This window comes from Antechinus flavipes, chromosome 4, assembly GCF_016432865.1.
Source record: "Antechinus flavipes isolate AdamAnt ecotype Samford, QLD, Australia chromosome 4, AdamAnt_v2, whole genome shotgun sequence".
In the NCBI taxonomy this organism is placed as follows: Eukaryota; Metazoa; Chordata; class Mammalia; order Dasyuromorphia; family Dasyuridae; genus Antechinus; species Antechinus flavipes.
Window position 1 is genome coordinate 382,229,648 of NC_067401.1, and position 72,089 is coordinate 382,301,736.

The 72,089-nt window shown below is 38.7% G+C and overlaps 1 protein-coding gene, 1 long non-coding RNA gene and 1 pseudogene across 3 annotated transcripts; 2 read left to right on the plus strand and 1 right to left on the minus strand.

The window, feature by feature from the left end:
* Nucleotides 1-7,225: 7,225 nt before the first annotated feature.
* LOC127562641 (uncharacterized) lies at nt 7,226-9,356 on the minus strand. 2 transcript variants are annotated; one of them, XR_007953740.1, is made up of 2 exons: nt 8,928-9,356; nt 7,226-7,842 (listed from the first exon to the last, which is right to left on the minus strand). It is a non-coding gene; the product is annotated as an uncharacterized LOC127562641 (long non-coding RNA). The 2 variants fall into 2 exon arrangements; XR_007953741.1 differs by having other exon boundaries at nt 8,923-9,356.
* A 156-nt stretch (nt 9,357-9,512) lies between these two features.
* On the plus strand, nt 9,513-50,541 carry SLC26A9 (solute carrier family 26 member 9). Its single transcript, XM_051998514.1, has 21 exons — nt 9,513-9,565; nt 21,166-21,310; nt 26,219-26,358; nt 26,812-26,922; nt 27,842-28,017; nt 29,453-29,617; nt 30,271-30,423; nt 31,246-31,328; nt 32,125-32,272; nt 34,183-34,296; nt 34,673-34,750; nt 35,726-35,821; nt 36,719-36,825; nt 37,918-37,987; nt 38,117-38,209; nt 38,332-38,445; nt 38,973-39,254; nt 41,016-41,070; nt 43,173-43,318; nt 46,467-46,538; nt 47,538-50,541. Exons 2-21 carry the CDS (start codon nt 21,186-21,188, stop codon nt 47,583-47,585), a joined length of 2,376 nt encoding a protein of 791 aa, XP_051854474.1. The 5' UTR covers nt 9,513-9,565; nt 21,166-21,185; the 3' UTR covers nt 47,586-50,541.
* A 5,906-nt stretch (nt 50,542-56,447) lies between these two features.
* On the plus strand, nt 56,448-56,794 carry LOC127559948 (60S ribosomal protein L30-like; annotated as a pseudogene).
* The last annotated feature ends 15,295 nt before the right edge of the window (nt 56,795-72,089 follow it).

A 72,089-nucleotide genomic window follows, 5' to 3' on the forward strand; every position in this document is an offset into this window, starting at 1 on the left:
TATGTTGCATTATCTCCCTTTGGGCAACTGTCTTTTCTAGTACCCCAACTGCATAGCATCACAGTACCAGGGTGTAGAAAGACAGGAAAAAAGTTGGAATCCTACCAGATTCCATCCTATGCCCCTTTGTAGGGCAGAGCTTCCTTGTTGTGCCATGAGGCACAGTGAAGGCTGAAGGAGCCAACTCTCACAGTTGGCACAGCCTTACAAGCACTCTGATCTTCCCCTGCCCAAAAGAGAGCAGAAAACCCACAGCTGGGGCCCTAAGAGACTGAATCTTATGGTTGATAGGGAGTTAGATACCTCGCTTGGCTGTCAACAGCAGGTCATTCAGCCAGACTCCTATGCCTTTCTGAAACCCACACCCCCAGGGCCAGTTTGTGTTCTGTTGCCACAAGGCAGAGTGGCAGAGGCCACAATGTCTTCAGCCCGAAGGTGTTTGCCCAAGTCACCAGGCTGCTTAACCTGAGACATGATATCTGCCCAGGCCCACACCCTTGGCATGGGCCCCAGACAAAGGCACATGCAGGAAGCAAACAGGTAATGGTCAAGCCAGAAGGCTGAAGGGGAGCTAGGTAAGTGGCAAGATTTTTTTAGCCATATGTCCCTTCATTTTCCCAGCTTTCTACTTTAATCTTCCCATCAGAAATGGGTCTTTGAGCAGAAATGTGTCATCAGGTTACCCAGAAATGACATGATTTCATTTCTGTGACCTACACAATCCCAAAACCCATTGTCAGGATAGTTTCAGGAGGAGTATTATAGATAGAAAGGGCTTTAGCAATCAACTAGGTAATTTTACATATAGAGAAACTGAGGCTCAGAGAAGGTATATAACCTATATAATTATACAAACCAATTAAAAGCAGGGCTGGGGTTCAAATCTCAGCCCTCTGACTCCAAATCCAGTCACCAGTTTTCTGTTATACCAAGCTGGCATTCAAATTATATTGAATTCCTAAGTCATTCTTTCTCCTCTCTGTATAGTGACTTTCAAATCTTTTGGTGGTTGTCATATTTTATGAAGATTTGTTTGGTGAAATGAAAAAAAAAAAAATACTGGCTTTGGAGCCAGAGGAATAGTGGTGAAATCCCAGCTCTGTGATTTACTTAAAATCTGTGTGATCTTAGACAAGTCTCTTGCTTCACCTCCCTGATTCAGTTTTCCTCATCTGTAAAAGGAAGAGTTTGGACTAAATGATCTTCAACATCCCTTCCAGCCTTCAATCTATGAACTTGTGCTCCTGTGACTTCAAAGGTCTTTTCAGACTCTATGGCCAATTCTGTTATTCCCCATCCTACCTTCTTTAAAGGTGCTGTGAGGAATTAGCTTTATATAATTTTCCAACATTTTGGCTCTGATAATCACTGTGATAAGCAGGGGCCGTCTCCTTTGTGGACAGCCACTTTGTGTTGTGTCCAAAAGGAACTCAGTTCAAATCCAAATCATAGCAAGTTAAACTCTTTGTTTGGGGGAGTGAAGCAGTGAGGCATGAGGAAAAGCTGGATTTGAGATCTGAAGACCCAATCTCTTGCCAGCTCTTTCATTTACTAACTTTGGGGGAAGTCAATTAATCTATGTTAATTCCTCCATCTATAAAATGAAAGCCTGGGATTAGATCAAAGGTGTCAAACTCTGGACCAGTAGACTGTGTAAGGCCCTCAACGTGAATATAATTGGGAAATATTTAACAAGATAAATAAAAAATACAATGAAATATAGATAATATTAATATGTGGTTTTCTAAATCAATGTACAGCCCACAGGGACCCTTATCTACGATAAAGTGGCCCCACCCCTTTGTATTTGAGTTTAAAGTAGTAGGACTAGATGTCACCTAGAGTTCATTCTACCTCTTAAATCTGTGATCTCATGGATCTCTGTGGAGAATCTGGAACCACTGTTTTTAAATAGTTGGGGAATGGCTAAATAAGTTGATATATGAATGTAATGGAATATTACTGTTCTATAAGAAATGATCAGCAGGATGATTTCAGAAACGCCTGGAAAGACTTACATGAACTGATGCTGAGTGAAATGAGCAGAATCAAAAGAATATTGTATATGGTAATAACAAGATTATGTAATGATCAGCTGTGATGGGCGTGGTTATTTTCAACAACGAAGTGATTCAAGCCAATCCAACAGACTTGGGATGGAGAGAGCCATCTACACCCAGAGAGAGGACTATGGGGACTGAGTGTGGATCATAACATAATATTTTCACCTTTTTTTTTTTTTGCTGTTTGCTTGCTTGCTTTTTTCTTTCTCATTCGTTTTCCTTTTGATCTGATTTTTCTTGTGCAGCTTGAAAAGTGTGGAAATATGTTCAGAATTGCACATGTTTAATCTATATTGGATTACTTGCTGTCTAGAGGGGAAGAGGGGGAGAAAGGAGAAAAATTTGGAACAAAGTTTTGCAAGGGTGAATGTTGAACACTTTTTGCAGGTATTTTGAAAAATAAAAAAGTTATTACTATAAAATAAAATCTATTTTTACCTAGCTGGAGGTCAGAGGACAGGTGTGTAGCTTACCTCCCTCCTCCCCTCCTCTCCAAGGGGTGTGGCTGGATAGGTGACAGAGGAAAGACAAGAAAAAATTCAGGATGTTAAAGGGAGAGAAAGAAAGCCTAGGAAGAGGTTAGACAGAGAAAAGCACCTGGAATAATTCTGAAGGGTTAAGTAGAAGTGTCTGGGATTTGTGAATCAGGGTTCCTTGGGGAACATAATAAGCACACCAGTAGTTTCCCATATGCTTTTCTGACCTTGGGGAAAAGGAGATTAATCAAATAAAGCTTTATTCCCTTCCTCATGAGGCAGGGAAAGAGAACTCACTCGCATTCATTCATTCACTCACTTTCTTTCTCTCTCTCTCTCTCTCTCTCTCTCTCTCTCTCTCTCTCTCTTTCACTCTCTCTTCTCCTCCTCACCCACTCCGTGTGCATGTGCGTGTGTGTATACCATTCTGTCCCTGGATAGATAATAAAGATGATGATGATAGCTGGCAATTAAATAACACTTTAATTTGAAAGGGATACAAAAAAAAAAATTAGAAAATCCTTACCCTCAAAAATGAGTAGCACAGTGAATAGAGCATTAGGCTTGAAGCAGGAAGATTCATCTTTCCAAGTTCAAATATGGCCTCAGACACTTACCAGCTTATGATTCTGGGCAGATCTCTCCACCAGGTTTGCCTCTGTTTTCTTATGTGGAAAAAGAGCAAAGAAGAAAATAGCAAACCACTCCAGGATCTTTGCCAAAAAATCATCAGCATTTTTCTGTTATTAACAAAACCCAGTAGCAAGTGCAAAGAGAAATTCCATTTTAAATAACTATAAATAATATAAAATATTTGGCAGTCTACCTGCCATGGCAAAGTCAGGCAATATATGAACACAATTACAAAACACTTTCCATACACATAAAGTCAGATCTAATCAAATGGAAAAATAGCAAGTGCTCTATGGTAGGCTGAGCTAATATAATAAGAATGACAATACTACCTAAATTAATCTACTTATTCAGTGCCATGCCAATCAAATTCTCAAATTATTTTACAGAGCTAGAAAAAAATAACATATCTCTGCCCAAAAAACCTCACATGGGATCACGAAGACTCAAATATGATTAAAATGAATGAATACCACCACTATCCTCAAAGTACTTATAGCTTAGTAAAGGGGATAAGATATAATCATAGAATAAAAAAGATTAATTAAAAGTTAAAGGATGACAAGTTATAAGAAAGATTCAAACATGTTTAACAACATTGGATTATTTGCTGTCTAAGGGAGGGAGTGGGATGGAGGGAAAATTTTTGGAAAAGAAGGTTTTGCAAGAGTGAATGTTGAAAACTATGCATATATTTTGAAAATAAAGAGCTACAAAAATAAAAATAATAATAATAAAAAAGAAAGGTGCAAAGTACTAGAAGTGAATGTAGTAGTTTGGAACCAGAGTACTGATGTGCATATCTCACCTCTGATGCTTACTGTCTGTACAACTTTGACCAGACAAATCAATTAACCTCCTTTTCATCTGCAAGACAAGGGAATTGGACTAGATGGTTCTGAGCTCCCTACCAGGTTCAAATCTATGACCCTTTGATCCTAATATGAGGTATGGAATTCATCATAAACAGGGAGCTTAACCCATGGTTTCTATAACATAGCTCTCTCCCCCCCCCTTTTTTTTCATTCTCTTCCTCCTATTCTAAATGTGAATTATCACTATCCCTGACCATCTTTTCTTTTCCTTCCAAAATCTGTCCCTTGATGACCTACTTCATGTCTCATGACTTCAAGTATCACCCCTATTCATTTGTTTCAGCCATGTCCAATTCTTTGAGAGTTCCTTTGTTTTTTTTTGTTTGTTTGTTTTGCCAGAGATACTGGAGTAGTTGGCCATTTCCTTCTCCAGCTCATTTTCCAGATGAGAAAACTGAAGCAAACCTGGTGAAGGGATCTTCCTAGAATCACATAGCTGGTAAGTGTCTGAGGTCAGATTTGACTTTGGAAAGATGAATCTTTCTGCTTTAAGTCTAATGCTCTATTCACTGTGCCACTCATTTTTGAGGATAAGGACTTTCTAACTTTTCTTTGTATCCCTTTCACATTAGCATGGTTCCTTAGGCATGGTGGGTTCCCAGCAGAGATAGGATGAAGGAATTGATTTGTCCTCCATTTTTCAATATTGATCCAGGAAACAAAACCCAGAAAGTTCTGAACTTGGACGTCTAAAGGGTCCAATCTTAATGCTGACATTGATTTCCTGGGTGACCATGAGTTGACTTAAGTCAACCTCAGTTTCATCATCTGTAAAGTGAAGATAATGACATCAGTGGTTCTGACCTTTACAGGTTTCTTGGGCAGATCAAATGAGATAATGTGTGTAAAGCTTTTGCAAACTTTAAAGTGAGAGGTAGCATCATGTAGTGGCTTAAGAAGTGACCTAGGAGTCAGATAGAAGTAGGATAATATTTGGTATTAAAAATATACTAACTGTGTGAACTTGGGTTGGTCATTTAAATTTTAAGGGCCCACATCCTACAAATGAATAGGGGTGATACTTGAAGTCATGAGACATGAAGTAGGTCATCAAGGGACAGATTTTGGAAGGAAAAGAAAAGATGGTCAGGGATAGTGATAATTCACATTTAGAGTAGAAAGAGGAAGAGAATGAAAAAAAGAAAAGGGGGAGAGAGCTATGTTATAGAAACCATGGGTTAGGCTCCCTGGTTATGATGAATTCCATACCTCATATTAGGATCAAAGGGTCATAGATTTGAACCTGGTAGGGAGCTCAGAACCATCTAGTCCAATTCCCTTGTCTTTCAGATAAAAAGGAAGTTAATTGATTTATCTGGTCAAAGTTGTACAGACAGTAAGCATCAGAGGTGAGATATGCACATCAGTCCTCTGATTCCAAACTACTACATTCACTTCTAGTATTTTGCACCTTTCTTTTTTATTATTATTATTTTTATTTTTGTAGCTCTTTATTTTCAAAATATATGCATAGTTTTCAATATTCACTCTTGCAAAACCTTCTTTTCCAAAAATTTTCCCTCCATCCCACTCCCTCCCTTAGACAGCAAATAATCCAATGTTGTTAAACATGTTTGAATCTTTCTTATAACTTGTCATCCTTTAACTTTTAATTAATCTTTTTTATTCTATGGTTATATCTTATCCCCTTTATTGAACTGTAAGTTCTTTGAGGATGGTGGTGGTATTCATTCATTTTAATCATATTTGAGTCTTCGTGATCCCATGTGAGGTTTTCTTGGCAGAGATATGTTATTTTTTTCTAGCTCTGTAAAATAATTTGAGAATTTGATTGGCATGGCACTGAATAAGTAGATTAATTTAGGTAGTATTGACATTCTTATTATATTAGCTCGGCCTACCATAGAGCACTTGCTATTTTTCCATTTGATTAGATCTGACTTTATGTGTATGGAAAGTGTTTTGTAATTGTGTTCATATATTGCCTGACTTTGCCATGGCAGGTAGACTGCCAAATATTTTATATTATTTATAGTTATTTAAAATGGAATTTCTCTTTGCACTCGCTACTGGGTTTTGTTAATAACAGAAAAATGCTGATGATTTTTTGGCAAAGATCCTGGAGTGGTTTGCTATTTTCTTCTTTGCTCTTTTTCCACATAAGAAAACAGAGGCAAACCTGGTGGAGAGATCTGCCCAGAATCATAAGCTGGTAAGTGTCTGAGGCCATATTTGAACTTGGAAAGATGAATCTTCCTGCTTCAAGCCTAATGCTCTATTCACTGTGCTATTCATTTTTGAGGGTAAGGACTTTCTAATTTTTCTTTGTATCCCTTTCAAATTAACATATTTCCTCATGCATGGTGGGTACTCAGTAGAGACAGGATGAAGGAATTGATTTATCCTCCATTTTTCAATATTAATTGAGAGAAAAAGCCCAGAAAGTCCTGATTCTGACATTTATTTGCTGGGTAACCATTAGTTGACTTAAGACTCAGTTTCATCACCTGTAAAATGGAAAGAATGATATCAGTAGTGATATCAGTTCTGACCTTTACAGGTTTGTTGGGCAGATCAAATGAGAGAATGTATGTAAAATTTTGCAAGCTTTAAAATGAGAGGTAGCATTGTATAGTGGCTTAAAAAGTGATCTAAGAGTCAGGGAGAAGTAGGATAATATTTGGTATTAAAAATATACTGACTGTGTGAACTTGAATTGATCATTTAAACTCTAGAGACCCACATAAACTTTAAGAGTATCGGTTACAGAACAGGCGCTACTCTGCATTAGAGGAGGAACTTCCCTCACTAGGTATTCTTTCCATCAATGGAATCACAGGTCTGGTCTAAAAAAAGCATTATTTAATTGCCAGCTATCATCATTGCCAACTATCATCATCTTCATCCTCACTACCACCACTTGCCCAAAATTACATAGCTAGTAAGTGTCTGAAACCAGTTTTGAACATAGGAAAATGAGTCTACCTGACTCCAGGCCTGGAGCTTTTTCCACTGTACCACCTAGTTGCCCCAGTGTCAAAGACACAACACTTAATGTATATTAAAACCATTAAATTGAATAGGACCAAGGACAGAGCCCTTCTCACACCAAGTACCTCTTTCCATATCCCTGCTTTTAAGGTTGTATCATTCAATCAATTTAATACCCATCTGATCTCCGTTTTATTTACAAAGATAGCATCAATCAACAAGCAAATTTTATCAAGCATTTAATATGGTTCAATAACTCAGCTTGTCTCTGAGAACAAAAATAACAAAGTGATTTACCCTTAGGGAGTTTATATTCTACTGGAAGGACACAACAGGCTCACAGATAAGTAAAAGACAGAGTGATTTTAGGGGACAAAGTACAAATAGCTGGAATATAAGATAAGAAAAATGGCACTTAAACTGGGTTTTGAAGATATTCTAAAAGGCAGAAGGAAGAAAAAGACGTCTTCTAGGCATGGGAGATAGTCTGTGCAAAGGAACTGAGTGGCTCATGAAAAATTATACACCAGAGGCAGCAAGGTGATCTATTTGGCTGGAAAGGAGAGTACAAAAAGGAAGTAATTTCCAGGAATGAACCTGGAAAAGGTAGGCTTTGAAGTGTTTTAAAGGCCAAATAAAAGATTTTGACTTGATCCTAGATGCACTGGAGTTTATTTAGCTGGTAGTGCCATGGTACCCATGCTTTAAGAATTTCACTTTGACAGATATGTGGAGGATGTGCTAGAGAATAAATAAGTTGGATCAGAGAATCTGTCAAATATCTTGCTGAAAACAGATATTCGACATCTTTTGGCATCTTCTTGATGGATCAGTCTTATATTCCTGTCAAGAAGAAAAAGATAATGCCAGGTTAAGCCTGAGGTATCTTTATTCCACATCTATTTCTAGTGAATTTTTTCTCCCTCTTTGGCTCTTCTCTTCTCCCACTCCCATTACCTGAATTTAGACTCCTACCATAGTTTTATCAGAAGCAAACTCTGTGCTGGAATCTGCCCAGTATCTGTTCTCTATCTACGTCTCTCTTCAAACTTCACCCTAGACCCCCTCGCTAGTAATCAGGCAGTGGGGTGAGGTTACTTTTTCCATCAATTGCAGTCTACTTGTAAGAACAAGGTGGAACAGAAGCAGTATTTCACCTGCTGACTAGGAACATTGCTTGGGTCTGAGTATCCAATTGTGCATCCTCCACCCTAGAAGCAGGGACAGTATCACCTATTCTCTCTCTTCCTCCCCTCACTGCCTTCCCCTAATCTTCTAAAGCCCCAGATTAAGAACTAATATTAATAAATGATAATTCACAGCTTGGGGTGTAATGGATAGAATGCTGAATGGAAAATCAGAAAGATCTGAATTCAAATCTTACCTTAATCTCTTACAAAATATGTCATTCTGAGCAACCAATTAATCTCTCTAAGACTCAGTTTTTGTATCTATAAAAGGAGGGATTGATCTAAAAAAAATCTGTAGTTCTTTATAGCATATTAAGGTTACACAAAGCTGTCCTCACAATTCTCTAAGGTAAGAAATAATAAGCAACTAACTCTAGCTATAGTAAGGAAAATATTTCAAGGGAAGAATACATTCCTCTAATATTGGGACTCAGAAGGGCATTAACGCCTAGTTCCCTTACAGGGACAGCAGAATCTGGAAGCATCAGGTTAGAAGATCAGCTTTTCTCAAGAATAATCATTTGTGTTTCTTTAAATCCTTACATCCCAATCCCAATTTTCTCACTATAATTTCATCTTTCATTTGAAATTTTCTAGGAAAATCAAGTACAAATATCCATTGTATCAAAGGAAAAATTAAGGACCAGATAGTTTAAGAGACTAGAGTTTAAAGTTAGAAACAAAATGGACCTGGAACCCACATCTTCACCCTTTTCCAGCCCAGCATTCTTACCTTACCTCCAAAGCCTCCCCAGGGCTCTCTTGGGGCCTCCTAGAGATTTTTCCCCTTTTCTTCTTGATACTGGGAAACCCAGAGCAAACTCTCTTCCTCTTGGCTCCCCCATCTTCAAAGCAGAGTAGCGGAGGGATCCCCTCCCTTACACACACGTACAGCCACGGGCCTCAATGGGCTCCATTGTCCAAGAGGCCCTTCTGGCCTGGTGACCCCGGCCCCAGGGCAGGAGGGGGGCTCTCCAAGAAACTTGCCTCAGTCACCCTCCCTCTCTTAGGCCTACCGCCTTGGGGGAGCCTCCGGGGCGGGCCCCCCAGTTGAATGTGACCTATTGTCTGGGGTGGATTTAGGAAGTGCCAGACTCCCATCAAACAGGCCTTCTCCCCAGGTGAAACAACAACAGGGTTGTTCACTTGGGACCTTCTCTGCTTATCTCATTTTCCTATCTCCTGGGGCTGAGCTGTGGTGTACTGTTCATAATCACTTCCCCTAAGAGCCAATCAGGTACTGAGGTTGGCCCTCCAGACCGGGGGCGAGGTTATTTATAAATCGCCTCTCTGGAATATTTGAGCAGAGCCCTTTCACACACCTCCTGGAACACCTCTCTGCTGCCTGGAGCCCTGCCCCATTCTGCTCTCTCCTGGTAAGCAGTCCCCATCCCAGCCCACCCCTCTTTAATGGAGGGGGGGAGAATCTCCAAGGGCCAGTACAAAGGGCACTGGGGACAGGAGGGGGACGGAATACACTGGGAGGGCAGGGGGACTGAGAAAGACTGGGCATGGACTGGCAAATGTGCCAACTTGAGCTCAGGTGGGAAGGATAGCAGTGGTTTGTAGTCATTGTCCCAGAGCCAGCTTCCCTCTCCCCTCCCGCCATTCTTGTTGGGAGGGGAGGGGGGAGCCGTGCCCTTCTCTGGCAGTGCTCTCCAGTATAATCAGCACTAGGGTCACTCAGCACAGGTCAGCAATCTCTTTCATTGCTGTGGGTTTCGGACCCTCTTTCTGCACCTCTGGCTGGTGTTATTTCTATTTATGCTGGATTATAGCTGTTTGGGTAAAGGGGATAGGAATGAACCTTCTATGAATGAAGATAGCGTCTGGTAGATAGTAGGTGGTTAATAAGTGCTTATTGATTACTGGATTGAGTGATAGAAAGGATAATGGAAAGAACATCTGAGGCGCAGCCAGGGTTTAGCTCTACCACCACTTACTTAGTGATATTGAACAAGGCATTTCCCTTCTGAAAGGAGAAGTTTCCTTTCCCAGTTTATTTCTCTGTAAAACCATAGGATTATCAATGTATAGAGAGCTGGAAAGGATTTTAGAGGTCATTCAGTCCAACTCTTCCATTTTTTCAGAAAAAGGAACTGAGGATCAGACAGAACAAGGTCACACAGATAGCGAAGGACAGAGCCAGGAAACAATCTCAGATCTTATGACTCTCCTGTTCAATGTTCCAAGTTCCAGTGATCTTTCCACCATACCATACTTCAGGAGAATAGACTATAGACTTCTATGATTTCTTTCCAGTCCTGATATGATATGAACCTGTGGTTCTGAGTGGGAAAGAAGATAATGCTTAGGGCACAAGTGTGTCAGGAACTTTATCCCATAAAGAGAAAGGAGAGCTACCTACTTACTTTCTAAAAGCTTCTTGGAGAGAAGGGAAAAGAAAGAGGGGAAAAACTATTGGGTAGATTTCTCAGAGATCTCGGCCTCTGTAGCCCAGACTCCATCTCTCCCTTTTTTCTTGGGAATATTAGACTAGGAATGAGAGAGATCCAAGTTCAAATCTAGCCACAGGTACTCACACACTACCTAAGTCACCTAAACTGTCTGCTTCAGTTTCCTCCTTTGTAAAATTGGAGTGATAACAGCAGCTAGCTCTCAGGGCTATTGTGAGGAATAAAATGAGGTATTTGCCATGTGATTTATTATAAATGTAGCTATTATTATTATTATGAACCTCTAACCAGACCAAATTATCCCAGCATTTTCCTCTCCAATCATTTCTCCATCCCTAAAACCTTTCTCACACAAGCAGATGGATTCTAATTTATGCAGATGATTTCTGAGAAGTTAGAACAGGCAAGGAAGCACAATTCTCCCATTAAAAAGAGAAACCCTTGCGGGGAGGGGCAAAATATCAATTTGTAGCCCACATAGTCAGGAGACGTCAAAGATTTTGAATTCCAATTGGGAGCCTCAGCAAGGCAGGATCTTCATAAAGGACAATGACTTGAGGCTTCCAAGGACCAGTAAAGATTGTGTAATAGAGAATAGATGGAGAAGAAAAAGGACAGAACTAAAAGACATGAAGAGACTTGGCTTCACATCCCAGTTCTTCAGACCAGCTACATAATATTGATCGAGTCATTTTCTATCTCCTGAATTTATTCATAAATTGCTAAATGAGGTAGCTGTACTGCAGATACTATTTCTTATAGATCTTTGAACAGAGAGTGGCAGAGTAACTATTGTTTCGGTTACTTTTGGCTGCCCTCAGTGATCCATTGATTAGAAGCTAGAGAGGTAAGACCTTTGAGGTCAGAGGTTAACAGCCCGAAGTTAGCTAGAGCCAAACCTTAGAAGAATGGCTTATCCAAATAAGTAAGGTTTCTTCCCTCCTTGGACACTTGCTTTGCTACAGCACGGGGCCCTGTTCGGCAAATCTATCCCCAAACTATACTAATACCCTAATGGGATGGCCAGGAGGATGGCCAAATCAGGACTACAATCCCCTCTTTTTGAGAGAAAGATCTCCAACATCATGTCCATAACCCAGGAAAAGTCCTTTGGCCCTCTGCTTTAGTTTTCTTGAACTGGAGACTAATTCTCAGGTTGTCCATATCCTTACTCCAGGTAGAGCACCTTTAAATCATCAAAGGCAGTTGATATCCTTGTTCACAAAATTCTTCAGGGAACAAGTTGCAGAAATATTTTTGGATGAGTTCAGTGAAGAAATGTGCTCTCCTTGACTATTGAAATTTATTGCAAGGGGTTTTTCAGTCTTTTCATTCCAGTGGGAAGGGGAATAGAAAGAAGAAAAAAATAGACGTCTGCTCATGGAAACAATTTTAATTTAATTTTAAGAGAAAGTCTTCTGGAAAAGAAAATTCTAACAGCATTTCCTTTAATCTCAGGTTGGAGAAGTTGGGATGGGGTAGGGATGAGAGAAAGATGGGAAAGAAATAATAACTCTTGGAATTCTATAGGTGTAAAGGAGCAATTTCTTAACATTCAAAAATGACAAAAGACAGAAAGCTGTGAGGAGTCAAAAGAAGCAGGAGAAATCATTAGTAAAATACCATGGATAACCAGTTATCTTCAACATCTCACTCTTCCTGAAAACTTTATCTCAAATCAACCTCTCTCCTTCCGTGTCCCCTGTTCCATTCTACCCCTGATTAACTGGATCTCCCAGATCCCTCAGACTATAGAGGAGTGCTCCAGTAGCCAGGACCAAGGTGAAACTTTTAAATGACTTTTACTCTTAGGATAGTGATTGTCAGAGGAAAGTACTAGTGATAAGAGTTAAAGACTGATAAAGAGAAATCCGCCTGACCAGATGATGGATGGGGAGGCCCAGATTCCATAGTCGTCTGAGACCTCTCCTCCATAACTAATTCTACACACTCCACTAGAGTGCCCCGCTCATCCCCCATTCTGCCTGATTGCTTTGTACCTATCTCCTCAGTAAATCACATTCTTTCTTCACTGTCCTGGAAAACTGGGGGAGAGACTTGGATAAAATAAAGGGAAGTGGACAGCCCTTTCCAAGTTACACTTAAGGTGGAAGGAGGGGAGGGGAGAGAGATTGGGTAGTTTATCCAAGGTCACACAACAAGTCAGAGACAGAGCCAGAAAGAGAACCTGGGAGTCCTATTGTCCCCCAGGGCAAACCAGACAAGCCCATGGCTGTCCAAAGCTTCTAATGAGATTTCACAGACCACTAAAATCTCCAAAGCATAAACAAAAAGTCAAGGCTTTCTTCTCCAATAAAAACAACTCTTTTTTTTTTTTAAGACCAGATGTGATTTATGAGTTTAAAGAATTTTTACTGTTAAATCTCTCCACTGATACGGATGAGCCACTTATCTATAATTTTAGAGAGTTGCCCATGATCCAACTATAGTCTTGCCTCATTTCTAGTCCCTTTCTCTTACTAAACTGTGCCTTATAGAGGTTAAATGACTTGATCATTGTCAAAAACTTATTAATGTCAGGCTTCTTGATTCTAAAATTGGCTTCCTATCAACGGTTACTTCTCCATAATGATTTTGGTTTCCCAATCTCCCTGGGTCTCAGTTTCCTTACCTGCAAAAATTGTTCTAAATTGATAGTTCTATGAATGCTCTAGTTTGATCATGAGGAAATCAGAAGTCCGAGTGAGAAATCTGGAACTTCAAAAAGATAGAGGATGGGGGATGGGTGGGAATGGAAGTGAGAAGAGGTGTTTCGTGAGAAGAGTAGATTCCACAGCCTCTCTTCATTCAATAATAGCCATTTTCCCATTTCCTTTTTGCTCTATACCAGTCCTCTATCTGGTATCATAAGGAATCTGGAATAACTTTGTCCCAATCCCAGGCCCCTTTTTTTTAACCAAGTTTTGCAACACCATTCTGATGTCCTCTTCTTATGAATGAAGGGGGTGAGAGCATGGGGGACTCCTGTCCCCAGAATCCCCTATTTCCCTAACCATTGCCACAAGTTCTTGAGTCCTTCCTCCCCCCCCCAGTTTCCCAGCTGAAATTCTCCCCCACCTTCTTTGTTCCGTAGCTCCCACAATCCTGGGGGAGACTTAGTTTCATTCTCTAGGCCACGGGTGGGTGAGGGGATCTCCCCTTTGTTCCTGGTGGTGTCACATGGCACCTGCTATTCATTCCTAGGTGCTGAGGGACCTCAAAGGGACCTGAGACTGTTTGATCTGAGGCAGGTCTCACTGATACACACCAATTGTAATAGAGCACTTGACTTTTTTTTTTCAGAGATCCTGACATCAGCCTTCCAGGCTGCATGTTTGTTTAACTAAGGATTGAGTCCTCACGTTCCCTACAGCTCTCTACCTCTCTACCTTTTCTCCCTCCCAAGATTCCCCACCCACAGCTTGACTTTTCAGGGACCCGAGGCCCACACAGCAACCCTGTACCCACCCCAAGAAGACCCTTTCTAAGATCCACATTCCCCAAGAGGCAATGCTTTCCTTCCTATCATGGTCTGAAATGGCCTTCCTTCCCAAGCTCCACCCCATTTCAAACACTACACTTGTAATTAGGAAGTATGACAGGCTCCTTCTCCACTCAATTCTTGGGGTAAGTCCCAGAGTTGGGAGTTTGGAACTTTTGTCAGTCATGAGTCCAAAGAGCCCCGATTGGAGAAATGAGGACAGAAAATATGCCCGAGCTCCCCCAGGACTCCCGGCCCCAGAAGCCAAATCCAGGAAGTCTAATTCTTACAAGGGATAAAAGTATCACATAGTTCCTATGAACCATAGAAATGCCTTCAGTCAATCAAAAACATTCATTAAGTGCCCACAATGTGCCTTCCTATGAAGGCAGTACTGAACCTCTATTTTGCCAACAGGCAGGATCATAGCATTATAGAGCTAAAGTGGGAAAGAACCTTATAAACTTCAGAATACAACCTCTTTACAAACAAGAAAGTGAAAGCCAAAGAGGGAGCGAGAAAGAAAGGAAGGAAATGAGTATCTTTTAAGCACCCCCTTGTACTAGGTACTGTGTTAAATGTTTTAGAATATTATCTCACTTGATCTTCACAACAGTTGAGAGAAAAGTGCTCGGTTTTACATTTGAGGAAACTGAGGCAGAAATTAAATGATTTATCCAGCGTCTAAGTTGAACTCAGGTCTTCTGATTCCAGGTCCAGTAATCTATACGCTATGTCACCAACTGCTGCTAGATATTAAATGTTTCACTCAGGTTCACATGGATTAGACCAAAGCTAAGATTCGAACCCAAATCTTGTGATTATACATCAAGCATGCTTTCCATTTTACCACACGATTTCTACATAATCTTCCTTCACTTCTACATCACTTCCTACATCATCTTTACTTATTGCAAATCGGATTGTGTAAAAAGGCAGAGATCCTTCCTCCCTATACCAACCTGAATCAAGGAGCAAAATTTGGGCATGTGGCAAAGGATGGAAGCACATTTTCCAGTCCCCACAAAGCTATAAAAATCTATTTGCTATTATTCTTTGGGCTTATTCTTTCCCTGTGTCATTCCATCTGTCCTCAAGGAGGCCCCACAGAAGGAGAATTCAATAATGAATCATTCTTTAAAAAAAAATAAACTTGTTTATTTTTAACATTTTTAAAAACTTGAATTCTTAATTCTCTCTCTTCCTCCTGCCCCACCCTCATCCATTGAGAAGGCAAGCAATATAATATCATTTATGCAAAACATTTCTATATTAGCCATGCTATCAAAAAAATGAAAAAAAATTATATTTTAATCTGTATTCAGAGTTCATCAGTTCACCTCTCTGGAGTAAATAACATTTTTCATCATGGATCCCTTGGAATTATCTTAGATTATTATATTGATCAGAGTAACTGTGATTCACATCACAGTGATCATATCGCTGTTGTCTACAATCTTCTCCTAGTTCTGCTCACTTCTCTTAGTGTATCAGTTTATATGTCTTCCCAGATTTTCTGAAATCATCCTGCTCATCATTTCTTTTAGCACAGTAGGATTCCATCAAAATCATACACCACAACTTGAGTGAGTCATTCTCTCATGAAGGTTTTTTCATTAAGACTCTCCCAGCCTTCACTATCCTTCTTTTCACATCCCTAAAACCTACCCAGGAGTCAGAGTGGTAATCAGAGAAGGCTAAAGCCAAAAAGCAGCAACAGCCAAGATTGGAATATGATGCTGAGAAGCCTAATGGCTAGGGAATGGAGCAAAGCTTCATCTGATTCAGTGAACTGAGCTAATAGCAACAATATGGATAGTTAAAATTTATCTGACAAGACAATTTCCTTCGGTCAACCCCAGTGAACTAAGAAATACAACTATCATTGTCCCCATTTTATAAGTGAAAAGGACTGAAGTCATAGACTTTGGGCCTGGAAGGAACTTTAGAGACCATCTAATCCAGCTCCACTATTTCACATGAGGAAACTGAGACCTAGAAGTGACTTTCTTAAGCACACACAAGTGGAAAGTCTAGTGCTCATTCCTCTATTACCATCTTGCCTCAGGACTGAAACTAAGCTGTTTACCTGTGGGGAAAATAGCCAAAAAAAACCCAACTAATTGCTCAATCAACAAGTACTTATTAAGCATCTTCTTAGGGAGGCAGAATGGTATTGGGGAAAGAGTCCTAGATTTAAAACCAGAAGACCTAAATTAGAATCCTAGCTCTGCTACTCTTTACCTTGTTTTCCACTTTGCCATACTATCTCCACATCATATTCCTTCACTTCCCATTGCAAATTAGATTGTGTAAAAAATGCCCTTCTCCTTATACCAACATGATTCAAGGAACAGAATTTACAGATGGAGAAACTGAGGTTCAGAGATGGCAAGAGACCATCCATCAGTAAAATGAAAGGTTTGGATATAGCTTTTAGATTTCATTTTGATATAAATCTTATGATTCTATGTGCAGGCAAGGTAAAAGCCACTGAGGAATCAAATGATAATGGTTTTAAAATTGGAAAGATCCACGAGGGTCATCTAGTCCCATCTCCTATTTTACAGATGAGAAAAATTACTCTCCCTGGATCACACATCAAATAAAAACTTAAACTCAGATCTTCGTGATAAAAAGTCTAGTACTTTATCTACTGTATCTTGCTCCCTCTCAAGATAAAATATAATATGACCTCTACTTTTAAGGAACTTAAAGTTTAGTTAGGGAGATGAGATACACACAGATAAAAAAATAACAATACAACATAACAGAAGGTAAGAACCAAGTGAATGATAACAGGCAGAAAGGACTCTATGTCATCCCAGAAGAAAGGAGATTACTATGGTCTGGGGAGGTCAGAAGACGGTTTAAAGAAGACAAATCTGAGTTGGATTTTGAAGGCAAGTTTTTGAAGGGCAAGTTCTAAAGAGGCAGAGAGGAAAAAGAAAATGACAACTCCATGAGTTCAGAAGAAGGAGTATGTTTATAAGCTATTTGGGGACAGAATTAAGTATAATTAGAATGAAAAGCTCCAGCTAGGGAACAAATAAGTTTGAGGAGGTAAATTGGGACTAGACGATGGAGGATTTTGCCAAATTAAAGAGTCCAGATTTGATCCTATAGGCAACAAGAAAGGTATGAAAATATTTCGAGGGGGTGAGTTATACGTACAAAGTGATATTTTATGATCGATCTGCCAACAATGAATTGAACCCAGAGAGACTGGAAGCAGAGAGGTCAGTTAGGAGATGATGACAGTAATCTAGGTGAGAGGTGACGAAGACCTGAAGGAAGGTGCTAGTAGGAATGGAAAGAAAGGGACAGATGCATGAAAGGTATTACAAAGGAATTATTGACAGATCTTGTTGACTGTTTGGATGTGGGGGTGAGGACAGGGTGGGGTCAATGATGACTCTGAGGTTTCGAGGCTGAGTGACAGAGAAGATGATGCTGTTGTCATTAAAATAAATAGGAAGTCTGGAGGAGGAGTCTGATTGGGGAAGAAGATGAGTTTAATTTTAACAATGACTAGAACATCTAGTTTTTAAATAAAAGCTAGTTTTTATTGCAAGCAAAAAAAAAAAAACAGTTAACAGTTTTCTTGTTTTTCAATAAAGACTAGGAAAGTTTCTCCCAAAACACTGCAACCTATTGCACGTCACTAAAGCAAGGTCACCTAGCTTAGCAGGTAACCCCAAACTCCTCTTAATGTTTATATAGCACTTTAAAGTTAGCAAAGATATCCTATCTTATATGAACTTCATAGCAGCCCTGGGAGATAGGGGCTTCAGGAACAACTGCCTCTGCCTCCATTTTACAGGAAACACACACAGCAAGGTCAAGGGATTTTTCCAATCACAAACCAGGCGTCAGAGTCAGAATTTAAGTCAAAGCCTTCCTGACTCCAAGTCCAATCCTTAATATTATTTCTCACAGTTAAGCCATTTTCAGTTCAATGTCAGTGAGCCCCTTTGGACCTATCACCTTGAGAGGAATTGGTTAGACTTTCCATAGAAATGAGTTTAAAGACCAGTTAGTTACTGTGGGTTCTCAGAGAAACCAGCCTTATTTCTTGTAAACCATACCATTACTCTGGGATCTTAAAAAAAAATCAGTACGTGCTAAGATCTGAGAGGGTAAAAAGAAGAAGCTGGGTGGGGAAACTACCCCCATGTTTTCTCAGGAGGATTTCAAACAACTCCTAATAGCTTGTCAAGTCACCACTATCCATCACTCAACCAGCCCTTGAAAGACTAAGCCTGTGAAGTCACCCAACCACTCCCCTCCTTTCTTTCAAGTGAATGGACACATATGACATATGTCCATTTCCATTTTCCCCCTCTCACTTTAATTTCCCCTTACCCTTACCTAGATGGAAGGCTGAAGCCAAGGAGAGTAGCCAGCTTTATGTGGCTATGGGCCAAAAAAAAGTCCCTTTTCTAAGCCTCAGTTTCCTCCTCCATAAAGAGGGGGAGTTGGACTATAATGCCCTCTGAGGTCTATGATCCTAAATCTATGATCCTGAGTGGTTTAGTGGACAGAGTATTAGACTTTGGGTCAGGAAAACACCTCAAATTCTTATTAACTGTTAGACCCTAGGCCAGTCACTTAAATTCTGCGAGCCTTGGTTTCGTCATCTGTAAAATGGGAATAATAACAGAGCCTATCTCCCAAGGGTTTTGTGAGGATAAAATGAAATATTTGTAATGCACCTTGCAAACCTTAAAGAGCTTTATGAAAATGTCATTGATGTTTCAATTATGTCCAAATCTTTTTAATCCTATTAAGGATTTTCTTGGCAAGTATACTAAAGTAGTTGGCCATTTCCTCTCCAATTTATTTTACAGATGAGGAAACTGAGGTAAACAGGGTTAAATGACTTGCCCAGGATCACACAGCACACGTGAGGATTCAAGTCATCATGACTTCAAGTCCAGTGCTCTATCCATTGTGCTACTCACTGCTTTCTATGAATGTGAACAGGGGACAACTAGATGGTACAATGGACAGAGCATTGATCCTAAAATCAGGAGAGCCTGAGTTCAAATGTGGCCTCAGACATTAGTAGCTGTGTGACTCTGACAAGTGACTTATCCCAATTCTTTCTCTTTCTCTCTCCCCTTCTCTCTGCCCCCTTCTCTCTCCCTCCCTCCATCCCTCTCCCCCTTCTCTTTTTCTCCCTCCCTCATGTCCTCCCCTCTTCCCCCCCTCTCTTGTGTATTTCTGTCTTTCTTTCTGTCTGTGTCTGTCTGTCTGTCTGTCTGTCTCTCTCTCTCTCTCTCTCTCTCTCTCTCTCTCTCTCTCTCTCTCTCATACACACACACACACACACATACAGCCTATGAAAGTTAGCTGTTATTAATGGTATGATCTGGGTTGTCATCCTCTTGCTTCTCCTTTCCCCCCAGAAACGTTGGTAGCAAATAACCACTTTGATTAGTTAGACTATGGTAGAAAATAAAATAAAACCTTTGAGTTTTACAATCCAAATTGTATCATGGCCTAATAAAATAATTAATTCTCCATCATCATCTGGTGCTTTCATCTTTTGAAGCTTTAATCAATCAAATTTTGTCAATTTGACAAAAAGAAGGGAGGCTGAGGCAAGAAGAGAGGGATGGGTTTACTTTCTCACCCCTCCTCCAAGTCTATGAGATATTTTAAAGTAGGGATGTTTGACAGTTAATAAATTTGAAGACTAGTTTAAAAAATATGACCTAGATCGGCAACTAGGAAACATTAATCTAATTCAACCCCTTTAGCATAAATACAAGGAAACTGAATCCCAGAAAAGTAAAATGTCCTGGCTGGAGTCATATTGTGAATTAGCAACCACAGCTAGAGCTAGAGCTCAGATTTTTGGACTTCCAGGCTTGTGCTAACCATGTGCCTTCAACTAACTTATTCAAATCTGACAACCATCACCACTGCCTATCTGAAAACTGGTCATGAATAACAACAACAACAAAAAAAAAAAAAAAAAAAAAAACAGGTAAAGCACCTGGCATTACTTCAATTTTCACCATGGGTAAATGGACAAGTGGCTCTTAGCCAAAGAAGGAGAGGCAACCCGCCTTCTAAGTAGCTCCTCAGTTTCAGACCCAAATCAAATGATTTTCCAAACTAGTCACACCTACTCCCAACCTCTTCACTCCCCCTCCCCAACACCCAACTTGTCCCCTCATGGTTTCCTCATAGCATTAACCCACACCTTGCCCTTCCCTTCCCCCATCTGTTCGAGTGTCAATCACCCCCACTACCACCCCCATAGCCATCTGGTCTCTCCCTAATCAGCCAAGAGAGGGGGAGCTCACTGCTCCCTATTCCCCCCCAAAAGGCACTTCGTCTAGCATGTAGCCACGGAGTGTCAAAAGGCCAAGGTGATAAAGAGATGGTATAGAAGGGAGGGGAAAGGGTTAGGCTCAGGAAACTGTAGGAGTGAGAACTGATGGCATGCCCCATCCAGATTTCCCCAAACAAGCTATTGTCCCAGGAAAACCTGTTAGTGGAGTCCTAGACGCCTAGATCTGACATCTCGCTCTGACACCTTAGGCTGGTAGGGTCCTCCTGAGGTCATGTTGGAAGCTATATTAGAAACTGCCTCCAGGTAGTTTATTTGCACAATTTCTTCTCCACTTATTGACTTCTCTCATAAACGAGAAGGGAAACAATATACTGAGAGGCAGTGACTTGGGAGTTAGTAAGGAGGGAAGGACAGCTGGAAATCAGAGATTGAGGGGGAACTTGAACTCAGCTCTGCCCTGGCTCCCACCCTTCTTCTCTGGTCCTTACTGAATGCTATGATTTCATAAGTGTGGGGTGCCAGCTATCTCCCAGGGCCCGTGTTTCCTTCATCAGTCACTGGGAGGGAAGGTCGAGCCAAAGAAGTGAGTCCTATGGAAGGACTTGAAAGAGAAGAGGGAGGCACCTTCCTGGATGGGAGGTAGTCCCAAGTTCAAGGGGTGGGGGAAAGCTAAGGAACAAATCTGCAGCTAAAAAGCAAGAGGCGGGAGAAGGCCTCAGCTGGCACTGAGGAGAGATGCCCGCTCACTGTCACCTCCTCTGTCTCCACCAGGACCCATAGAAGTCCCAGACATGAACCAGCCCAGACCTCGATACGTGATAGACCGAGCTGCATATTCCCTCACCCTTTTTGATGAGGAATTTGAGAAGAAGGACCGGACTTACCCAGTGGGCAAAAAGCTTCGTGATACTTTCAGGTAAGATGCCAAACTCTGGTCATGTGGAGGGTTGTCCCCTCACTAGTTATTGGGTGAAAATCTCAGAGAGCTGCCTAGAGGAAGAAGAGGAAGAATTCCAACATCTCCCAACTCTCCTTATGGGGTTCTCATTCCACCTTAGCTCTCTAAGCTCTTCTCTATTACTCCTTTGGGGGATGCTATCAGAAATACCTTGACTTGGGGTTTGCAGAAGCAATAAGGGGGGACCCCACCTCGATCCTACAACTTCCTCTAGTCCAGGGAAACCTTCACCCACTGAGCTCCCAAACGCATACTCCCCTCCTCTTACCTGTTAGGTAAGGAAGGTTGGGCAAATTGTGCAGAAGCAGGGATCTTACTGCTCCCCATCTGCTTTGTTCTCCTGGTTGCCCCAGCCCCATCCTTTCTTTCTCTAACTTGTGGCTGTCAATAAGCAAAAGAGATTCCTGGAGGCAACAAACTGGATGAAACAACCTCATATAAGCAGCCCCAGGAGTCTCACCTTGGAAGTATTCTAAGGACCCAAGTCCCTGTCCTCTCCTCACCCAGATTGTGGGCAGTCCTCAAAACCTGTCATGGGTTGGCTGGCTCTACTCTCCCCTCCCCCTAGAGCTACAGAACAGCTGATTCATTTTCTTGGATTGAGGTCACTGGCAATGACTGGGGCAGTGATGCAGGTGGAACTGGTTCAGGCTGGGAGGATCATCCACTTGAATCTCTGCCTGAAATCCCTGGCCCAACCCCGTGCTTCAAGGGAGGCTCAGCCACTGTGGTTCTAGGTTCTGATGCCAGCGCTGTGCGTGGCCCCTAGTTCAGAGTTTCTTTGACCTGATGAGCACCGCCAGCTAATGGATCCAAAGAAAATAGGAAATATATGCCCTATGCTGTTCTGGACTTGGGCAGAAGGGATAAAAAGAGGCTATTGTTCTGAAAGGTGGGAAAAAGTGTGGAGGATTAAAGTAAAGTGGGCTGATGAACTCAATTCCACTTCTCACAATTTTCCACATGGATGCAGTAAACGGACTTTAGAGATCACTCCCTGTACCTCCCCTCTGACCACTACCTTCTTTTATCACTTTGTCAATACCCAGTAGTATCTAGATATTTTCTAGCTTCAATAGTTAACATCTGTTTCTAGCTCTTTTTGTGATTTGTCTATATTAAAACAGACTTGCAAATAAGGGTAGCCATTTACCAGCCCTGGGAGTATAGCTTTGGCCAGCAGTATGATCTCCAGATTGTCAAATTTTCACTGTGAATATTTACAGATCAGAAATCAGCAAACATTACAAATCAGGGCTTGATTTATTGTTTTGTAAATCATCTAGGCTTAAAAAGTGATAGAAAAATATCAATGATGCAGATTCAACTTTTAAATATGTCCTTTTGGGGGGGGGGGAGAACCAGTTATTAAAAATCTGCCAGCTACTGGTGCCTCTAGTTCTTCCCAGGAGAAGTTAATGTCTTCTGATACTTGACACTAGACTATTGACACCATATCTGGACTGAGTTTCCAGAGAAGCTTCAAGGGTTGTTCTGCATTATTTGACCTGCTTCTTTGTTTTAGCACAGAAAGTAGAAGTCAGTGGGCCTTTCTGCTTCAGGAGAAGTAGGAGATCCAAGCAGGACTTTTTTTGTTGATCAATGATACTGATGGGATCCAAGTAGCAATTCCTAGTTCAAAATACAAGGCACAGGGCATATGTGATGAATTCACAAGGATTTCTCTTTACCAAAAGGTGCCTTTATTTAAGACAAGAGGTTACAGACAAACTGAAGAAGTAAAATAGGCACCAGATATGGTAAACAGAAATAGATTTGGAAGAGCAAGGAAATAGAGTTAGCAAGGAAAGGGGTTTGGAAGAAGCCATTAAAGGAATATGCTATGAGCTGGGAGTACACCATTGACTGGCATTCTAAATACATAGAGGAATTTAGCAGATTAATCAGAGTTAGCTATAGGAAGAAGGAAAATGTCATTAAAGAGAAGATTGCTCTGAGGAGAGAAAGAGTACTTCATAGTGGGTTTAATCCTGAAAAGGACTTAACAGAGATCTTCAATATGAGGACATCTTTTATTGGGGAAATATAACCTCAGGAGTTTCTCAGGGAGGAGAGGAAATACCAAGGAAGAATTGGAGAGATAAAAGATGTGTGTTGATATTGAGACTGCCTTAAAGATATTCTGGGAAAACCTGGTTCCCATCAAGGCTTAACAAAACGGTCTAGGAAGTTCCCATTATAGGTATCTTAAAAGATTATAATTAGGGCATCTAGTTGGCACAGTTGGAGCAGGAGGACCCGAGTTAAAATCTGACCTCAGACACTTAATACTTCCTAGCTGTGTGACCCTGGGCAAGTCATTTAACCCCAATTGCTATAGCAAAAAAAAAAAAAAAATATATATATATATATATATATATATATATATATATATATTATATATATATATATATATATATATATATAAATAGTCAAAGCAGTCTGGGCAAATCATAGTAGCCTTAACTATGATAATAAGACAATCTAGGAAACTAAGCTCCCGGGAGGATCGTTTTTAGCATTTACTGACAAGGAGAGAGTTTCAGAATTCACATCAATAACACTGGTCTTCCCTACTTCCCTACTTCTGTCAAGGGTATCACCATCCTTCCATCTCCAAGGCTTATAACTTTGGCATTATCTTTAAGTTTTTACTCTCCCTCACAAATCAAATCCATTTTCAAATCTCACCCTCCATAGCACACCTTGTAATCATTTTCTCCTCTCTAATCATATAGCCACCATCACAATTCAGTCCTTCATTACTGCTTGTCTGGATTACTTTTCTCCCTTCCTCAAGTCTCTTCCCCTAATCCATTTTCCACATTGCTATCAAAATGAGTCTGATTATGTCATTCCTCTATTCAACACACTTCAATGGCTACTTAAAATTTAAACTGATATATTTGACTTTTCAAACCCTTTGAAACATGGCCCAAAACTACCTTTCCATTATTTATTAATCTCCTTATCATGATCTATGGTCCAACCAAACTGGGCTTTTGTCCCTCATACACAATTCTCCCATCTCCCTGCAAACTTAGAATATAGTCTTTCCTCCACTCTATCTCAGAGAATCCCTTCTTTTCTTCAGAAGTACACTTTGATAAAAAGTTTTTCCCAATCTCTCTAATTTGCTGGGACTGCACCTTCTCTCCCTAGACTACCTTATGTTTATTCTGTATACGTTTTAAAAATGTACATACTTTCTGTCTCTAAAGCAGGAAGGGTTTCATTGTGTCTCTTTGTATCCCTAACACCTGGCACAATGCTTGGCACATAGTACATAGTAACCATTTAATAGAGATATATTATTGTGTGCTGAAAAGAGTTTCAGTCTTGGAGTCAGGAAAACTTGGAACCAAATCCCTCTTCTAATATGTGCTTGTTAGTTGTGTGGACTTAAACTCTCCGACCTTGATTTCTTCATCTGTAAATTTGAATTAAATGATCTCTAAGACCAAAAGTCTAAGCTCCTATGAATCAATGCCTGTCAATTATCTGATTGATTACTAGATGGGAAAACTAAATTATAAAAGCCAATTCCTGCCAGTTTTTGGGGCTTTAAGAAATTTCCCAGATTTAGTAATAAATTTCCCAGACTTAGCAAGATACAAAGCATTTGCTGTGTTGGTTTAGGTTTTGGGTGACATCCAGGAGACCTAATATCAGGAAAACTGTTGTTAAGCAACACCAAAGAGTCAGAGTCGGTGACGGTAAAGAAAGAAGGGCTGCTCAAAGAAGGTGGATGAGTCACCAGAATGAGCCCTGATTCCATCCCCAAATACTTGATTGCATTGAACTGGACCATGGAAAGCAAATTATTACCCCCCAGATGCACATACCTCCACCCCCACTCATCAATCCACCTTCTGACAGCCTCCATTCTCAAGTCCTTGTTCCCTGGCCAAGGGAGTTCCTATGAAAAGGCTTCAAGGCCTTGGACAAACAGGGAAAGGATCAACTCTCCCCACCCTGTATTGACCAATGAAATGTTCCTCCACCCACCCCCTACCAAATGTAAGTTGTTTTAACTAGGGAAAGGACCCAGGTGTCTGTGTGTGTGTGTGTGTGTGTGTGTGTGTGTGTGTGTGTGTGTGTGTCCAAGTTTTTTCCCATCTTAAAGATTCAGTCAGCAAGGACATAACACTGAGAAGGCAGTGGAGTTTCCTCCAATGTTGATATCTAAAGAATGAGCTGGTGACTAGCTTCAGGATGGTTCAAATACAATCCTGACTAGAAATATAGATCAGCAATTCCAATTTTTCAGTGATGAAGAGAGCCATCTACACCCAGGGAGAGGACCATGGGAGCTGAGTGTGGACCACAACATAGCATTCTCTGTCTATTGGCGTTTGCTTGCATTTTGTTTTCTTTCTCAGCTTTTTCTTTCTTTTTGATCCAATTTTTCTTGTGCAACAAGATAATTGTATGGATATGTATACATATATTGGATTTAACACATATTTTAACCTATTTAAAATGTATTAGACTACCTGCCATCTAGGGAGAGGGTGGGGGAAAGAAGGGATTATTTGGAACAGAAGGCTTTGCAAAAGTCAATGTTGAAAAATTACCCATGCATATATTTTGTAAATAAAAAGCTTTAATAAATTTAAAAAAGAAATATAGACCAAATTACAACAAAACTTGAAGTTTTAAACCCAATATAGGAATGTTGGTCTACGTTAAAGAAGTTACCTTCTGTCCACCATAAATCAATTATTTACATAATCAGTGTCTATAGATGAGCATGGATTGTAGTATGCTAGACCTTCTAGTCCAGGCTGTCTAATCCTTGATGCTGTTCCTGATGGATGATCCCTAGTGATTCCTCCTGTGACATGTTCCTCACTTTCCTTCCAGATGTTCCTCTGCCAAGATCAAAACTGTGATATTTGGGCTTTTCCCTGTCCTCTCATGGCTCCCCAAATACAAGATCAAGGACTACATCGTGCCTGATCTGCTTGGAGGATTGAGTGGGGGATCCATCCAGGTCCCACAAGGTGAGAGATTCCCCTTAGGCTAGATATGATGTTTCATATCCCTGTCTAAAACAAAACAAAATTTGAAAAACCTATAATCTTGAACCTTAAGGTGTGTTTTCCCTAGACTCCAGAGGCTCAAACTGGGGAGCATTGGCTAGGATTCCCCTCAGGGTTGGGGTTGCTTCCTTCATGGTATATTCCCTTGGGTGACATGCTTTCTAAAGATTAGGCTATGAGACTTATTCATTGTCAAAAATTATGGTGCAGCCTGTCGAAGTCTAGCCTTAGAGCCAGCCTTCAAATCCTAGATCTTCCACTGATTCCTTGTGAGGCTATTGTTCCCCTCTCTGGATCTCAGCATCCTCAACTGTAGGAATATTCAAGCCCTTGGACAAACAGGGAAATGTAGGAATATATAAGGAAATGGAATGAGGCAACTCCTTTAAACTAATGATCTCATAACTTCTTCAGGCATGGCTTTTGCACTGTTGGCCAACCTTCCTGCAGTCAATGGCCTCTACTCATCCTTCTTCCCTCTCCTGACCTATTTCTTCTTGGGTGGCGTGCATCAGATGGTACCAGGTAAAAAGCCTCCTGACCTCCAATTCCCCCTCCCCATCCTCCTTGTTGGTAAGTACAAGGATCTAAAAAGGGATGCTTTATCCAAGTCATCCAGAAGGGAGAAACTCACTAAGATGTTAAAGAGACTGCACCCTTTGTCATTTGAGGACTGCTCCAAAAAATTGGGAATCTGAGTCCCAAAGAGATATTCTTAGGATCTTAATTAAGCTTAAGGGAAATGAGATGGTCTCTGAAGTTCCTTCTGGCCCCAATTATCTATGCTTCTCTGATTCTCTGAGGGGAGTTTATACTTTCTGTTTGGTCCTAGAGGACAGAACTGGGAACAATGGGTGGAAGCTATAATAAGAGAGATGTAGGGGAAATTCCTGGCAATTAAGAGCAATCCGAAAGTGGAATTGGCTAACTTTCCTTACTCATGAAAAATGAATGAAAAATGAATACTCTACTGGTGAAGGGATGGGGCCAGAAGAATATTCAAGTAGAATCCAATGCTTTGGGTTGAGTTGAGACTAAATGACCTCTGAAGTCTCTTCGAGCTAGGTCTCATTGATTCACTGCATGATCCCAAGGCTTTTCACTGATTCTTATTTTCTATAAAATGAAGATTACAATGGTTTTGTCATTTTCATGAGGCTGTTCCAAGGCTAATGTGTTATAGTATATCTGGAAGTATCTTGTACAAATATGAAGAAATTTTGTTTCTTCATAATAAAGAATAAACTAACTCATGGTGAGGTAGAGGGGGAGAATAATATGGAATTACTGGGAGCAGAAGCTTTACCCAAGACTGCCTTTTCCAGTAGAATTACTGTTCCTTTGGCCCCCTGAGGGTTGGGGAGATATCCCTGGGACCAGTGGTGGTTGTAGTGGGTATTGATCCAAACTTCTGTATTTTGCTGGGGTGGGTGGGGCACCACAGGTACCTTTGCTGTTATCAGTGTCCTGGTGGGTAACATCTGTCTGCAACTGGCTCCAGAGTCAAAATTCCAGGTCTTTAACAATGTCACCAACACAAGTCACGTGGATATAGCAGCCATGGAGGCAGAGAGACTCCATATATCAGCAACACTGGCTTGCTTAACATCTATCATTCAGGTAAGTGGCAAGGGCAGAAGAGTACCATCAAGACCCTGCTCCTTCAGGGTATGGGAAGTAAGGGCCCAAGGAGACAAATCTCAAGGGTTTTCAGCTCTTATGGATGGTAGAATAAGTTGCCTTTTCAATCCAAGAATTGTGAAGCTTTCTATAAACTATTTCTTCCCTCCTTCTGCACAAAACCAATTCCTATAGATGGAGGGCAGAAAGGGCAATGTCTAACCTATTAAAGCAGATATAGCAATTTGCTTTCTCCCGCAGAACTGGAAGAAGACTTGAGAAATCAGCTCGCTCATACCCTGTTAGATGAGAGTAACTTCTGAGATTAGAGGCTTAGAATTCTATGTCAAAGAACATTAAAGATTGTTTAATCCAACGTGCTCTCTATATCATTTTCCTCTATAACATTCTCTTTAAGGGGTTGTCCAGAGATCTCTCGAAAAGATCCCTAAATCTCAACCTGTCACTGGAATTTCAGTGTCTGATAACCTCTTCTCCCAAGATATTAAAAGTCTCTCTGAAATCCTTTCTAATTCTTAAAGGCTGCTAAGAAATATCCCTCTTCTACTCCCACTGCTCTCTAAGCTCCTATCATCTACAGCATCTACACCACCAGTGTACTTGAGCCAAGAATAACACTTTTTATATGACTTTTTTCCCCTAAATATATATTTTTATTGTAGAAAGTCCCACTTCTCATAAATATGTGCTTAGGATTTTAGAACTAGGAGAAATCTAAGAGTTCAGGGAGTTTAGAGCTGAAAGTCATTTTGGACATTATCTAGACCACCTACTCCATTTATCAGAGAGGGAAAACAAGGCTGAATAGGAAGAGTGACCTGCCCAAAGGTGACAGCAGAACCACATTCAAACCCAAGTATTCTAGGTCCAAACTAAACATGCTTTCAGCTAACCTCTACTGCCTCCTAGAACAGGAATACAGGGATGCAGCTGGATGGTGTGGTGGATAGAGCACCAGTCCTGAGTCAGAGGGACTGAATTAAAATCCAGCCTGGGATACTTAACACTTACTGTGTGATCCTGGGCAAGTCACTTAATCCCAATTGCCTCAGCAAAAAGAAAATACAGGAAAGGCCCAAAGCTTCTTACAAACAATGATTTATATGGGCATGGGGATAGGGATGGGGAGCAGGTGAAATCTTAAACCTTACTTAGGATGTACAAAATGCCTCATCCCAGTCCGTCCTACTCCAGTGCAAGGCACTATGTTAGAAACCATAATAAATACAAAATAGTCCCTGTCCTCAAGGAACTTACAGTTTAGTTGGGGATATTGGATCTATACAGTAAGAGATCACTAATCACTCAAAGATACAACATTCTACTGTTGTCCTTGGTGGTAGGGCTGTGGCAACAGCTCTGGACATGGTCCCAAGTAGGCAACTCCATTTCTCTCTCCTTCACCTTTGCCCAGATGGGCTTAGGATTTGTACAATTTGGCTTTGTAGCCATCTACCTGTCTGAGTCCTTCATCAGAGGCTTCATGACTGCTGCTGGGCTGCAGATCCTGATCTCTGTGCTCAAGTACATTTTCGGGCTGACCATCCCCTCCTACACCGGCCCAGGAGCCATTGTTTTGGTGAGTATGGAAGCCAACCCAGAGGGCTGGGGAAGTTACTTGAGACTATTTCCTGCTCTTTCAAATTTGCTATTTTAAAAAAGTGATGAGTTCATTTCATGAATTCATTCATTAAATCCCACACTACATAAGGCACTTTGCTAAAATCTACGATTACTGAATGCAACAATATCCTTGAAAGCACCTGAACTGGTTGATCATCTATCAGGAATTGCTGTGCTAGCAGAGTCTTATACTCAGTGGGAAGTTTGGAGTGGATGGCCTCTAAGGCCCCTCCAGTACCTATATTTTTAATTCCTGTTTCCTTCCTTGGTTTCTCGTTTGAGTGCTAGTCAGAGGAGTTCTTCCTTAAATCTAATCTTGTTCCCTTTAGCTATACCTTAAAATCTGTTTGCTCTTGTTCCACTCAGGGACAGAGAAAAAGAATTGCTCTCCTCTTCTGATGATTTCTCAAATCTGGGTTGAGGAGGGAGGTGGGTACGAGAAGATGAATTTTGTTTCACTTGGGCCTTTTTCAAGCATTATTGTGACCTCAGCCCCCCCGACACCGGTGCCCAGAAGTGGACATATAGAAGGGAAAGGAAGGTAGCCTGTGAAGGCAATGAGCTCTTCTTCCTGATTATTCAACTCTGATGTCCCTACTCTCCCTCTAGACCTTCATCGACATCTGCAAAAACCTGCCCCATACAAATATTGCCTCGCTTGTCTTTGCCCTGATCAGTGCTGTCTTTCTGGTGCTGGTGAAAGAGCTCAATGTCCGCTACATGCACAAGATCCGAGTCCCCATCCCCACAGAGTTGATTGTGGTGAGGACCTCCATTGGAAATTGGGGTTGGGGTTGGGAACCTGGACTAATGGCCAAGGGGAAAAAAGGACTATGTGAAACTAGTTTCAGAGGAAGCAGATTTGTATGCAAAGGCCTGGCCCTGCTGTTTCCTACTTATGTGAACTGGGAAAAATCATTCTACCTCTCTGGGACTCAGTTTCCTTATCTGTAAAATAAGAGAATTAGACTAAATTAGCCCAAGATCTTTTATAGCTTTAAACTTTTATGATCCCTGTGGAGTGAAAGTATTAGAGTTAGGCTTAAAGAGCCTGAATTTAAACCCTGGCTTTGTGATTTATAATATTTCCTCCCTTTTCAGGACCTCATCTATAAAATAAAGGGGGGTTGAACTAAATCAGAAGTATAAGAAACATGGCCCCAAAGCAACTCACGGCCCACCGCACTCCTGTATTTGGAAAATCCTTTATAAAATAAATTTAAAAACAATAAAACCAATAATATTACATTTTAAAATTGAATCAATAAATGGCCTACAGGGATCCTCACATATAGCTTAGTACCCTCCTTTTCTATTTAGATGACTTTTAAGATTTTTTCTGAGTATATAAGCTATTATCTTAAGATTTAGTTATAAAGACATTAAAGGGTCCATCGTGCAGTCTGTGAAACAGAAAATCAGGCAGTGAGAATCAATCTTGGTCCATGTCTAGCCCTCCCAGGAGAGTTTCTATCGAGCAGTTGGAAACAGAAGGGCCTGGGTTCCTTTCATGAAAGAAGGAAACCTGGTAGAGGCTCAATGCCCTGGCCTTGGCTCAGGTTCCATCTTTCCCTTCCTCAATAGGTGGTGGTGGCAACGGCTATCTCTGGGGGTTGTAAGATGCCCAAGAAATACCATATGCAGATTGTGGGAGAGATCCAACAAGGGTGAGTGGAAGCTGGCTGGGAGCGTGGCTGAGCCATCCAAGCCCAGGCCCAATCTAGAACCTTGGTTCTACAGCATGAGACAGTACTGGATCCGTGACTCTATTTTAGGGATTCTCGTTAGGACATTCACATCCCCAAGGCTAGCCCTCAGTCTGTGTCTCTAGGGAACAATTTTATTGGAACACAGGCCTAATTTATACACAGTTTTTTTGCTAGACAGAAAATCAGATGGTTAGTCCGTTCAGAGGAAACATTTCTGCTTTGCCTCTGTCCCAAGATTACGTCCTTTAAGCCACTTGGAATATAATTGTTCAGTCAACATATATGCTGGGTGCCTACTACAGGCAAGGTATTATACAAGGTTGTGGAAAATTAGAAGTTCATGAGTTACATTCCCATAGTCCTGGAAGGTAGAGTGCAAGAGAAGGACAAAAAATATTTAGAATCAATGGATCCAGCTTGTAATCCCATTTCTGCTACTTAGTGATGCTATAGTGAGTAACTCTCTTACACTCTCTGATCCCCCAGCTTTCTCCTCTGTAAATGAGAATAATAATACTACATATATCTCTAATGGATGATAGATATAAAAATGTTATCATTCTCTTCCCCAAAAAGGTGGATTTGGCCCAAATAATCTCTCAAGTCCCTATAATTTCTCAAATTCTATGATTCTGTGATTCTTATTTGACCATACTCTGCCCCACTCCTGATTCCCATACTCCTGCTCCCTTCTCCTTCCATACACATGGACACACAGAGTTCTGATCCTCTTTCCTCTTTGATTCTATGACAGATTCCCCACCCCAGTGTCCCCCATGGTCTCCCAGTGGAAGGACATGATTGGCACAGCCTTCTCGCTGGCCATTGTGGGTTATGTCATCAACCTGGCCATTGGCAGGACCCTGGGAACCAAACATGGCTATGATGTGGATTCTAACCAGGTAATGCAAGGAGAGGTATAGAAATGTGTTGGGAGCAGGGAGGGAAGAAGAGGGGATGGACAACATTACTGGAGAAGCCGTGCAAAGACAACTGCTGGTAAGGGAGTCCCCTAGCTGTAACTGTGTAGATAATGGGGACGAGAACATTGAAACATGGGCTTGTTTAACACCATTGTTGTTTGTAGAAACACTGAGATTCCTAAGACTTGGTGATAAAAGGGACCCTAAAGATCTAGACAGAGTCTCTCATGTTACAAATCATAGGATCATGGATTTAAAACTGGAAAGTCAAGTCCAACCCTCTTCACTTAACAGATGAAGAAACTGAAGCTCACACTTGGTAAATATCTGAGGCAGGATTGGAGTTTCTATCTTTCTGATTCCAAATCTGACATTCTACCCATTATACCTCAGCTATTTCTGAGGAAACTGATGCTCAAATAAGGAACATGACTTACCCCAGTTGCCACTGGTGGTATGCCTCTGAGTACATCAGAGAACCTAGGGGATAGGAAGATACAGTAGAAAAGACCACGGGGCTAAGAATCAAGAGATTTGGGTTCTGGCACATTGTTCTAGGTAAGCCCAAATTTCTATATCTGTCTGGGCTTCAGTTTCTTTATCTGTAAAATGAAAATCTTGCACTAGATCAGGTGCTCTTGGTCTTTTTGTGTTGCAAACCCCTTGGTCAGTCTGGTGAAGCCTACTGGCCCTTTCTCACATTAATTTTAATTCACAATTTAAAGTTAATTTAAATTAAATTAAAATTAATTTTATTTAAATTAAATTAAATTCACAATTGAAGAAAATTTTAAATTTCAGCTGTTAGGGAAATACTAAAATAATTTTTCCCCATCCAAGTTTACAGACCACCTGAGACCAATCCTTGGGGGTTAAGAACTCCAAAACTGCAAGATACCTAAATGGAGCAGTAGATAAAGGTCCTGAAATCAGGAGGATCTGAGTTCAAATTTGGCTTCAGACATTTAACACTTACTAGCTGTGATCCTGGGGAAGTAACTTAACCCTAATTGCTTCTCAAAAAAAGCACAAAAACAAAAACAAAAACAAAACTCCTAAAGTAGATGATTAGAGTCCCTTCCAGCTTTGAATTCTCTGTAATTTTGTTATTCATAGGGCTTCTCTAGAACCCCACCTCGATTTATATTCTTCTGGCTCTTTGCAATTGGCAAAGCTCATGCTGGAGCCCTGAAATATCTTCCTCCTAAGGCCCAATCACTTCTATTGATCTTGTCTCTAATGATGCTTGTGGCATGTAGGTGACATAACAGAGTGCTGAAGTTGGGTTAGGAAGTCTGGGATCCATATCAAGTCACTTAGCTTTGTGACCCTCGACAAGTCATTTAACCTGACTGCCTCAGTTTCCTTATCTGTAAAATGGGATTAATAATTGCATCTACTCAGCAGAGTTGATGTGAGACTAAAATAACACAAATAAAGCATTTTGCAAATCTCAAAAGCTAACTATAATTAATTACATTATTGATGTCACTGAGATATGATTTGCCATCCCATATTCTCTGGCTTATCTCCCTGGGGCTAGGATCATGAGATCATTGTGCTAGTTAGAAGGGATCTTGGGGAGTCATCATTCTACAGATACGGAGAATGAGTCCCAAGGAGATTAAATGATTTGCCCAAAGTCACAGAGATTTTAAATATCTGAGTCAAGATTTGGACCCATAGACTTTTGAGTTCATTATCTATGCTCTTCCCAATGTAGGGTCTGTTGTGCCATGCTAGATCTCAGAGTTCATAGTTGGGTAGGAGAGACTCTCCTACTCTAGGTTCTCCCACTGTCTCACTCATGTTCCCACTCTACCCAGACTGATGTCCATCTGCAGGGGAGATGGGCTCCTGATTTCTAAGCATTACTTCTCTCCCTACAGGAAATGATTGCTCTTGGCTGTAGCAACTTTTTTGGCTCCTTCTTTAAAATTCATGTTATTTGCTGTGCTCTCTCAGTTACCCTCGCTGTGGATGGAGCAGGGGGCAAATCCCAGGTGAGCTGGATTAGGGGTAGGAGATGTTGGGCAGTACATCTCCCTAAAGTCAGTTGGGAAAACTCCTCCAGAAGGACTAGGTATCAAGTTGGACTCTAAGAAACTCATCACACGACCTCCACCCAGATCCCTTACACTACCCTAGCCTAGAAAAGTGGAAACAATTAAGGTCCTCAAATACTTTTTTTCATTGTCCTCTATTGGAATTATCCACTATCACCCTTTCTTCCACCACTTCTGGCTGAGGCATTGAGGGACAAGGACAAATTCAATTTATGTCCTATCCTCCTCACTCTCATCTAGTCCTCATCTCATATGCCCTGACTCCACCCCTTTCACTCCCCTCAACTGTTCAGATTTTTTTTACTCTTCATAGGTGTCAAGTCTGTGTGTATCACTGGTGGTGATGATCACCATGTTGGTGTTGGGGGTCTATCTGTACCCCTTACCCAAGGTAAGAGCAAAAGTGAGGCAAGCTGAGCTAAAGAAGGGGAAAATCACATAATTATAAGGTATTAGAGATAGAAGGAACTATAACAATGACCCAGATCAAAACTCTGAAGCATGAATCAAAGAGATTAATTTCTTAGAGAAGGAGAAAGACATACATGGAACTGTCCAGGGTGCAGGTGCTAATATAGAATCTGAGGTGCCTCTAAGCCTATAGCACCTATGGTGGCCTCATCTCAAAGAGACAAGGCTACAGTTGGATCTACCTTTCATAGGATTGTGGATTTAGAGTTCAAAGGAAACTTAGAGATTTGGTTGACACTTCTCATCATACAGAGATAGTAACACAGTTAACAAAAATAGGGTTTGAAATGTATTGGACTGCCTGCCAGCTGGGGGAAGGGGGAGGGGGAGAAGGTGGGGAAAATTTTTGCAAGGATCAGTGTTGGAAAAATTACCCATGCATATGCTTTGCAAATAAATAAATTATTAAAAAAAAAAAAAGATTAAAGGACAAATAAAAAAAATAGGGTTTGAACCTCAGTTCCTAGAGGATTATCTTGCCTCTCTCTGTCTTTGACCCTCCTCCTTCCCTCCTTCTTTCCCTCCCTAATTCTCTCTCTCTCTCTCTTCTCTCTCTTTCTCTGTCTCTCTCTCTCTCTCTCTCTCTTCTCTCTCTCTCTCTCTCTCTCTGTCTCTCTCTGTCTCTCTCTCTTTCCTCTCTCTCTGTCTCTCTCTCTCTCTCTCTCCTCTCTCTTCTCTCTCTCTTTTTCTCTCTCCTTTCTCTCTCTCCTCTCTCTCTCTCTCTCTCTCTCTCTCTCTCTCTCTCTCTCTCTCTCTCTCTCTCTCTGTCTCTCTGACTCTGTCTCTCTCTGTCTCTGTCTCTGTCTCACATTTTTGACCAGAAAGTTAGAAGACAGGGAAAGCGATGATGCCCTACTGATCTGAATCTTGTTTATTCTATTTATTCTCCTTACAGTCTGTCCTAGGGGCTCTAATTGCTGTCAACCTCAAGAACTCTCTTAAGCAGCTCACTGACCCCTATTATTTGTGGAAGAAAAGCAAATTGGATTGTGTGAGTATGCATCTTCCTATCTATCCTTGACCTTCTCAAGCCTCAAAGCACATTTCCTCCTGTTCATTCTACCTCTAATACCATTTCTGGTCAAAGTTGAAATCTGCTCCCTATAGAACTTTTCATCCTCCAGACACCCATAGGAAACTCCATTGTTCAGAAAGGGAGTTTTTAGGCAAAATTAGGTGAAGGCAAAAAAACTCAGATGTCCCCAAAAAACTCCCTGACTCCCCCTGGAATAGTTATAGCCTACTTTTATATTTTCCATTCCCTATCTCATTTGATCCTTGAAATAGCTCTAAAAAAATTCTATGAGTATTATTGTCCTCAATTGTGCATTGAGGTTCAGTGATTTGTCAAAGGTAACACAATTACTAAATAAATGGCAAAGAAGCAGGCTTTGTGTTTCCAAATCCAGTGCCTTTTCTACCATGTTGTTTTTCATTATTATTTTTGGGTCCATTTCAACCCCTTAAATTTGTCTACCATATTATGCTTTTCAAAATCACAATTTCATTAATTTTTGCCCAAAATCCCCACAAGAGAAATGGGCAAGTAGAAATACAATGAGTTTCAAGAATTCTAAAAGCTCTTCAGAGAGGAATCATAGGCATTCACATTCCCATATCTTTCCACCAGTCCTTGGATTTGACAAGAACTGATGAGGCCCCATGAAAGACATATGTAGCCTAGGCTACATATTTCAAATACATAGTCCCTGGAGAGCTTCTAGTCTAATAGAGGAAAAAATTAGTGATAGTTGTGACTATAAAATTGCATCAATTCATGGAAGAAAGGGAATAGATTTGGTCTCAAGAAGGCTTCCTGGAAGAAAGGGCTTCTTCCTGAGCAGGTATCAAAGCCCTAGTATTACTCAACTTCCTTCTCTCTCCTCAGTGTGTCTGGGTGGTGAGTTTCCTCTCATCATTTTTCCTCGGATTACCCTATGGTGTAGCAGTGGGTGTCTCCTTCTCCATCTTAGTGGTTGTCTTCCAGACCCAATTGTAAGTACTCTACTACCAGATTGGGGCTATTCCTCAAACTCCCCTTCTCTTAAGGTCAGGCTTAGGGTAATTGATCCCAAATTTCTATGGCATCCATCACTAATGCCTTTATTGGACAAACCCTGTTCCTTTTCTCTTATTAAAAAAAAAAAAGGTTCCTCTGTGGTTCAGGACTGGAAGGCCATTGCAAAACCTGATCAAGAAAATTTAGCAAAAGGCATTGATATGGGGTGGTTGCATGGGGAACCCTATCTAAATCTACTTCTCAGGGAAATGTTTTACCATTGGCCATCTCAGAGGTCACAGTTAATAAACTTTGGGTTCCAAAGATAGTTGAGAATAAAGGGTTAGAAAGGTAGAGAAAATAGGGCAAGCATCAGACGTAAGAAGAGGGACTCTGAAAAACAGAATAACTTTTCCAATATACCCTAGACATATCCCGAGGAAGCTAAACCATTGAACGGAGTGCCCAGGAGCTCAGGCTTCTTTCCTACTCTTAGAAAAATTACAAGCACTTGAGTTACACACACACACACACACAGCCCCAGAAACTGGATAGGGAAGAGAAGATGCTAAACTTCGAGAAACCTTCCCTTCTTCTCTAAACAATTCAGAACCAGGAAGTTCTGGTGCTGATATCAGGGGTCCTCAAACTACGGCCACGGGCCAGATGCAGCAGCTGAGGACAATTATCCCCCTCACCCAGAGCAATGAAGTTTCTTTATTTAAAGGCCCACAAAACAAAGTTTTTGTTTTTCCTATAGTCCAGCCCTCCAGCAGTCTGAGGGACAGTGAGCTGGCCCCCTATTTAAAAAGTTTGAGGACCCCTGAATTATATACATTATGACCATACCTTCAACTCCTCTTTGGGAAATCTCTCTGGAGTAAATGGCTCCCTGCCCTCTCCCCACCTCATTACTTTCTTTTCCTAGACTTTAAATCACCATGTAATTCTCCCTTGATAGAACCCCTCACCTTGAGACCAGGAAAGAAGTAGTTTCTTCCCTTTGCCCTCCTTCTAGTCTTAGCAGCATCCTTTGAATTCTATTATGATTGTTCTCATTTGTTTTTCTCTTTTCCTTATTTATTCAGTCGTAATGGATCTGCCCTGGCCCAAGTCATGGACACAGATATCTATGTGAACCCTAAGACCTACAATAGGGTAAGTAGCAGTGTCCTCCTTCCATTTCCTAAACACTCCCTTTCCTGCTTACACCCTCCTAAGATAAAGAGGTTAAAAATAATAATAAAAAGACACTCTGCCTCCTAAACCCAGTCTCCTTTATGGCAGGTCCAGGAAGTAGAAGGAATTAAAATCCTGACTTACTGCTCTCCACTCTACTTTGCCAATTCAGAAATCTTCAGACAGAAGGTCATTTCCAAGGTAAAGTACAGTTCCCTTCAACTTGAAGGGAAGAAGTTCTCTAAATGGTGCTGGGCTCAGGAGGGAAATGAGAAAGATAAAAAAGGTGAAGCTCAATGTAGCTACTGGTCCTCTCCTCATAGATAGGTGTGGATCCCCAGAAAGTATTCCTGGCCAAGCAGAAATACCTAAAAAAACAGGAGAAGGAACTCAAGATGCCCACAAAACAGAGGAAATCCCTATTCTTGAAAAAAAAGGTGAGCCAAACCTAACAGCATCCCATTCACACTCACACATACATCATCTTCTCTCTCTCTCTCTCTTTCTTCTCTCTCTCTCTCTCTTTCTTCTCTCTCTCTCTCTCTTTCTTCTCTCTCTCTCTCTCTCTCTCTCTCTTCTCTCTCTCTCTCTCTCTTTCTCTCTCTCTCTCTTTCTATCTCTCTCTCTCTCTCTCCCCCCCCTCCCTTTTTTCCACCCTCTCCTCCAGTTTCTGATTCTCTGCTATATAGTAACAATAATCCATCTATGTGGAGCTAAAGCAGGAATTCTTAAACTAGAGTCCATAAACTGGAGGGTTATATTATAATGAATTCATTTTAATATAATTTATTTCCTTTGTAATCCTATATATTTAAATACATTATTTTGAGGTGTTCATAAGTTTCACCAAAATGCTGAAAGAACCCAAAAAGGCTTTAAAAACCCCAATTTTAGCAGGGTTATCTAAATTAAGTCAAAATCTGTAAGGGTCCACTCTGACCTATCTTCTTGTCCTTGCCCCCAGACTGTCTCCCTGCAGGAACTCCAGGAAGACTTTGAAGGTGTTTCTCCCACTGATACCAACAACAATCAGACAGCTGCCAACGGAACTGGGATCTCCTATATCACCTTCAGTCTAGAGACCCCAACACCTCCCAAAGATGAGCCACCAGCTCCCTTTACACTATCAAGTGAACCTGAGAATCCCCTAGCCAGTGCCCCACCCTTCATCTCCTTCCACACTATCATCCTGGACATGAGTGGAGTCAGCTTCGTTGATCTTATGGGCATTAAAGCATTGGCAAAGGTAAAGCCTAAATGGAAAGAGAACAAAGATACCTTCCCAATTTCCCCTTTTTGCTCTTAACACTTTATTAAGTTCCCTAATTTGGAGAAATTGAACTAATGCTAAAGTTCCCCTAGGGAAAGGAGCAAAATAATATAAGCTTGTACTTCTTTAAATTTGTTCAGGGTGGGCAATCTCTCTAGAATATACTGTACACAGAACACTTGCTCACCTTTTGACAAGTTACTCAGATCTCTGTATTTGCTTTCTAGAAAAGGGCACATGTGCCCCTTACTCCCCCACTCCTCTAAGTTCCAATATCCATCAGAGAGAATATGGCCACAACTGCTCACTGCTGCCCCATCCCATCCTTAGATTGGCAATTGATGTAGCAAGCAGGTTTTAGTCATGAAACTTAGAATAAAGTCTGTGTGTGTGTGTGTGTGTGTGTGTGTGTGTGTACTATATATGTAGTATATACAGCATCTCTCTATATAAATATATAGACTCACATACACACACACACACACACACAGAGAGAGAGAGAGACAGACAGACAGACAGAGAGAGAAGAGAGAGACAGAGAGAGACAGAGACAGAGAGACAGAGAGAGAGGAGAGAGACAGACAGACAAGGGGATATAGTAATTCAGCTTCCCCTTCTGCAATCTAAATGAGCAGGTCAGAGAATTGCTAGTCAGCTTATCTTCTTCTGATAGCATGTGTAACTACCTCTTGAAGAATAAAGTCAATGGTGGAACATAGAGGTGACTGGGGGAAGAGAGGATTTGTGGAGAAGCTTGACTGAGTTAAGAGAGGAGGCAGGAAGGAGAAGGAGAGATGACTATATGAGAGACTTCCTGCAATAAATTGGTCCTTTAAGCATTTGATTGTAGAGAAAGCTTTCCTGCCTGTTTCAGGCCACGGGATCAGAGAATTGAGAACTGGAAGGACCTTTAGAAATTCCTAACTCTACAGGTCCTCTCTATGCCTCCAGTGAGTATGAAGATCTCCTGGCCAATGCCCCATCTATCCATCTCCCTTATAACATGATCCGGAACATGGAGAGGTCTAAGAAAGAAATGCTAAAGTCCTAACCCCCTTAGTTTATAGATGAAGAGACTCAGTCACATAGGGATCATCCTGCCCTCTAAGTAGAGCGAAAGAATCCAGCCAACCAAGACCTTTTAATCTTTTTTGAGAAAGTCATAATGGTTATGGGGTTGACTTGAAATCAATTTTTTTAGGGTTCAATTCCTTCCTTTCTTGTTTTAAGATTTAATGAATAACGGGTTGCTCAAATGTATGATATGGGGGAGGACAACCATAGAGTCATTCGATATTAGTGGTAGTTAATTCTACGGAAGAAACTTCTCATTTTGATGCAAAAGCTTCCCTGTCCCTGTATGACCATGGGGACAAAGCTTGCTTTCTTTGAGTCTCCCCTTCAGTGAGAACAAGAGAATTGCTATTTCCATGCTCCCAAGAGGAATACCCAAGGAGCTATAATTATCCTGAAGTACCCATCAAATGATCAATTCTAAGTTTTCATCCTGCTTTCCAGAGCTCTCAGTCAGCACTTCAAGGAGAAGTAGTATATACCTGCTGCTATTTTTATCCTTGGCTACACCCAGCTCTTGGTGTGCCTGACTTGTTCAGCTCTACTTGAAGTATTTTTTGTGGGTCACCTGTGGGTGAGAACTGAGAACATTCTTCTCCTTTTGTCTCTCTCTCTCCCCCTGCTTCCCACTTCCTTCTCCTGACCCAACACTTCTGGCCCCAGCTCTCCTCCACCTTTGGAAAGATTGGTGTGAAGGTCTTCTTGGTGAATATTCAAGGTAAGAGAAGGGTGACATACAGGGGTAGTTATAAGAGGCTACTTAGGGAGAGCAGAACTGCCAGGTAGTCTTTAAGTTATTACCTACCTGGAAAGCATCAAGAAAAAATCAGAATGAGAACAGATTATGGAAATGTCCCAGGAACAGTAATATGTTAATATAATGGCTAGGTTTGGAACAAGACCAAAAGTGATCATAGGAACAGACCATCTGCTCACAGAGAGAAAATAAGGGGGGCAGAGAGAGAAGAATGACAGAGGAAGGGCAAGAGAGAGAAAAACAATCAATCAACAAGCATTTATTAATTACTATGTCCCTACAAAACCCGGAAGATGCAAAGAAAAAGGCAAAACAGGAACTTAAATTCTAATGGGAGAGATTCCATGTGCAAAAAGTAGATAAATTCAAGATGCATAAAGAGTAATTACAAGATTGTTGTTTGTCCTTACTTCTTGAAGAGAATATTGATCTCGGGAAAGAGATGTCATGAATGAAAGTGAATTGAATTTAAGGGAGACAGGGCTGCAAAGTCATTAGCCTTCTTCTTTCCAACTGAGCCATCTAGGTCTGGTGGCAAGTCATCCTCGAGATGCCCCTAGATGCAGTGGAAATTCTTAGCTAAGGCTTTTCTCAGATCTCAGTTTTTCTGAGGCAATTCCCTTTCAGTGATTAAACCTAGATAAGAAATGAGGTGGAAAAAATGGCTTTTTTTAACCTACTTAAAAATCTGGGGGAAAAAAGACCCTCAGAGTTCTGGACAAAACAGAAACACTTGCTATTTATTTTCACAGCTGAACTATCCGAACCCAAACAATGATCAAGGTAGGCTTGTGTTGGGACCTATCATTGACCAATCAGTAAGAGTTAACATGATTTGGATTTAAGGCATAATGGTTAAAAAAAGAAACCTAGTCTGTAAACCCCAAGATTTCAGCAATCAAGCAGGGAAGGATATGATTCCCTATGTGGATAGAACAAGAAAAGAAAGGGGAAGAAAGGAGGAAGAGGAAGAGAAGGGCAAGAAAGAAAGGAAAGGAGAGAACTTCAGTCAGTTGGCTCTCCAGTAAAAAAGGAAGCCAGGGCTTTTCAAAGGCAATAGTAAGAAAAGGCATTAGGGACAACAGTCAATCAATTAGTCAACATTTATTAAGCTCTTATTATATGCCAGGAACTTTGATAACTCTGGAAATACAAAAAGAAGCAAAAGGCAGACCCCTTCCTCCAGGAATTTATAATCTAATGAATACCATGAGCACTTCTTTAAAACACTGGACTAATTCCCCGCAACAAGGAAGTTTTAACATTTTTTAACATAACCACCAAAGATGATGATTCCTCAGTTAAATTGCAGTAAGTTTGAGTCTCAGGCTCAAGCTTTTCCATATGTTCATAACGCCCTCTGCTGCTCAAACCAGCATTGCAATATTACAAGATAACTAGTGGGAAGATTGATTTCCAAGTCTTAAGATGTTAATGATTCCCATTTAATCAGGGCCTTCAAGTTTGTAAAACCCTCCTTTCCCCTCTTTTAAGGTAGACAACACATAGGTTATGTCACAAAAGAGGTAAGAGAGGTTCTTAAACATTGACTTTTCTCTCCTCCCTTTTTCCATCTACTTCTTCCTTCCCTCCTTCTCCTTGCCTCAGCCCACAAGGTCTCATTTCTTTTCTTTCTCCTTCTCCTTCTCCTTTTCTACTCCTCCTCCTTCTTCCCTTTTAAAAAATTCTCTCGATAGATTTTTTTCACTTAATAGTATTTTATTTTTTCCAATTATAATATAGTTTTCAACATTCATTTTTGTAAGATTTTGAGTTCCAATTTTTTTCTCCCTCCTTCCCTTCCCTCTTTCTACTTCAAGACAACAAGCAATCTAATATAGGTTACATGTGTAGACTCATTTTAAAATTATTTCCATATTAATCATGTTGTGAAAGAAAAATCAGAACAAAAGACAAAAACTACAAAAAAAAAGTAAAAATAGTACATTTTAATCTGCTACCTTCTCTGGATGTAGATGGTATTTTTCATCTCAAATCTATTGGAATTGTCTTGGATCACAAGCAAGTACCTTCTTTACAGATAATGTTTTTTTCCTTTCCAGCCCAAGTGTACAATGACATTAATAATGGAGGTGTTTTTGAAGACGGGACCTTAGAACGAAGTCACATCTTTCCCAGCATCCATGACGCTGTCCTTTTTGCCCAAGCCAACAGCAGATCAGTGGTCACAGGACAAGACTTAGGAATGGTATGACTCCTGATATTAAGGGTACCCCATGTGGGAATAGGGGAAGGAAGCAGGGTACCCAAAAATAGTGAACAAAAATAAAAAGCGATGCCTTCTCTGTATTCACCAATAACTAAAGTAGTATTATAGAATTTAGAGCTAAAAAGAAACCCTGGAGTTTTCTTCAATTCAATCCAACTCATACATTTGAAAAAATTGAGGTTCAGAGAAAAATGTGCCCTTTTCCTTTTTTCCATTCTCCCCAGGAGGTCTACCCTCAAGAAAAAGGTACTGGGGAAAGAGTAAAGAGAAAACTCATAGGCAAAAGCCTTAGAAATACTCTAAGACAGAGAACCTAAATGATTGTTTTATTTTTTCTCTTTAATTTTTAATTAATTTGTAATCAAGAAAAATTTTTCATTCTCTCTTACCTCCCCCACCTTGATGACAGAAAAAAAAGAAAAAAACAATCCCTCCATTATAAACAGGTATAGTCAAGTTAAACAAATGCCCTCATTTGACCATATCCCAAAATAAATAAAAAATTACATCTCAATCAGCACTTATTCAAGAATTACATCTCCTCTCAGTCAGGAGATATTTCTGGAATTACACCAATTAGTTACTTTCCCAAGTTGCACCAAACAACTTTGATATAATAGCTTATATCTAGTAGTCAGTCAATAAATATTAAGGGACTATTAATACTAGCACATAGTGCTAGGAAAGAAAGGCAAAGAATAATCTTTCTTTTCAAGTTGTTTTCAAGGAAAACAACTATGTACAAGCAAAGTATGTGCAGGACAGAAATGGAAATAATCAATAGAGGCTGAGCCAATACTTGAAGGTGTACAAAGGATTTTTCTTATAAGAATTCATGAAATAGTATCAGGATTGATTTCTTTACTTCCCATATGAGGAAAGTGAGTTGCAAAAAAGTGGTTTGCCCAGAATCATTTCAGAGCAGATGCTCTATCCACTGGACCATCTAGCTGTCCCAAAGAGCTTACATTTTATCAGGAGAGACACTAGTTGTTGGCCAATGGGATTTTTTTTAAACTACTAATTAAGACTTATTGATCTCTTTTGTTTATACATTCCAAAAATGTATAGATTATTCTCACTTTATAACAGGTCTCCTTCATTCTTTTTTTTTTAATTAAAGCTTTTTATTTTTCAAAACATATGCATGGATAATTCTTCAACAATAATCCTTGCAAAATCTTGTATTCCCATTTTTCTCCCTTTTCTCCCATCCCTTCCCCCAGATGACAAAGTAGTCCAATATTTTATAATCGGTCTCTTGTAACAAAGTAAAATGGTTAAATAAAACTAATAAAACAGAGACCATCTGAGGCACCAGAACTTAAATTCAAATCTTCACTAAAACTATCCATTTTCCTATTTGCTGTCACACAGAGCTCCTAGGTCAAGTCACTCTTGCTTACTCATTTTTTTTCAGTCATGTCTGACTCTTCATGACCCCTTTGGGGGTTTTCTTGAGAAAGGTGCTAGAGTGATTTGCTATTTTCTTCTCCAGCTCATTTTACAAATGAGGAAATGGAGGCAAACAGAGCAAAATGTGTCCCTGATCACAGTTAATAAATGCCTAAGGCTGTATTTGAATTGACTCCAAGCCCAGTGTTCTATCCATTGTACCATCTAGCTGCTCCATTGGATCAAGAAAAACATTTTTTCCCCCTTGGATAAAGAAAAACATTCAAATAATTCTGAATTAATTTGTTGGTGTTCTGTAGAGGAAAAAAAAAAAACTCCACAACAGCAAAGAAAGAGGAATAACAGGGTCAGTTGAGAAAGAGAAAATGATTTCTCCTGTGGAATTTTGATCTTAAGCAGATCACTCAAAGAATGGTATGCATATGCATATGAGTTGCAAGCATCCAAAATGTTGGGGAGATGAGGGGGCAGGGCTTGTCTTTCTCAGTATAGGAGTCCATGCCCAGGCTCTCTGATTCCCCTCCTCACTCAGCCCTCAGCCCCGGGTCTCACTTTCACTCCAAATGTCAGGAAAACTTCCCAGGCCTTCTTCACATGTAAGAAAAGGTTAGTCTGGCCACAGAACAACTATTTGTTCTTTGCCTTAAGAGATGGGTAAAGGTGAAACCAACTGTAATCACACTGAAAATCTGCCTAGAAAAATAAATAGGCTTTTGGCTGCCATCCTAAAGATGGCAAAAGGAATGGAAAAAAAAGGGAGGTGCAAAGAAACAGGGTTAGCAAGAGCTAGTCTAGCTGTCCTAAAGCAGCCTGCCATCTTGAACCTGGTGAGTTTTGGTCCCAGGTCAGAGGGAGAGGAATTTTCTCCCTAAAAGGAAACGCCCTCCTGATACATGAAGTTGGGTCAATTGGATAAGGGGAAAGAACACTGAACTTTGGGTCAGAAGGGTCTAGGTTTAAATTCCTACCTTCAACTTATACAGGTATATCATTGGAAAAGGGAAAAAGAAATAAGATGGATGTAGAGCCTACTACGTGCCAGGCACTGTGTGAACATTTTATAAATCTTGTCTCACTTGATCCTCACAACTCTGATAGGTAGACGCTACTATTATCCCCCTTTTAGAGTTGAAGAAACTGAGGCAAAAAGAGATTAAAATGCTTTGTCCAAGATTATCCAATTAGTTAGTGGCTTTGGAGAGATTTGAATTCAGGTCCTCCTGAGTCCAGACCCACTGCATCCCGTATCTTTGGCTTCTTTGTGTACATATTAAGTAGGTGGTACTAGATCTGTTCATTCATTTAACAAACATTTTCTAAACCTTTATGCTATTCATGTAGAATATTGGATATTCCCTGTAAGTGCTATAGAGAATTGCAAAACACTGTCACAGAGGGGGAAGGTCACTGCCGACAGAAAAGATCAGAGAGTTAAGCCCTAAATCTCTTGATCCTCCTGATCATTTCATGCCAGTAACAGCCCGTTGGCATCTGACTGATAAGGGGAGGAGGGGAAGGAAGGGTGTGTGTTGCTGTGCAGTTTGGAGGAAGAGGAAGGTTATACTGAGAGCAAGAGTGGCTGAGTGAGAGTGGGGATGGCATAAGTGACTGTAGAATAGCCAGAACACCGGCTTTGGTCAGTCCCCCAACCTGGCTTGAAGCTCCCTTTAAATGGCAACCATCCCACACGAGCCTCCTTCCTTCCTCACAGGCTCCAGTGAACACTGACCTTTCTCTGTACGATTCAGACGATGGTGGATCTAGCTACCGTGATCTGGAACAGGTAAGCTGGGAGTGGGATTGGGGAGGGAAGAGGATCACACAGGTGTCCCTCAGAAATAAGACTCCACTCAGCAGCCATGGTCGGGTCAGGAGAGAAGGTCAAGGGAAGGGTTTGGTCAGAGAAGAATTCTCATTCTCATATTTTAATGATCTTCATTCTTTTTACCAGTCCCAGCTTTCCATAGCAAACCATCAATATTGATTAAGCACTAATTATATACAGGCACTGGGAAGCAAGGACAAACAGTATAGTACCTGCTTTCAAAGAACTTGCATCTTTTTTTTTTTTAATAAACTATTTTAAGTGATTTTTTTTGCAAGGCAATTGGATTAAGTGACTTGCCCAGAATCACACAGCTAGTTAAGTATTAAATTTCTGAGGCTGAATTTGAACTCAGGGCTTCCTGACTTTAGATCAGATGCTCTATCCACTAGACCATCTAGCTGCCCCAAAGAGCTTAAGTTCTACAGGAGAGACAACAGTTGTCAGCTAATGGGTTTTTTTTTAAACTACTAATTAAGATTTATTGATCTCTTTTGTTTATACATTCCAAAAATTAATAGATTACTCTCATTTTATAACAGGTCTCTTGTAACAAAGTAAAATCATTAAATAAAGCTAATATAGAGACCATAACACCATATTTTGTGCTAGACAAGTCTTGAACCTATTTGCTTATGAGTGCAAATTCTAAGCTTAGAAATTAAGGAGGAAAGAAATAAAGAGGTAGAAAAAGGGGTTTAATCTCCCAAAATTCCTCAAAGGTCAGAATTGTACAGAGATGACTCGTCCCATTTTATAGCTGAAAAAAACTGAGATGTACTCATATCAAATCCAGTAACCATAAATCTGTGGAAGATGTTATAGCATACATGCTTTCTCAGTTTTTCTCTCTGTTGCTTCTCAATCCATACAACTCTGACCCCAACCATCAGGCTCCACTCTCGGCGTCTCATGACCAACAAGCTTAATGCCCTCTCCTTTCTGCCTCCCTTCCAGGAGATATTTGGGAGCATGTTCCATTCTGAGACACTAACAGCTCTGTGAGACTTCAGCAGGAACTTCTCGCCATCTCCAGCATTTCCCATTGCCCAGGACCTTCCATGAAGAAGTGTTTGACTCTCTCAGCCTAGGATTATGTCAGATGGACCTCCAGAGTCATGGCTGGGTACAGGAAAGTACGCGCACCAGGCTTCCCGTTTTCACCTTCTCCATCCTTTTCCTTTTTCCTTCTGCTTGGATTGTTCAGAAGGATGCAACCACTGCAGCACAAAGTTCTCAGGACTGGCAAGAGCAAAGACTTGGAGAGTCTGACTGACACTAAAAAGACATTCACTCCCCTAGGCAGTTGGAAAGGTCCCTTAACTTCCTAGGATAATCCAAGGTGGAAGGAAAAATGCAGAATTCTGACTTTTCCAGAGACTGGAAGCCAACCCTACACTGCCACACTTGGATGCCAGTAGGTTCCAGGCTGCCCAAGGACACTTGGGGCTGAGGCCATGGAAGGGAAGAATTTTCTATTCTGTTTGACTAATTCTTTGTGGCTCACCCTCCTTCTAGGACCAACATCCCTGAGTCTCTTGACTGGCCATTTCTGTGCCTCCTCTGGGACCACTTTTACTGTCTCTCTTGAATTCAGCAGTCTATTTCAGGGACGACAGTCATTCCCTCCATTTCCTCCTTTGCCCTCCAGTATATCACTGCCTGCCCATGGGGAGTGATCAGAGGCCAAAAATAGTTTCTCTTCCACCCTGGACATGCCCCTTGTTACCAGACCTCTAGAGACCAAAGTGCCCTTGTTGAGTCCCATCCTGGATGCTGGGTGCCAAGAATGTGGGGTACTGAGAAGCAACAACTCCACAAACAATATACACAAAGAACAGAGATCTGAATCTGTGCACGAGCCTGGGGGAGGCTGGTACCAACATAACACTACCTGGTATCAGGCTGAATTCCAGCATTGCCACCTGATGGTCCTTCAGATCTCCTGGGCAAGGTGCTTTGTCTGCCTAAACTAGCTGCAGTCTCTCTGCACAACAGGGAGGATGTATCATTTTATCCCTTTTCATGTTTTCCGCAATGATCACCCCCACCCCAGCCACAGCCTGCTCCCCTGTAGGGGCCTGGAGCCAAGAGATCACATTCATCCCTCCTTGGCGGGGAGAATGCCCTTCAAGAACAGGGCACCCTGGCTATGTGGCTCAGATAACGTACTTACCTCATAGCTACTTGGGCAATCCCCCAGGATTATAAATTGGAAAGCAGCAACTGATCTTCATGGCTTAAAAGAATTTCCCACAGCAGTCCCTATCCCTTCCCTTCCCTCCATCATCCCCAATTCTGAAATATAAATATATAAGCACTATCCCTACCCTGTGGGAGTAGACTAGGGATAGGGCTGAGTGTGTGTGAGCCTGCACCTGGGAAAGCTGAGTGTGGTGGATCACCGAACTCGGAAGTTCTAAGCTATAGCCAGCCAAGCTGATGGATGTCAACACTGTCATGCACCAACCTGGCAAGCTCATGGGAGCAAGAAGTTAAGGATGGGCAGATTGACTCAGGTTAGAAACATAGCACACCCAAACTCCTCTGCAGATCAATGATCAGGCCTGGGTGTGGTCACTTTGTTTCTAGCCTGGGTAGGATAGATATATCTAGATACTAAAAAAAGCAAACAAACCAAAAAATGGAGTAGGGAAGGAGACGTGACCACACTAGAACATCTGGGGCCATTGTCACATTTGGGGACAATACCCTTTTTCAGCCAGAAGACCCCTGTTTCTCACGGTGCCCCATTAACATAGCATTCCTAGCAGAGAATATTGGCAACAAGAGGGCCTATATATCACAGGCTCACAAATGAATAGGCTATCTTTGCTACCATGTACTTTTATTAAGTTTCCATTGATGCCATCCAATCAACACCATGCAGAAGTTCCCACGCCTCTTGCTCTTGCCCCTCACTACTCCACCCCATCTCCAAAATCTCTCCATAGCCGTTTTGCTTCAGTGAATCCCACTCCAAAAGGTTGGGCTGGCCCAGCCTGAAAAATCCCCCAATGGGACTTGAGTGAAGCCTTCCCTCCCCACCAATCTCAACCACATATGTTTCTGCCATTGATTCACTGAAGCGGAAGCTGTTCTGTGTGTCTGTCTGTATGTTGTGAGCCAATAAGCTAGAAAATTTACTGTTAAAGGAGGGAATGCTAGAATAGACCCAGAGCACCACTGGGGCAGAGGGTAGGAATCAGCTACACCATTGTGCTGTCCAAGAAGTTTAAACTCAGAGAGCAAAGGACTGAAGATTCACCATATCTCTTACACTCTTGCCAAATTCTCTGAAAATTCATCATACCTCACTTACTTGCCAGATATTCTGGACAGCACCTACTCATTCCATCTTCTTGAAAGTAAATTTAGGATGAGCCTCTTCATTCCTAATCCAGAGACCTCCAAGAGATCCAGAGGATTTATCTAGGAATAAAAGTCCAGAACCACCACAGAGTGAATGGAAACTTCAAGAACCAAAATTGATCCAGAGTAATTCAGGGAAAAACCAGGAGGGAACAGGCTTTCCAGATTTGTGGAGAGAGCTGAGCAACCTGCATCCTCAGATACATCTTAGGGTGCCTCTCCAGCTACTTACTACCTTCAGTCAGTAGTGAATGAAGTCAATGAAAAGCCTTCTTGCTCCTGAGAAGAGAGATATGCAGACAATGTGAACATTCCCTGAACTGGAACATTTGTGACAAGAATGTAACCAAGTTTCTACTAACAGCCCTTCTGGGAATGAATCAGAAGGAGAGAAAAGGGAAAGATGGAGAAATAATCCAGAATTTCAATGCTTTTGAATGTTTCTATTGATACTGACCTGTGAGATGCTGCCCCTTCCCCTCCCCAGGTTAGGGGTTTTGAGATCATAGATATTTGTATAATTTATTTAATTTAATCGCCATTCTTCTTTTGTTCTTTTGGTAATAAATTTTCTAAAAATGTGAACAAATGGATACACACACACACACACACACACACACACACACACACACATATATTGTCCATGCATTCAATCTTCTCAAGGAAACTAATATAATATATATATATAATCTGTATATGTACATATACATATATATATTAGATTATATATATATAATTGATTTTCTTGAGACATTCAAGCTTCTTAAGAAGATTGAATGCATAGACAATATTCAAATGAGATCTATAAAGGGCTTTGAAAATCTTAGTGTTTTATAAATAGTAGCTATTATAATTATTAAGGAGGGAGTAAAAAATACTGAGGTAAGTAGGCAGAACTCCTATATAGGAATTCTGTTACTTGGAGCAAATTCTCTTGAGTATACAGAAGAAAGGCAGAAACCACAGGATACCTTCAAGGCTATTTATTCCTGGAGAGACCTGCACCTGCCATCATTGTTGTGGATCTATGGCATCCTGTATGGTATGGGTCTGCCCCAGTTGTGTGTAGCAAACCCTGGGGGAAGAATGTGACACCCGTGATGGATGATGTTTGCCCAGGAGTGGGCAAGGTTAGAAAGAGAATTACCAGTCAATCCAAAGATCATAGGGGACCACCATGGGGAAGAAGTGTGAAATTCAATTACCTGTGCATTGGGAATAAGCCCCAATTATCTTGTGCTAGTAACAGTTCAGCACAGAAGAGCTGAATTTTCTTCTGCTCTTTCTCTTAAACAATGACAAATGGAGCACTGATCCAAATTGAGATGCTTGATCCTGGCTCCAACCCACCTTGTGTGACCTTGTTGTGAGCTTAAGAAAGTTTCACCATCTCTCTCGGCTTCAAGGGGGATTGTGACTAATGATAATCACTTATTAGATTACAGAGTAATATAATACTTTGGAAATGATGAAGTGGTTTACATGCATTATTTCATTTGGTCTCTATAACTCTGAGATTTTATATATATATATATGTATACATATATATGAATATATATGTATACATAAATATATATATATTTATGTATACATATATATTCATATATAAGTATGTATGTATATAAAACAAGTGCTACTATTTCCATTGCACAGATGAGGAAGCAGACTCAGATACATTAAGAAACTGGCCTCTTATCTAACAAGTTAGTGGCAGATTCAGGTCTTGCTGTGAATAAGAACTAAGAAGACTATCTTATAAATCAGAATCTTCACCCCTTCCACCCTTGCTCCTTCCCTCTTTGGTTGGTGAGAGTAAGTGAATGAGGAATAGAAAAAGTAGGGGATAGAGGTGGAAAATCTTGCTCCTGTCATGTAGTCAGAGACACACCATTAATTCCAATCCTGTCCCAAGAGAAATAGGAAAAAATAGTATTACTAGATCAGTATAAAAATCATCCCTTGCAAGTGAGGTGAGGAAAAGGAATTTGGCAAGTTTTGCTTGACCATAGGAGACAGAATTAGGAACAAGGCGTAAAATTTATAAATTAAATTTCAACTCCTAATAATCCTTCCTAACAATATGAATAGTCTAAAAATGGAGCAGGTTTTTACAGGAATAGGGAGTTTCCCTTCCTTGGAAATGTTCCAGTAGAGGATGGATGACACCAGTCTTTCTCGAGATTTTTGTCCAGGGGCTCTCTAGACTGATCAAAAATGTCAATCACATGGCCAGGGGCAAAAGCTGACTTCAACATTCCCCAGTGCTGCCAGAACCAAATTAAAATGTAATTGGGAAATATTTAACATAATAAATAAAAATACAATAAAGAGGGATTTCTAAGAGCTAAGATGACAGAATAAGCAGGGAATCGCTGTAATTCTCCCATGTTCACTTCTGAGCAATTATACAATAGTCTCAAAAGACAGAAAAGAAATAGAGTAAAACAATCTGTCAATCCAAAAAACTTAGAGGACTAACAGAAAGTGTCTGTCTCATTTGGGGAAGAGAGGATGCAGTCCAGTTCATAAAACTTCCTAATGAACCAGTAGCAAATCCCTCCCCAGCAAATCATCAGGAAATCCTAAGCCCCAATGTGGTAGAGTGGGGAAATACCAACACCAGGATCCCTGTGCGCTGGCATAGCCAGGGGAGCCATCAGACTCCAGTTCTAGGAACCACCATGTGTTTCAGAGTAACCCCAGGCAAGCAGCATCCTCCAGCAGCCAGGCCACCACATGCATCAGGGCAGCCTGTGCAGGCAGGTTTCCTCCAATGCCAGACCATTATGTGCTTCTCTATAGCCCCAAGAAAATGTGGAAATATCTCATCAGGCTTTAGCACATGCCAAACACCACCCTAGGACTCCAGCTCAGCATCAAGTAATCTGCCATACCCCTACAGCTTCCAGCAGCACTAGCTACCCCCAACACCACTTCCTCAGTCCAGCACTAGAAATAAGGATCCCTCATGTATCTAAGGACAATATCAGTGCAGCACAAGTAAATAGCCAGGACCTGCAGCCCCTAGCACAAGAAGCCTAAGATAGTAGTCCTTCAATCCTGGCAGCTCAAATTTTTTAAAAAAGAGAAAGGTAGGAGGGAAGACAAACAAAAAACAACAAAAAAAGGAGAATACAAACAAAGAAAGTTATTACAGTGACAAGGAAGACAAAGACACAAGAGGACAAAAATGTCACAACACCTATGGGCAAAACCCCAAAGAAAAATGGTAAGTGATCTCAAACCAGAAAAAAATTCATGGAAGGGCTCAAAAAGGAACCTAAAAAATCATAAGAGAAGTATATACCAAGTGGTATAGCATCCAAAGTCTTGTAGGAGAAGTTAAGTGAGCTATAGGAAGAAATAGACAGCAAAACTATTCTAGAGGGAGACCTCAACCTCCCCCTCTCAGAGCTAGATAAAGTCTAACCACAAAACAAAACAAACAAACAAACAAAACAAAAACAAAAAAACAAGAAAGAAGGTGCTGAACAGAATTTTAGAAAAGTTAAATATGATAGCCCCCTGGAGAAAATTGAATGGGGAGAGAAAGGAATATATATATATTTTCTCAGCAGTACATGGCATCTACACAAAAACTCACTATGTACCAGGGCATCATAAGGCAAACCTCACAATCAAATGCTGAAAGGCAGAAATATTAAATGTATCCTTTTTAGATCAAGATGCAATAAAAATTACATGCAATAAAGGATCCTGAAAAGATAAACTAAATTAATTGGAAAGTAAATAGTCTAATCTGAAAGAATGAGTGAGTTAAATAACATAGAAACAATCAATTATATCATCAAAGATAAAGACAAAATACCAAAACTTGTGGGATGCAACCAAAGCAGTTCTTAGAGGAAATTTTATATCTCTAAATGCTTATATGAAGAATCAATGATCTGAGCATACAACTAAAAAAATTAGGAAAAGGAGAAATCAAAAATTCCCAATTAAATACCAAATTAGAACTTCTGAAAATGAAAAGATAAATTAATAAAATTGAAAGAAAACTATTGAACTGGTAAATTAAAAATAAGAGTTGATTTTATGAAAAAAGCAATAAAATAGATACACCTTTGATTAATTTGATTTTTAAAAAGGAAGAAAACCAAATTACTAGTATCAAAAATTAAAAGCTAAATATACTATTAATGAAGAGGAAATTAAAACAATAATCAGGAGCCCAACTGTATAATAGTAATTTGACAATCTAAGTGAAAGGATGAATATTTACAAAAATATACATTTTCCAGGTAAATTGAAAAGAAAACTAAACCCCATTTTAGAAAAAAGAATTGAATAAGTCATCAATGAACTCTCTAAGGAAAAAATCTCCAGTGTCAGATGGATTTTCAAGTGAATTCTACCAAACATCTAAAGAACAATTGATTCTGATACTATGTAAACTATTTGAAAAAATAAGTAAAGGAATCCTAACAAATACTTTTTATAAGCCAAGTATGATGCTGATACTTAAACCAAGAAGAGCCAAAATAAAGAAAGAAAATTACAGACCAATCTCCCTAATGAATATTGATGCAAACATTTTAAATAGTTTTTTACTGACAAAACATATGCATGGGTAATTTTTCAACAATGACCCTTGCAAAAACTTCTATTCCAACTTTTCCCCTCTTTCCCTCCACTCCCTCCCCTAGATGGCAGGTAGTCCCCCTGCTAGGGGCTGCAGGTCCTGGCTATTTACTTGTGCTGCACTGATATTGTCCTTAGATACATGAGGGATATGTATACATATTTATACAGTTATCATGATGCACAAGAAAAAAATGGATTTAGAAGGAAGGTAAAAATAACCTGGGAAGAAAAACAAAAATGCAAGCAAACAATAACAGAAAGAATGTAAATGCTATGTTGTGATCCACACTCATTTCCCAGTGTTCTTTCGCTGGGTGTAGCTGGTTCTGTTCATTACTGATCACTTGGAACTGATTTGGATCCTCTCATTGTTGAAGATAGCCACTTCCATCAGAATTGATCCTCATGTAGTATTGTTATTGAAGTGTATAATGATCTCTTGGTTCTGCTCATTTCACTTATGATGCAAACATTTTAAATAAAACATTAGCAAAGAGATTATAACAATTAATCACAAGGATAATACACTATGACTAGGTGGGATTTATATAAGTAATGCAGGACTGGTTCAATATTTTAAAAGCTATTCACATAATTGACTATCTCAATAATAAAACTAAATGAAATCATATGATTATTTCAATAGATCCCAAAAAAAGTTTGATAAAATACAGCACCCATACATATGAAAAATTCTAGAGGATATAGTAATAAATGGAGTCTATAACCATCAGCAAGCATTATATGTAATGGTCTTCCCAATAAGATCAAGGATGAACATTATTTAATATTGTACTAGAAATGTTATATTTAACAATAAGAGAAAAACAAATTGAATGAATTAAAATTTCAATGAGAAAACAAAACTATCACTCTTTGCAGATGATATGATGGTATACTTAAGGAATCCTAGAGAATCAACTAAAAAAACTATTTGAAATATTAACTACTTTAGCAAATTTGCAGGATATAAAATAAAACAACATAAATCATTGCCATTTTATATATTACTAGCAAAGCCCAACAGCACAAGATAGAAAGAGAGATTCCATTTAAAATAACTGTAGGCAATATGAAATATTTGAGGATATGCCTGCCAAGTCAAATTCAGAAACTATATGAGCACAATTACAAAACACTTCACACAAGTAAATTCAGATCTAAATAAATGGAAAGATAGCAATTGCTCATAGATAGGCTGAACTCACATAATAAAAATTACAAATTTAGATAAATTAATTTGCTTATTCAGTGCCATGTCAATTAAACTACCAAAAATTATTTTATACAGCTAAAAAATTATATCAAAATTCATTTGACAGAACAAAAGGTAAAGATAAAACAAGAGAAATCATGAGAAAAATACAAAAAAAGTGGCCTAGCCATACCAGATCTAAAATTATATTATAAAGCAGCAATCATCAAAACTATTTGGTACTGGTTAATAAAATGGCAGATCAGTGGAATAGGTTAGGTACATAAGGCACAATAGTCAATGACTATAATAATCTGATGTTTGATAAACTCAAAGACTCCAGCTTCTGGAATAAGAACTTATTATTTAACAAAACTATTTAACTACGTGAAAGCCATAAGTATCTTTCAAAAATTGTCAAGGAAAATTGCCCTAATGTCCTAGAACCAGAAAGTAAAATACTTATTTACAGAATCCAATGATCACCTCAGGAAAACAATTCCCAAAATAAAAAACCCAAGGAACATTGTAGCCAAATTTCAGAATTATCAAGTCAAAGAAAAAATATGAAAGAAACAATTCAAATATCAGGCACTTATAGTCAAGATTACACAGTGCTTTTTTTTTTTCTCACTTCCCAGATATCTTGGCAGTATGACTCTGGTCGAAGATTTTTCTACACAGTAGGCAGGAAAATGGTGGCTGCAAAGAAAATGAAAAACTCACTAGAGTTTATCAGCTTCAGCCTCCAGCTGGTCATGAAAAGCAGAAATTATGTGTTAGAACACAAACAGATCCAGAAAACGATTACACAAGACAAAGCTAAACTGGTCATCTTAGCCAACAATTGCTCTTACCTGAGGATATCAGAGATTAAATATTTCTCTATGTTGGCCAAACTGGAGAACATCACTACAGTAGCAACAATATAGAATTGGATAGGGCATGTGGAAAGTACTACAGCATATGAACATGGGCTATTATTGATCCAGTTGATTCTGATATCATTTGAAGCAAGCCTCAAGAGACGAGTGATAAATAAACTGTACAAAACTATTCTTTAATAAACTAGCCAAAACTTACTTTAAAAAAGGATTACATAGGCAGCTACAGCATTAAAATACAGAGGTCATGGAAAATGATATTGTAGAAGGCAAAAGATCTAGAACTACAACCAAGCACCAATTATCAAGCAAAATTAAGCATAATACATCACACAGGGAAAAAATGGTCATTCAACAAAATAGATGGATTTCAAGCTTTTAATGCCCTTCAATATTAAGACTCAAGAAAAGCATGAACAGATAAAAAGGGAAAAGAAAACATAAGGTATTCAATAGGGTTAAATTTTTTACATTTGTACATAGGAAGATGATATATCTAATTCTTAAAATTGTATCACTAATAGTACAGCTAAATATATATATATACATATATATATATATTTAGAGTGAATTTGAGGGAATAATATAAAAAAGGATGAGAAAGAGGAATACACAAGGAACAAAAGGAATGGAGAGATAGAATAGGATGAATTATTTCATATGAAAAGGCTCAAAAGATTTATTATAGTGAAAGAGAAGATGGGAGATTATAATGAGCATTGCTTGAACCTTACTTTCATCAGTATTGGCTTAAAGAGGGAATATTATACACAATCATTGAATATAGAAATCTATCTTCCCTGACAGAGAAATAGTAGGGGAAAGATATTAAGTAAAGGGAAGGGGGACTGACAGAAGGGAAGGCAGATCAGGGTAGATGGCAGACAGAAGCAAAACACTGGTGAGGAAGGAAAGGGTGACAGGAAAGAAGAAAATTGGGAAAGAATAGGTTGAAGGAAAATACACAGATAGTAATCACAATTGTGAATGTGAATGGCATGAATTCTCTTATAAAATGGAAGCAAATAGCAGAGTGGATCAAAATCCAGAATTCTACAATATATTGTTTACAAGAAACACAGTTGAAGGAGAGACATACAGAGGGAAAAGGCAAGGGGATGGAGCAAAATCTATTATACTTCAACTGAAGTAAAAAAAAAAAAAAGTAGGGATAGCAATCCTGATTTCAGACAAATAAAAGAAAAAATAGACCCAGTTAAAAGAGATAAGGAAACTGCATTTTTCTTAAAGACACCACAGACAATCAAGCAATAGCAATACTAAACATATACATATCAAGTGGTATGGCATCCAAATTCTTACAGGAGAAATTAAGTGAGCTATAGGAAAATAGCAAAATTATAGTAGGGGAGGACCTCAACAATCCCCTCTCAGAACTTGATAAATCCAACCAAAAGCTAAACAAGAAAGAAATTAAGAAGGTAAATAGAATATTAGACACTATAAGCAAAATAGGAGACCAAGGAGTAATGTACCTGTCAGATCTATGGGAAGAGGAAAAATTTATGACCAACCAAGAGATAATGATTATTACAAAATGAAAAATAATTGTCTTTATTATATTAAATTGAAAAGGTTTTGTACAAACAAAAGCAAGGCAAGCAAGATTAGGAGAAAAGCAGAAAGCTAAGAAACGTTATCTTTATTGCAAGTGTTTTTAACAAAGGCCTCATTTCTCAAATATGTAGAGAACTGAGTCGAATTTATAAGAATACAAGATATTCCTCAGTTGATAAATGGTCAAAAGATATGAACAGGTACTTTTCAGTTATCTATAAGCGTATGGAGAAGTGCTCTAAATCACTTTTCATTAGAGAATTGTAATTTAAAACAATTCTAAAATAACATTGTTGGAGTTCAATCACATAAACTTCAGTATCACCTTTGAAAGAATTCAGAAATCAAGCCATCCCCAAATTAAGTAAAGGCATTTATTAAGATTCATTGAGAGTCACACACTCAGGGCAGGCTGTGCTCCTTTTATAAGTTTAGCAAGAGTTAACAGTGCAGTAAAGCAAAATAAAGATATTTATGAAATCTGATTATACTGAGGTTACAGAAAGAGTTTGTTAACACGAGCAGATCCTAAAACCTTGGTGGAACTGTGCATGTAGTAATCTGGAATGCATACTGAAAGGCCCACTTGCAGAAGAGGGTGAGACTTCTGATTAGCCTGACTTCATCATAAGTTCATGCAAAAGACAGTAAAAGATAATGTGCAAAAGCCATGTCAGGGGAAAGATTTATTGAAGTTTGTGGCTCAATGTCCTGGTCTACATCCTGTTGATGCTACTTTCTTATTGTCTAATAACTTGATGGATGATGGTACAGAACAGTACCTGTCAACTACTCATTGAGAATTTCTGTGAGGTTTGGACTGAGGGGGCAGGGTTGAGCTGGGGGCAAAAATCAGGATCTCAGCACCACCTCACACTTATCAGATTAGTCAATATGACAAAAAAAAATAAAAGTGATAAATGTTGGAGAGAATGTAGAAACATTGGGACACTGATGCATTGTTGATGGAGTTGTGAACTGATCCAACCATTCTGGAAAGCAATTTGTAACTATTCCCAAAGAGCAACAAAATCGTGCATACCCTCTGATCCACCAGTACCTAGGTGTGTATTTCAAAGAGATAATCAAAAAGGGAAAAGGACTTACATGGGCAAAAAAATATTTATAGCAGCCCTTTTTTTTTTTTTTAATTTTAATTTTATTTTATTTAATAATAACTTTGTATTGACAGAATCCATGCCAGTGTAATTTTTTACAACATTATCCCTTGCACTCGCTTATGTTTCGATTTTTCCCCTCCCTCCTTCCACCCCCCCCCAAGATGGCAAGCAGTCCTATATATGTTAAATATGTTGCAGTATATCCTAGATACAGACCCGAACAGTTCTCCTGTTGTACAGGGAAAATTGGATTCAGAAGGTAAAAATAACTTGGGAAGAAAATCAAAAATGCAAATAGTTCATATTCGTTTCCCAGTGTTCCTTCTTTGGGTGTAGCTGTTTCTGTCCATCATTTATCCATTGAAACTCAGGTCTCTTTGTCATAGAAATCAACTTCCATCAGAATACATCCTCATACAATATCGTTGTCGAAGTGTATAATGATCTCTTAGTTCTGCTCATCTCACTTAGCATCAGTCCATGTAGGTCTCTCCAAGCCTCTCTGTATTCATCCTGCTGGTCATTCCTTACAGAGCAATAATATTCCATAACATTCATATACCACAATTTACCCAGCCATTCTCCAATTGATGGGCATCCATTCATTTTCCAGTTTCTAGCCTCTACAAACAGGTATAGCAGCCCTTTTCATATTGGCAAAATATTGAAAAGTGAAGGGATGTCTATCAGTTGAGAAATTACAGAGAAGCTGTGGTATATGAGTGTAATGGAATACTATTGTGCAATAAGAAATGTTGAACAGGCAGATTTCAGAAAAACCTGGAAAGATTTATAAGAACTGACACCAAATAAAATTAGTCAAACCAGGAAAATATTGTACAAAATATACACTATTATATAATGACCAACTGTGACTTATTCAACTCTTCTCAGCAGCACAATGATCTTAGTACAAAGAACTTATGAAGGAAATGTTATTTATATCCAGATAAAGAACTGATGGACTCTGAGCAGATGATGCTTTTTTTCATTTATTTTACTCCTTCTCATGTTTTTTCCCCTTTGGTGAGTTTCTTCTCTCACAATTGTAATTAATGTTTTATGTTTTACATGATAGAACATGAATAAACTATATCAAACTGCCTACCATCTTTGGATGCAAGAAGGGGAACAAGGGAAGGAGAAAAATTTGGAACTCAAAATCTTATAAAATGAATGCTAAAAATTTTCTTGACATGTAACAGTGAAAAAATAAAATACATCAATAAATGCAGTAATATGTTAATAACATTATGTTTTAAAACTAACTTAATGGGTTTATACCCCAAAGAGATACTAAAGAAGGGAAAGGGACCTGTATGTGCCAAAATGTTTGTGGCGGCCCTGTTTGTAGCTGCTAGAAGCTGGAAAATGAATGGATGCCCATCAATTGGAGAATGGTTGAGTAAATTGTGGTATATGAACGTTATGGAATATTATTGTTCTGTAAGGAATGACCAGAGGGATGAATACAGAGAGGACTGGCGAGACTTATATGAACTGATGCTAAGTGAAATGAGCAGAACCAGGAAATTATTATATACCTCAACAACGATACTGTTTGAGGATGTATTCTGATGGAAGTGGATCTCTTCGATAAAGAGAGCTAATTCAGTTTCAATTGATCAAAGATGGGAAGAAGCAGCTACACCTAAAGAAAGAACACTGGGAAATGAATATAAACTGCTTGCATTTTTGTTTTTCTTCCAGGGTTATTTATACCTTCTGAATCCAATTCTCCCTGTGCAACAAGAAAACTATTCAGTTCTGCACATATATATTGTATCTAGGATATCCTGTAACCTATTCAACATATAAAGGACTGCTTGCCATCTGGGGGAGGGGAGGAGGGAGGAAGGGGAAAAATCGGAACAAAAGTGAGTGCAAGGGATAATGCTATAAAAAATTACTCTGGCATGGGTTCTATCAATAAAAAGTTATTTAAAAAAAAAACTAAATTAATGGATAGCCATTATGGATCTCTACAGAGAGATTAGTGTCCCCCTTTTCTGCTAGAATTTGACACCACTGGACTTGATAATCCCCAAGATCCCTTGTTCCTTGATTCTACAGAAAATCAATTTTTAAAAACATGCCTTACTAAAGCAATGGCCCTATCCAGGTATTATCCTGGGCCCTTATTTTCAAATGTATTGATGATGTCTCCTTAACCCAGTAAAAAATTCCCTTGACTAAACTGATCCCTATTACTACCTAATGTTAGATGTTAGAGATGTCATTTCACAGTCTCTGGAGGTGATCAGTTTCCTCATCCATAAAATGAGGGGGTTAAATTAGATGAACTCTAAAGTTTCTTTGAGGATTAGATTTATGACTCTAGGAGGTGATAACCTCCTTCTAGGGAACCTAATTTCAACTGCCTCTGCTTCTCAGCAATCCTTCAGGCTCCAGTTTCAATGCTTTCTTTTGAAATCCCATCTTCTAAAGAGACCCAGTCAGTTTGGTTTCAATGGAGCATCTAAAGTAAGGAATTTATACCTTAATAACAAATCCTGTTGATGAAATTTCATCTTTTGTTAAAGAACTGTCAGAGCTTCCCTAAACAACAGACAATATACATGATTGCATAGGCAAGACTCAATGGCGCAATAATTCAATTTCAACAAGCATTAAATTGCAAAGACATAAACATTTCCCTTAAGAAATTTACATTTGTGAGATTCAAGTTTAAACAAATACATATATATGATACAATGTGAGGAACAGAAAATTAACAACTGGAAAAGACCAGGAAAGGCTTCCCATAGGAGGTGTATCACCTAAATTGAACTTTAAATAGAGCTAATGATCCTAAGTGGTTTTATTCTAGGCATGTGTCACAGACTGTGCCAAGGTTCAGAGGCAAGAAATGGAATCCAAAGATTAGAATGCAAAAAGTAGGTCACTTCTGCTGAAATGGAAAGTTTTTAAAGGAGATTAAATAAATCTGAAAAAGTGAACTAGAGTTAGTCTGTGAATCTTGAGAAATTAAGGGACTTGTATTTTTTTTCCTAGAGGCAATTGAGAAATTTAGAAAAGTATAAGAATTAGGTCTTTGATTTAGGAAAATTATTTTGGCAGATATATAAAGACTATCTATCCTCCAGGCCATGTTAGATGATAGACTGAAAACTAGAAGTCAAATTAAGAAGTCATTGCAGTAGTCCAGACAAGAAGTGATTCAGGCCTGAAACAATGCAATTATGGAAGTACAGAAAAGGAAATGTATGTTGAGTTTTATTATAAAGAAAGAATCATGGTTGGGCAACTTATCAGATATGGAAAATAAAAGTGAATAGAATCAAGAATAACTCTGAGATTGCAACAGTGGACAATTGGAAGAACAGTGGAACCCTCAACAGAAATAAGAAAGTTTGAAGGAGGGATAGGTATATAGAGGAAGATACTTAGTGAGTTCTATGCTATTCCCACTTCACAGATGAAGGAATGGAAAATTAGGTTAAGAGACAGGCCCACCCACCTATCAAATCAGTAGCAAATTCAGATCTTGTTTTGATTAAGAACTAAGAGGAATCAATATCTTTGAGGCAGAGTCCTCATGCCCTTCTTTCCTGCTCCTTCCTTCATGGATTGATAAGAGTGAATGAATGAGAAACAAGGAAAGGGAAAAGAGGAAATGAAATGTTTATGAGATATACAAGTATACATGTCCAAGAGATAATTAGTGATATGAGAATGGAGAGAGAAAAGATATGAATTTGAAAGTCATATGCTTAGAAGTGATCATTTAATCTATAAGAATTGATGAGATTATCAAGAAAAATGGTATAATGGGAGAAAAGAAGAGGGCCCAGGGCAGAATCTTGAGGTGTACCCATTGCTAAAGGAAATTGCTAAATGATAACCTAGAAAAGGAGACAGAAAAGGAATGGTCAGAGATAGAAAAAGAATCAGAAGAGAATGGGGACATGAAAACTTAGATTCAAAGAAAAAGGAATTAGCAGCACCAGATATGAAATTATACTTCAAAGCAGTAATCATCAAAATGACTTGGTTGAAAAACAGAGGGATTGATCAGCGAAACAGATTAGATTAAAAAAAAAAAAAAACAGAAACAAACAAACCAAATAGCCAACTGTTCAATAAAACCTAAGACTCCAATTACTGAAGTAATGTCTCACCATATGATTAAAAACTTACAGGGTGACTAGAAACCAGTCTGGCAGAAAGTAGGAATAGCAGCATTTTACACCATACACTAAGATAAAATTCAAATGGATGTGTGACTTAGACATTAAAAAGTCATGTCATAAATGAATTAGAGGAACAAGGAAGAAATATATTTTCAGAATTATGAATAAGGAGATGAGTTCATGACCAAATAAAGAATAGAGGGGATTACAGAAGATAAAGTAGACAATTTGTATTACATAAAATTAAAGAGCTTTGCATAAACAAAATCAATGGAGCAGAAATTAGGAGAAGAGATGTTTAAAAATTCTTGGAGCAACTAAATGAACACGCGGATAGAGCACCTATCCTAGAGTCAAGAGAACTGAGTTTAAATCAGCCTCAGACACTTAACACTTTCTAGCTGTGTGACCTTGGGCAAGTCACTTAACCCTAATTGCCTCACCCAAAAAAAAAAAAAATTTATAAGTTTTTCTGATAAAGTTCTCATTTTCAAAATATATAGGGAATTGATTCAAATTTATTAAAATGATAAATTTCCCCAAATGAGAAATAGCTAAAGGATATGAACAGGAAATTGTTGAAGGAAGAAATCCAGACTATTAGTAGCAATCTGTGAGCTATCAATAACTAGATGAAAAAAACTCTCCAAATTACTAATAATTAAATTAAAACTGAGATTCCAACTCACATCCAATGAAATGGCAGAATTGACAGAAAAGGAAGATGACAAATGCTCAAGGGGCTATAGGAAAACAGGGGGTTTTTTTGTTGTTGTTGTTAATGTTCTCTTGATGGTACTATAAATTGCTCCCAAACATTCTAAAAATTAATTGGAATTATGCCCCCAAAGTTATTAAATTATGCATTTTCTTTAACCTTTGGATATCTTAAAGTAACCAGAGAATAAGGAAAAGAATTCAAACATACAGAAACATGAGAGTTTGCATGTGGTTTGGGGGTGGGAGAGAGTTGTCAAGGAACTAGTTACAAAAGAGGTATACATCAACTGGCTAAACAAATTATGGTACATGAATATAGTGAAGTAGTATTGCGATAAAAGGAGAAATCTAGAAATACTTGCAAGAACTGATAAAGAATGAAGTGAAAAGAAATGAGAATAATTTATATAATAACAATCACATTGTTGGAATAAATCATTTTGAAAGAATAAAAAACGCTGATAATGTAATAGCCAACCATGATTCCAATTCCCCAGTGAGAGTATAAATTACCTGCCTCCTAAAAGAGAGCAAATAGACTCAAAGTGAGATATACTTTGGACATAGATAATAGACAAATTTATTTTGCTTGATTATGGATATTTGTTACAAGGGTTTGTTTGTTTGCAATGAAAGTAGGAGGAAGAGAAGATAAATACTTAATTGAAAAATTAAAAAAAAAAAAAACAGAGGGGAGAATATCCAAGAGAAACAAGCAATCAAATGTCATAAGATTTAGAAAGGGTCATAAAAGATGTAGACTTATTTAACATGTATGGGTCTACCTCCCATCTAGGGGAAGGGGGGAGGGGAAGAAGGGGAAAAGTTGGAACAGAAGATTTTGCAAGGGTCGATGCTGAAAAATTACCCATGCATATATCTTGTAAATAAAAAGCTATAATAAACAAACCAAAAAAAAAAAAAAAAAAAGATGTAGACTGACATAAAAGACCATTAGTCAATATACACCAATACTTCATCCTGCCATCTAGGGGAGGGAGTGGGGGGAAGGAGGGGAAAAATTGGAACAAAAGGTTTGGCAATTGTCAATGCTGTAAAATTACCCATGCATATAACTTGTAAATAAAAAGCTATTTAAAAAAAAATACACACACACACACACACACACACACACACACACACACACACACCAATACTCCATGCAGATTTGGCAACTAAAAGATCATTTGTAAAGTAGAAGAGAATAGTTCCATGAAAATAGAGGTAAAGATGTAGAAGTGGTATAGAGACAACTTTTTCCTAGAAGTTCTGCTAAGAAGAGGAGGAGAAATATAAAATGATAGCTTGAGGAAGTACAAGATTTTAAGTGGAGGTTTTTAAGTGATTAAGTGAGACTTGCAATATATTTATAGGAATCATAGCAAGGAAAGAATCACTAGATGGAGATTGAAGGGGAAAGAAAGAACTGCTGGTTGTAGGGACAAGGGAATGATGAACAAAGTTAACCTTCTTCAACAGGTACAAGCACAAAGGAAGAGACAATAAAGGATAAAGTAGAAAGATTTTGAGCTATAGATGAGAAGAAAAGAGGGACCCTGGATAATTTGGAAGCATATCCATGGGATTAATCTTTTCTCTGTAGAGAAAAAACAGCACATACCTGGAACCAACCACAGAAATATCACTCTACCTAAATCCTAGACCTGAATGGTAGGTAGTAAGATAGGATCAGCACAGAGATGCTAGAACAGGATTTATTTCCTAGAATTCATAATGTAAGTCAGCTTGATTGAAGCATGGCTATTTTAAAAACAGTCTTTTCCCTACTGCCTCAATACCCTTACTCTCAGTCTTTTCCTATAAATCATATCTTCCTCTATCCAGTCATGAAAACCCATCTAATTTAACTGACTCTTGTAAAGATGTGCTAGAATCAGCTCACAGCACCAAGAGCCAATTGTTATATTTTATGTATAAACATTTATGTCATAACTCAGAAATTGGCAAATGCTACAAATAATGGCTTGATTTATTGTTTTGTTGATCGCTTAGATTTGAGAGATAGAGAAAATATTAATGCTGATTAAATTTGAAAATGTATGCTGTATATGTTGGAGAGTCAGTTGTTAAAACATTTACCACCATGCCCCTGCCCTTAGTTAATACTTAATTTTATGTTTTTCCTCAGTTTCTCCACAACTTCCTCAGTTATATGAGAAGATGTTTCCATTCAAATGTTATGGAAAATTTTGGAATGAATATCCTAAATTCTCCTGGGTTTTCCCCCCTATTCTCTGATGTATATAAGGCACTTTGGCACTTTAAGTTAGGGATCATTTCTTATATAAGAAATATGCCTCTCCCCCAGTTTAACCAGCTGTCTTTTTAATTTAAAAAAAACTGAGTAAATATTACATAGAGAAAAGTAATCTTATTCCACAATTATTAACTTTTCAGAGAATTTAGAGTTGGAAGCGGAGCCAACTATCTCACCTTCAGCAAAAAAAAAAAAAAAAAAATGAGGGAAAAGAAGTCCAGTAAGGACTTAATCCCAAGTGTTCTAATTCCAAATCAGTACCCTTTCCTCTAAGCCTCACTTAAACATGATTCATTAAAATATAACTCAGCTAGGCTGAACACTTGTAAAGAATGGGAAGTATCATAGGAAACCCAGACAGCTAATGGAAAGGAAATTGAAATGAACCTATTTGAAGTAAAGAAGGCCAAATATAGAGCTTTTACTGCAGATGGAAAGCATTGCTTCAGTCTCCTAGGCAAAGAGAGCAGCAGAAACCCCAGAGTAGCAGCATTCAGCCCAGAATATGGCTGTTTGTTCAGAGCAAAGGCTCTCAGTATTTGGCAAATCAAAGCACATTTCTCAGTACAAGTCCTACAAAAGTAATGGCTGCAACCCAAAGCAAAGAGTAATTCTCCTCCAGGCAGTCACAGACTGATCTTGTCAGCCATAACGCAAAACACAGGAATCATATACACTGCCACTCCATGTTCAAGAAGACCAATGAACTGTGAAAATGTGCAGTTGGCATGAAGCATGAGAAAGTGTACTATTTGGGAAGAGAAGGAGAGGAAGAAGTTATGGAACATTTTCTCTATTCAAGAGAAGAAAGAGGTTAAGGGAAGGAAAGGATCAATCCAGGCCCTTGAATAAACAAGAGGCAACTTAATTTAACTTTTTCTTAGGGACCTATAAAATGTTAATGTCCTAATTTTTACTTTAAAAACAGAAAATGGGAAACAGATTCAATAAGTGTATTCTTGAGGATAATTTCAGAAAATAATATATAACAATGCAAATAGAAAGAACAACATCAAAACAGTAAAAGCTGGATGCTATGAAATTATGACTAAGCTTAGCCCTAAAGAGGAGTTATGAAAAGATACTTCCTACTTCATTACAGAGAAAGGGTATCATGGATGTGGAATGATGCATATACTGTCAGGTTTTTTCAATGTCTTGGATTTTTTGAAAGTTAGTTTTTTATCTTTTTCATTCTTTATTATATAGGATGACTCTCTTCAAGGGAGAGGCTAAAAATATAAATCATATGAAAACAAAAGATATCAATAAAATAAAATTCTATTTTAAAGTATTTTTTAAAAATCTAGTTGCATAATATAGTCCCTTATAAGTAGGTGAAAGACAAACATGGTAGGGAGGGAGAACAACAACAAAAAAAAAGAAAATGGAGAAAAATAGAAATAAAGTGGAAGAGAAAAAAACAGAAGGGAGCACATAAAGATAAGGGAGGATGAAAAGTGACCAATGAGATAGAATAGGAGGAATAAGGGGATAAAGAAAATACACAGAAATAGTCACAAGTGAGACATGGAGAGGAAGAGAAACTCAATAGAGAGTGGTATCTCAAGGTGATTATTAATCAAAAGAAATGGTTCTTATCCTTCCCTGTTGTTGCTCATTTGGATTATAATCCTCACAGTAAACTGAATAAATTATCTTCTAGTATCATTGCCCTTTGAAATCAGATGTCTTTAAATTAATGATTTACATAATTTATAAATTTCATATAACACATTTACTTACAGTTTACATATTTATCTAATTTTAGTATCTCTGTTTTTGGTATAGAAGTACAATGTGACTTTTATGCATACACCATAATTATGCAGGCTTGCATCCCTGATGTTAGAAAAATTTTTAATTATTTACATACTAGAATGAAGTTCATGGAAATCAACAGGATCAGCAAATTCATAGTTCTTGCCTAGGTTGATGATTTCTTAATTCTCTCTATATGTGGGTCCTTTTCCTTTTTTTATGATCTCTTTGGAAAATATCAACTTAGTAGAGACAACCACTGGATCAAAGAGTATCCACAGTTTGATAGCCCTTTGGGCATAATTCCAAATTGCTCTCCAGAAGTCATAACTTCACCAACAATGTAATCAGTGCCCCAATTTTCCCATATCTCCTTCAACATTTATTATCATTTTCTGTCATTTTAACCAATCTGAAAGGTATGTAATGGTACCTCAGAGTTGTCTTGATTTGCATTTCTCTGATTAATAGTGATTTAGAGCATATTTTCATATGACTAGAAATAGTTTTCAATTTCTTCTTTTGAAAATTGTTTGTTCATAGCCTTGGACCATTTATCCAAGAATTCTTATAATGTATTCTTATAAATGTGAATCAATTCTCTACATATTTTAGAAAGGAGGCCTTTATCAGAACCCTTGGATAAAAATTCTCCCCACACACACTTTTCTGTTTGCCTTCTAATCTTGACTACATTGATTTTTGTTTGTACAAAAACTTTTAACTTAATATAATCAAAATTATTCATTTCACATTTCATAATGTTCTCTGTGATGACCACATATTTAAAATTAGCCAGAGTCAGGAATTCAGGTTAGGGAAAAATCATTGATCTTTATTCTTAGTAGAGGTAAAGAAAGATCGAAGGTGAAGGGGGATCGGAGATGAAGGGGGGTCGTGATAGCAATGTGAGCAGTTGTGTCAAAAAGCCAGCCAGCAGTCTCTCTTTCCACTTCCCTCCCTGCCCGTCTGCTTCAACCCACCAAAATCGTCATTTCCTGTACAACACATCAGGACTTGCACAAAGAGTGGGCGGGGGCCATTCTTTCTCCAAGCTTATATATTAATAGAGTATGGTCCAATTACTATTTAGCCTCAAATGCTTGAGACTTCAGTGCAACAACGTGAGCCTCAGCCCATTACAGTTCTCTATTTCTTCTTTAGCATAAATTCCTTCATTCATCACAGAAGTAGACTATTCCTTGTTTTCCTAATTTGCTTATAGTATCATCATTTATGTCTACATCATGAATGCATCTCAATCTCATCTTGGTATAGGGTGTTAAGAATTGGTCAATGCCTACTTTCTGCCATATTATTTTTCAAATTTCCCAACAATTTTTGTCAAATAGGGAGTTCTTAAACCAGAAGCTTGGGTTAAACCAAGGCTCCTTAAACTTTTTCTACTTGCAACTCTATTTTGCCCAAGAAATTTTTATGCAAGCCTGGATATATAGGTATATAAAATAGGTATATAAATCAAACATTTACTGATATTAAATGACAAAGAAATTTATTTTAAAACAATTCTTTGGTATACAAATGATTTTCATACTAATGAAATGAATATACTTATTTATTTTTATATAAAGAATTAAATCTTGGTGAAATATTTGGTACTATAGAACATAGAGCATCTTCAATGTTTTTTCAGAGTTGAATGATATGTAACACAAAATGGCAAAAGTATGCTTGGGGCTGTTGGAAATTTTGTCCTAATCCCAAGTCAAAAATCCTTTAGGGATTTTTTAGGAAACTCAAGTTTTAAACCTGTGTCACTTGATAACTCAGCAAATTCTTCTAGAATTATTAATGGCAGATGGCTTTTTTTATTTCAATTGAGTATAGTGAATGAACCCAATTTAGTTTTTTAGAATCAAAATTTGAAGGGAAATATTCCTGAACTTATGTCTTTAGATACTTCAGATAATAAATTATAACTCTTACAATTAAAATTTTAATAAGGTTATTTTCAATTATAAAATCATTTGTAACTTTAATATTTCTAAAGAACCATTTTTCATCCTATTCTTCCATACGTTAACTATTTTTAGTAACATAAATATGTTACTTTTTTTACTTCTTAGTTCTTCAAAAATATCTGACAAATAGCATAGTTTTGAAAGTCACAAGTCATTATGAAAAAAATTAACAAAATAGGATTTCTGCTCAGTCAAAAATATAACTTTAACTTTCATCTTTCAATTTCAATAATTTATTTAAATTCACCCTCTTGAGAGCTATCTTACCTCTGCATGTAATAATAAGCTTTTGTAATCAGAGTTCATGTCTTTGCAAAGGTTTGAAAACAAATGACTGTTAAGGGCATGGCTCTTAATGAAGTTAATGATTTTAATAGCATCAATAAGCACAATATCTAACTCTGAAGATATTTTTTTTTGCTAGAAGTATCTCCAGATGGATCATTCAGTGAGCAACAGTGATTACATTCATTGCCACCAGCTTTAGTTTTTGCTACAAATCCAACATTCCTATCCATCATTGCTTCAGCACCACCTATACGGACTCCAATGCAATTTTTCCATTTTCATTTTTGAAAAATTCATCAACTTTAAGACATATATCTTCCCCTCTGTGTGTACTCCCAAAGGGATGAAAAAAGATCAATTCCTTAAGAATAATTCTTTATTTATGCTTCCTTCATAAACATATCTTACATAAAGTAATAACTGTGCCATATTAGAAATATCAGTTGTTTCATCTAATTAAATTGACAACTTTGAGCTGCCCCTAAGTCTGGCAATAAGCTTCTAGAATTGGTACTTTACTAATTTCAGAAATTCTTTTGAAAACAATATCATTCAATAAAGGAATTTAATAATTTCATACCATGAACTATTTCTAACATTTTTATTTTTTATTCCTAACATTTTAATAACAGCAGGTAACAAGATCTATCACATAGGGCTTTTTAGTTTTTGCAATTAAATAAGAAGTTCCATAAGATGCAAGTAAATACTTTTTGTTGGCAGTAACAAATTTTTCAAAACATTGTTTTTCTTTATTTTAAGATTTTAGTAGTCATTCAAAATATTTCTTTAGTTTATTGCAGAAGGCTGCATACTTGGTATTAAGATGTCATTTTAGTTGATTTGATTTCATGCTCTCTGAAGTCAAAACTTCATTACAAATTAAGCAAAGAGATTTTTTCATACCATCATCATTAGAAGGAAATAGATATTGCAAATATGATTCGACATATTTTCTTTTTCTTGTCAATTTACGTGTACTACAACATTATGAAGACTCTGCCACATTGACATCAGTATTTATCTCTTCTGTCTAAATGTAACCATCTATCCATAGCCAAAAATCTTTTTGTTCTAAAATATAAGTAAATATTGCTAATAATTTGTCAAAGAAATGCTAGTTTTATTTTATGAAATTACATTTATTGGGTGCTTAATTTAAAAAATTGATGTTCACACACATACAATGATGATGATAAAGGATTTTTGTCTTTCTCCAATTACTTAGGTTTCTGTAAAAGAAAAAGGTAACAGCAATTTTTAAAATCAAACATTCTAACACCATACAATCCAAAGATATACTTATTTGATATATGCTGAGGAATGACAGTAGAAAAACATTAAAAGTCCTTATTTTCTATAATAAGATTATTATGTTTTTATAAGAGGAGAAAATTTCATATATAGAGTAAAAACACTGTAATTATAACATACACATGCCTTATACATTCTGTTATGTCATGCAATGCCAGTGAACACTGCTTGAAACACTTTTGTATGTTATAATTACAGTGTTTTTACTGCAGTGAAGTCTCTGCAGCCAATGCAACATGGGCAGGCTCTGCCAGAAA

Coding starts and splice junctions, on each gene's coding strand:
- SLC26A9 (XM_051998514.1), top strand. CDS start 21,186: ATGAACCAGCCCAGACCTCGATACGTGATAGACCGAGCTGCATATTCC. Junction 26,923..27,841: donor CGTGCATCAGATGGTACCAG/GTAAAAAGCCTC, acceptor GGGGCACCACAG/GTACCTTTGCTGTTATCAGT. Junction 38,210..38,331: donor GACAGAAGGTCATTTCCAAG/GTAAAGTACAGT, acceptor CTCTCCTCATAG/ATAGGTGTGGATCCCCAGAA.